Source organism: Chanodichthys erythropterus, chromosome 10 (assembly GCF_024489055.1).
Source record: "Chanodichthys erythropterus isolate Z2021 chromosome 10, ASM2448905v1, whole genome shotgun sequence".
Classification (NCBI taxonomy): domain Eukaryota; kingdom Metazoa; phylum Chordata; class Actinopteri; order Cypriniformes; family Xenocyprididae; genus Chanodichthys; species Chanodichthys erythropterus.
Window position 1 is genome coordinate 27235484 of NC_090230.1, and position 72089 is coordinate 27307572.

General features: G+C 39.2%; 1 protein-coding gene, 1 long non-coding RNA gene and 1 pseudogene across 2 annotated transcripts; 1 reads left to right on the forward strand and 2 right to left on the reverse strand.

Annotated features, from left to right (window-relative positions):
* Positions 1 to 24376: 24376 nt before the first annotated feature.
* LOC137028823 (uncharacterized) lies at positions 24377 to 25606 on the reverse strand. Its single transcript, XR_010896206.1, has 3 exons — positions 25542 to 25606; positions 24788 to 24865; positions 24377 to 24631 (listed from the first exon to the last, which is right to left on the reverse strand). It is a non-coding gene; the product is annotated as an uncharacterized lncRNA (long non-coding RNA).
* A 31370-nt stretch (positions 25607 to 56976) lies between these two features.
* LOC137028234 (CD48 antigen-like) lies at positions 56977 to 59537 on the forward strand. Its single transcript, XM_067397005.1, has 4 exons — positions 56977 to 57059; positions 57719 to 58052; positions 58923 to 58954; positions 59194 to 59537. Exons 1-4 carry the CDS (start codon positions 57008 to 57010, stop codon positions 59535 to 59537), a joined length of 762 nt encoding a protein of 253 aa, XP_067253106.1. The 5' UTR covers positions 56977 to 57007.
* A 2379-nt stretch (positions 59538 to 61916) lies between these two features.
* The window catches only part of LOC137028235 (uncharacterized), an 18604-nt pseudogene continuing 8431 nt past the window's right edge, over positions 61917 to 72089 (reverse strand).

Sequence of the window (72089 nt, forward strand, 5' to 3'; positions counted from 1 at the left end):
TAGAAATTAAAGCTCTCCATGGATTATTTATGAAACAAATAAATGTTTTGATAAATCTAATTGTTTTCACTCTTTAAAAAAAATAACTTGAAAGCACAACTGCACAACTTTAACTATATTGCTTTTTAAATAATATTAATATAGAAAAATGAATTTGTTTTCTGAACTTTAGTTTGATCTGTGTACAAAATATTATGTTCATGTGGGCATGTAGTTTATTATGTACAGTATTATGTATAGTATTTTATGCTATTAATCTGCTATGGTGTATTTGGAAAAGCGCAATAAACGTTATATTTTCAGTATGTTTTATATTATCAATGTTCAACAACTTGACAATAACGTGCTTTTCGTTCACTTGAAAAGTTAAACGCATGCGCAGTATCATCAGCTCACCGGTTCTCAAATCGGACATGTCCGAAAGAAGCCTTCTCTGTTGTGTACTGATGATCCGAAAACCGTTGCAACCGGTTCTTGACTCGAGAACGAGAACCGTGACAGGCCGTGTATGTTCGTTCGTGTGCGCCACGCATGCGCACTCATATCAGCTGCTCTGCAGCTCGTGCCCATCATCATCAGTTCTCTCTTTACAGCAGGTTAAGTCACTGTACTGTTGGAGTAACTGAATAACTCAGGGATGTTGGTAATGCGGCCACGCCCATGGAGCCAGCGCTATTCAGACGCAAATTCTGAGGCAATGCATGCATTCATCGTCTCAATCGTGTATTTATTATCTTGAAAAGTGTTTTGAATAGCCATAGTTAGCGATCTCTGGACTCTGTTAGTTCGTTTAGTTCCTGGATTGCCTGTTCTTCTTTAGCAGGCATTTGTGGACAAAAGGGGCAGAGCGCCCTCCGGCTGCAAGTATGAATTGAAAACACAGTATCCAGCGTTCATAATATTTCACAGTATTGCCGTTTTGCTGTATTGCTGTATTTCTGTATGTTTGATTTACACCATGATGAGATTTGAGACATGATCAACAGAGGGTTTTTTCACAGCCTACCTGTCTGAAAGAGCTCATTATTTATGCAGGTCATTAGAGCTCTTTATTCGATTCTTTTGTCTTCTCAGGTGAGAATTACCCATTATTCATGATTATTCACGCCTCCACACATACTGTGTTTCTTAACCAAAGATGTTTTAGAAAATTTAAATCTTTCTATTGTTTTATATGAACAAGCAGGCAGCATAATTTTACATAATTTTGAAGCAAAAACTCTAGTCTACAACCTCCAATAACCAGAAGTCTTGTGAACAAAGATTTAATATATATTTTTTTGGCCTTATTTCAGTGACTTAAGTTTTTTGTTTTTTCAATAACCACGCATAAACATTATTCCTTCAAAAACACAAACATGTACATACATGTTCCTCACATATTATTGTAGCCTAGATTGTGCTGAATACAGTGTAATGGCACTTTTTCCATTAACAAATGTCAGGGCCTGTCAAAACTTCTCCAGGGTCCCAAAAATCCTCAGACCCCTGAGGGTTAATTACTTAATTATCTAATTAACTTCAACACTGATTCAGTGTTCGCTTTTCACACTCTGAGTGTGGACTCATTTAACAATTTAACACTGAGGATTTCCATATGCGGTGGCTGTAAAATAATGCTTATACAGTGTAGTTACAATAATATTACAGGACTGTCCATAAATTTCCCATCATGCATTTGCTTTTACAGTTAAAACATAAATAAAATGCACTGTTGTAAAATTTATGGTAAAAATTACATCAATTGATAACGGTGCATAACAAAATTTATTAATTGACCAAATAGTTAATTCTAAAATAAATTTAAATAAATGAACAAAAATGACTGAAAAGCTGCACACACACTGTTTGAGAATGACTGGAATAATACATTAACACACCTTTAACTATCAAATCTGAGAAGCATTTGTGAATCTCTTCAGGTGAATTTTCGTAAAGGTCTGTTTTTCCATCAAGTTTCCATCAAAATCAATAAACACTTCAGACTAAATCTTGTTCACTGACAGATGTGCTGATTTCTGTAAATGTTACATCTGTTCATTTTTCTCACTTTAACATCCTGTAATATATTGTTTTCTTACAGATGGAGAAAAGTGAGGTGATCTGAGCAGATCTTAACTGAATCAGTGTTTCTGCAACTTTATTCCCATTGACGTGATTTACAAAAAAACACACTTAAGCTGGTGCTGATGAAATACTTCACTTACTAATCATAATGCTCGTTTTACATGTTATGGAAAAATAACCTTCCTGTTACTGGAAACACATATAATTTAGGACATTTAGATGAAGGTAGTAGCACCTTATAAACCTGGAATGTATTTACATTATCATTTTGCATGATTATTATAATAAGTGCATTGGTTTATGGTTATGGAAGAGGTTTGTTTGTTGAAGGTTGAGATGCTCTCAGCAGATCAGATGGAGTCGAATGTTTCTGTCATTGTGATGAACCACTAGATGGCGCTTATTCACTCTATTAATATAATGTATTCAGTTCAACAATAACCTACAGTTAGCATTCATATATCTTCATAAATTCATAAATCAAATGCTTTGTGATGTTTTGAACAATAGAAACACTCAAATCATCATTTAACCCTCAGTTAACTCTCAGTGACATCATCGACCATGAGTTCTCAGGACAGTCAACATTATTTACGAAATGTATTAAATCGACAAATTGAATGTGAAGAAGATCTGCACTAAACATTGTACTGTCAGTTTCTACTTGATTTGTTATCGATGTACTGTATGTGCATATGACTGCGTAAAGTGAATAATTCATAATAAAAACAAACTTTGTATTATTGTGATCCAGCACAGAGCTGGTTTGTTTGCTTCATTAGAATTTGAAATCCTTGTGGAGAAAATGAATTTGAACAATACTTTTAAAGTGTATGAATCTGATTGTAACTTTTTTTTGCATGTTTGTATTATGAATATATCATTTTTACTGTTGTTTTTAATAACAGTGTGAATAAATATAACACAAGCTGTTTTAAATAAACTGTTTCAGTTTCAGTGTTATAAATGACCTTTTTTAAGCATATTTAGGTACTAATATTATTGTAATATAATATAATCATATAGTATTTATTCAGATTTTAAATTAGTTTTGAATTATTTTATATTTTGCATTGACATTTTAGTTAAAGTTTAGTCATTTTGATTTTGTTGTTTTTTCATTTTAAAAATAAACGTCTATAGTTTATTGATTTATTATACAGTTTTGGTACTTCAACATAAAATGTTGCCTTAGAAAGTAACCATCACCAAATGCTCTGAGATCCAAGCGCAGCTTTATTGGTGAATCCGGAATAGTAGTCAAATTGCAGGCAAAGGATTCAAAACACACACAATCAATCCAAATCAGCATTCAGACAGGAAACTCTGGTAAAAAGGGGGAAAACACACACAGGAGACATAAACAAGAGTGCCTAGATAAGAAGCATTTGCAAATCCTCAAAGAGAACGACAGAAAAAAAACATGATTTAAACAAACAAAAAAACAAACAAAAAAAAAAACACATGGCTGAGATGAACAATGATGAACAACAGCTGAATTCAATCATTCATGAGGAGCAGGCAAAGGATTAAAGGAACTGAAGTTCATGGCTGAGTGGTCAGGGAATGAGTGCCTTCTAGTGGTCAACCTGGACACACCAGCTGATGACTGTGACAGTAACTGAAATAAATGTATTATTATTTCCACATACACACTGTAAAAAAAAAATAAAAAAAAATCTGTGTTTTTTACAAAGTAATTTTGGCAGCTGTGGTTGCCAGGATCATTTTGTAAAAAATACAGAAAAACTGTAAACACATTTACAGAACAAACTGTAATCTACAAACAAGAAAATCTGAATGTAAATTAGTATATTTTGTACCTTTAACATATACTGACTCCCACCATAATAATTCAGGTTGTAAAAGAGAAAGCCACATGAAGAATCAGAGTTCATCACAAGAAGCTTTTCCATGAGCTGAAGTATATACTAATATAAAGAAGGTGCACAGAGTCATTGTACTGTCTGTCATTGTACACATGTGCTGTCTGGAGCTTCGTCCTGAAGGCTCTGTTGTGCTGTGTATCTATGAACCATGCAAAGTGAGAGCACCGGGGGTTAATATAAGTTCATCCACGTCTGGTGCATTCATGACGGAGGGGGCAATGGCTGCTAAAGATATCTAAACTGTCTATGTGTGTTATAACTGCCGGGGCCTGCGAGAGCTCGACGATAAGAGCTCAACGCGGGATAGAGCTCGACGCATAGTGGTTGATAATTGATTACAAATCTGAGACATCTTGTGTTTGCAAGAGACGCTCTTATCTAAACAGGACTTGAGAGGTCAGATATCGGGTGGCTACGCTGTGGCATAAAAAGTTGGACTCTGTGATAAACATCATCAAGGTCGAAGCTGATTGGTGTTTTGCAGTACCGGTAAATTGTAATAACATTATGAATTTTATTAAGAATGTTATTAAATATTATTAATGTTTATACCCCTATGAGTGCCAACAAACTGAGGATGATTATTTAAACACACTTGCTTTTATTAGTTCTTTTATTAATGATAATCAATTTGCATGTGTGTTTGTGGTTGGGGATATGAACGCGGATCTTGCATGACCAAGCATATGTTGCATTTTAGTGCTGATAATAACTTTATATTATCCAGTCAACTGCTTTTACCTATGGATACCCAGATAGCAATCAATGATTAGAATAATCAATATCACTTTTGCAGCCTCAATTAATGTTTAAATTTAAATAAAAAAACAATGGTAATGTCACTGAATCAATGTTTGCACTCTCAGAAAATGAAACACAACTACAACTGATTTAAAGCCACACAGCCTGAAATCAACTGAAGATAAAAGAAGACAATAAATCTCTCAAGATCTCAGCAGAAGCTCTTTTGGAGAATGAACAGAGGTTTAGAATGTTTTATTGAAAATATTTGGTCATTATTATGGTGATCAGTGTTTCATTTAGTTGGTCAGTTTGACTCTTGGATTTTTGTGTGAGTTTGTGGTCTTTGTAACAGTGTTTACTAGAACACATCATTTGTTGCAAAGAAAACCAGAAAAATGATCACATAGTAGTTTAGCTAATAGAGCAGTTTACAGTCTTGTTCCTGACCAAAGGTGGTCATCCAGAGACAGTGGCAAGAATCCAAACTCCATCAGGTGACAGAAACAGAGTAAAAACCCTTGGAAGAAACCAGGCTCAGTCAGGGGACCAGTCCTCCTCTGGCCAGGCTTTTCTTTTGGCAGAAATACTGTTAAATACCCCTTTTCCAATAAAGAGTAACATGGGCATCAGTTATACAATTTATATTCCCAGAAAACTTTCAGTGTGTCTTTAAACGTGTCAGCATTTTTTATGTAACTCATGTAAATGCATCTGCAGTTCCTCAAACTCACCACTAGAGGTAATCAAACCATCACAGATTGCACTATAATATTTAATCTGCCACTCTAAACACAATTTATATAAAATATATAAACCCTAAACAAGACTCTATGATGAGAATAATATGATTAAACAAAGTAACTTCCTGAGAAACTGGCACAAAGTATCAACACTATAATGAATTTTTCGTCTGAAGCCACTGGATCTTTCTCATACATGATAAATCATACTTGCACTGCATTATATTTCTTTCATTAAACAGTGTGGCAAATGGTAACTGCATTTGAATACAAAACCCTTTCATATATGAAATATTGTCCCTGATTTATCTTTGAGATTTAATCTGAAAATATAAAAGTGTATATTTACAGATTAAATCTCCAAGATAAGTCAAAATATTTCTGTTTATATCTTTTTCTCATCTCCTCTTGTGGATCTGATGTCATAAACCAGAACGCCAACAGTAGCCACGCCCACCAGAGCAGAGACGACCAATCGGATCACAGCTTCAGTAGAACCACGGCTACAGGCGTGGACTTCTGTGGAAAACCAATTAAAGGATTAGTGCACCTTCAAAATAAAATTTCCTGATAATTTACTCACCTCCATGTCATCCAAGATGTTCATGTCTTTCTTACTTCAGTCGAAAATAAATGGAGGTTTTTGATGAAAACTTTCCAGGATTTTTCTCCATATAGTGGACTTCAATGGAGCCCAAATGGTTGAAGATCAAAATTACAGTTTCAGTGCAGCTTCAAAGCAATCTACGTGATCCCAGACAAGAAATAAGAGTTTTATCTAGAGAAACCATCGTTCATTTTCTAAAAAATAATTAAAATTATATACTTCCCTTTCGAAAGGGAACTTCTACTCTGCGTTGGAATACGCAATGGGGAACGTCACGTGACCCAGGTGTCTGAAAGCAACTATCCAATAACTCCAATCTCTGTTGGCCAGAGACAGCCTATGACGTAATATGGCGCGACCGGACATATAAAAGGAGCGCCTGGAGAAACAGAAGACATCTCATCGTCTCTCTGATCGCGACTATATCGACTCTGGTAGGGTTGTTATGTATGCCTTACAAACGTTCAAGAGAGTGTGTTTATCTGTGTCCCTGGGTTTGACACTTGATATACACATTTTTCTGGGCGTTTTTCTATCTGGAGAGGAGCGCGCAAAGATAGTGCTAGAGGGCGCTGTCTGTGTGTTTGTCTGTTGTTTACTGTGAGCGTCTCCCTATCAGGACGCTCCGTTCTTGTTCAGCACTCTTCCCAAGGGAAGAGCTGTCTGCATCTGTACCTGTGATTCTGGCCCCATTTGTGCTGAGGCATAGCTGTGGCTGCAGTCATAGGGCTGGCAGATGAGCTCGTTGGGAGGTTTGAGAGAATTGTATTCTCTCTCTCTAACTTCCCCGCGGCTGACGAGAACGAGTGTTTGACGTCATCGCGTCCGGCGGCGAGCGCTCCTCTGGCTTGTGTATGCAAGCTGTTGTGTGTTTGGGCTGCAGCTGCCGTGAGAGCGCGTTAAGAAAGGGGCCGCGTGGACGGCTCGATGAGATTCACATGCAGTCATGTGAGCAATGACATTCAATTTGATTCCACATATTCAATTAAAATATGGGCAATTAAATATTTATTTGCCTGTATAACTTTATCTTTCAGATGAATCTCTTTTACTGGGATTCTGCATTGTCTGTCATCATTAATTCAATTATTATCAACTAAATTGTCAAAAAAAAATTAAATTGCCTACAATAGTTTATATATTTTGCATTAATGACACTTTAAAAATAAATATTACTAACAATTGTATCAAAGGTAATTTATACATTCTGTAAAAGTTTGTGTGGGTGGTGGGGGGGAATCTTTTCTTTTAGAGGATAAAGGAAGGCAGCACCATTGACAGAATAAAAACGGTGTGTATCGGCGATCACATCGAGGCCATTAATGACCAGAGCATTGTGGGATGTCGACATTATGAAGTGGCTAAGATGCTGAAGGAGCAGACGAGAGGAACGCCCTTCACCCTACGCCTGGTGGAGCCCAAAAAAGCCTTCGGTGAGTCTGGATATTAATATCTCAAATCATATCTGCTGTCATCAAGAACATCTGTGCAAACTAACTGCTTGTTTCTTAAAAGGATATGTGTATATATAAGAGTACAGCGCCATCATGTGGTAGCTATTTTATGTAAAAGTATTTCACATCATATTTTTAATAAACAATTTAATATATATATTTTATTATATCATCATCCCAGGTGAAAAAATACTATAGTAGCCTAAATACTATAGTGTTTTTGAACCATACTATAGTAAATTGTAGTATACTGTATATATTATAGTATTGACAACCCTTTAGTTTTACCTAAAGTAAACTGTAGTGTATATCGTAGTATAATATACCCTAGAGTTGTATAAAACTTACAGTACAGTATTGTGTAAAGTAATTTGTTTATATTAGTTGTTATATTACCACAACAAATTAATTCAAGTACTTTAGTATGGTTCAAAAATTGTATTTACTATTTACTATAGTATTTTTTCACTTGGGATATTACATGAGGTATATTATATTATATTATAAATAAATGATCTCAGGGCAGTGAGGAAATAGGAGTAACTCATAATCCTAAAGAGGAGATTTCCTGAAATTGTGCTTTTCAATGGATTCTGTTTTGAATCACAGAGACGAACGGAAAGTCACATTGCAGCATCGTTAGTCAAGGAAACGTTCCCAGGGTTCAAAGCGAGGCAGACGGGAAGCTTTTAGGGAATCTGACAACCTAAGAAACAGTTTAACACGCACCGCTTGAGAAAGTCGCAGCGTTATATGCATAAGGAATCGTGAACGATAGCCTATATATATATATGAGCTTGTAATTGCTCCGCAGGTCTGATTCCTCCTGCCGTAATTACAGTTTCTAAGCAGTAAATACTAATAATTAGACGGCGGTTTTCCTCCCACAGGTCTGAAAAACAAACACTAATCTCCATCTCTGCACCTCGACACGCTCGGCAGACTGAGCAAATTCAGAATTAGCCTTAATATGCGGCGGCAGAAACGAGCGTGGCGGCTTCTGCTTTCTGTGACAGCAAATTACTGCTGTTAATAATTGAAAGGCCTTTGATTATCATTATAGCATTAGCTAATTGGATGTTTTAGAGTGATGGATTAGCCTTTGTGAGAGAAAGGCGGGTAATTACACTCCCGAACACGCACTGAATTCCCTCTCTGTGTTTGTACATAGAACATCAAAGACATAGCACCGGCTAATTTGACGCTACCGAAAGCTACCTTAGCTAGAAGTAGTGACTGCTGTCTACTTTTCAGTAGCATGAGTAGTTTAGTTAAGCTTATATACTTTAGCATTGTTTATTTAGCATAGATGTTGCCCTCTCAAACTGCTCAAACTGCTTTTTGTTTGTTTGTATGTATGTAGCATAGCTAACTCCTTTTTTACGGTTTAGCTTGATCGTAGTTGAACTATATTGTAAATTAGGAGGTTAAGCAATCACACAAAGAGCACGACTGCAAATGTGATATTGATTTTATGCAACAGTTTAATAAACAATTAAGTGACTTACATTTTAGACACAATATTGCCCGTTTTGTTCCATTTTGTTAACAAAAATTGTTACAAACAGGATTCAGTTTGTTACTGAATGAATCAGTCCATTTGAACGAATTGGTTAAATCAATGATTCAATGACTCACTCATTAATAAAGTCAAAGGCTTCCTTCCTGAAATGATCAGCCTTTTGAACAAATCAGTTGAATGAATGATTCAATGACTCACGCATTAAGGGAGTCAAATGTTTTGTTTCTGAAATGATCAGCCATTTGAACAAACTAGTTGAATGAATAATTCAATGACTCACTCATTAATAAAGTCAAATGCTTCCTTCCTGAGATGATCGGCCCTTTGAACGAATCGGTTGAATGAATGATTCAATGACTCACTCATTAAGAAAGTCAAATTGCATCCTTCCTGAAATGATTGGCCGTTTGAATGAATCAGTTGAATGAATAATTCAATGACTCACTCATTAAGAAAATCAAATGCTTCCTTCTTGAAATGATCGGCTATTTGAATGAATTTGTTAAATTAATGATTCAATGACTCACTCATTAAGAAAGTCAAATTGCATCCTTCCTGAAATGATCAGCTGTCTGAATGAATCAGTTGAATGAATGTTTCAATGACTCACTCATTAAGAAAGTCAAATGCTTTCTTACCGAATGAGTCGTATGCTCTCCAAATGCTCTCACGGCACTTTGATGTCATATGCCGTCCGGTCTGCGCAGTGCCGATGATTCTCGAACAAACCTATTGATTCAGTTACTCATTAAGAAAGTCAAATGCTTCATTACTGAATGAATCAGTCCATTTGAATGAAACATTTGAATTAATGATTTGCTCATTAACAGTGACTGGCAGTTTTAATTTCATATTTATAGTATCTTTTAAATTTTAAAATAATTTCATATGTCATCGTTTTACTTTTAAAACCATTTTAATGCATTTATAACTGCAGGTTAAATGCATTTGTGTCCCCTCTGAGCTGCATTAAACAGTCCGTGTAAATACATCTAAATGCCACTTCAGATGCAGCTTCTGTTTCCTCAGCACTGCAAAGACGCATTTAGTTGATACTGATTTCATTGAATTAGTTAAAGATCAAAAGTGTCTGTAAAAATGTAATAAATGATGCAGATAAAACTTATTGGAAAATGTCTGTCAACTAACCACCGCACAAAATATGAAGAAAAACAAAAACTTAGGAGTCAGCTGTCAACGGCAGCACAATAACACACTTAGCAAAATATCATCTGATCAATGTTATTGACAAAATATTCAAGATATTATTTTTTGTCAATATCGCACACACCTAGTCTGAGAAGAGTTTGTCAGGCTGGACATCAGCACCTCTTTGAAAACAATGCATCAAGAAAAGGGTCAAAAAGTTGGGCATGCCCTACATTTGGCTCCACCCAGACAGACGGGAAGAGGAAGAAGCGAGAGTGAGGTGGGTAATCGATTGTAAACACTGTTGCATTTATAATTGATTCCCCAGCTATATAGGGCGATTTTTATCTACCCTATCCTCTTTTTCTTCCACCTCCTTTGTGTATATATATATATATATATATATATATATATATATATATATATATATATATATATATATATATATGTGTGTGTGTGTGTGTGTAATATATTTATATGCATGTTTATATATATATAAACATATATAATGCTCAGATGCTTCTTATGGTCAGATTGATGGCTGGGCCCATAGTAATTATTTATCTCAGCCCGCTATTTCTGTTTGATAGTAAGAGGATAAATCATAAAATTAGTTTTTTTTTTGGGCAAACTGAAGTTTATAGGTTGGCTAGAGTATATGATGTGCAGGCCACAAAATGGCCGCCTCTTAGCCACCTGTTTTAGAGTAGCTGCTCATCTGCTGTTGTGAGTAGTTTGAGTTAGCACTCGTCACTTCAGTTCATATGTATGGCCCTAATCGGCCACCTGACATTGTTTGCTTGTGAGCTTCACTTTCTTTATCTTATCCATGAGATGTCGAGGTGAAACCTAGGCTTCACTAGGTTTGTGGCCCTGTAAGAAGGCCCGTAGCTTAGCGGCCAGGCTAGAGCTAGGTTAAGTGTGTTATTTACATATAACCTTATGTATACTTTCCCTAGTCAGGTTGTATAGTTCCTAGTTCTGGCCTCCTGCCGAGGGTGTTGTTAGGCTATATGCCCATTATCGCCTTGCTATGTAGGTGCATTTGTTGAGTCTAACAGCTAGGTTGTAGACTGATTTTAGATTTCCTGATGCTGTTATCTCAGGTGGTAGCCCTTATCTTTGCGTAGATAAGTCATGCTGTGTGTGCAAGGCCCACTTTCTAGAACTTTTATGCTATTCCTCTGAGCTTCTTGTTTTCTTTTATAAATTTATTTGACGTTGCTAATGTTTAGCATCCATCCTCTATGGCTCAGTACAGATTTGAGAATCTGTATGGAGAGAATTATTTTCCTCTTTGAAAATAGCATATACATCAAAGCGTTGTGTTTCTTTGAATTTCTAGACTTTTGCCCTACATTATATGTGAGCTTACTTATGCTAGCACCTGTTCTCATTATAGCAGGCTTTTTCATGTAGCTGCTTTTGGAGACACTGGTGACCTAATATTCCCCATTTGTAGGTTTATTGGTGTTACTGAGTGCATCACCTTTTGGATTGCATACTCAGGGTAGGGTTAGGCTAGGCTTTGAGAAAAGCTGGTTTCTATTAGCTCCCTTTTTGTGATCTTGTTAACAGCTATATTGCATATAACTTTGATTGTAGGCTCTTATGGTTAATTAGCCTCCTTCTAGTTAGCAATTGTATTTCTAACAAGTGCTGTTAGCTGATCATAGTTTGCTCACATAGTTTACAGCATTTCACGAGCTGGAGCTACGTGTCATTGGAATGGTAGGCCTCAACAGGCCTCCTTTCTAGTTCACATGTTGGCACAGTTTGTGTTTTATTCTGCAAACAGGCTGAACGCCACTTGTTGCTGAGATTGCAGGCCCCGCGGGGCCTTCTTTTTAGCTGACTTGTTGGCAGGATGCCTGGGAGTCCCAGAACCCATATCACCATCGGCCACGCCCACCTCTGGCGAGTAGGCCTTAAGCAGGCCTCTCATGGAGTATAGCGGCGTAATATGCATTCCTTCTCTAAGTAGTTTGTGAAAGGCCGCTGAATGCATGGCCTGATAGTTGATATGGTCTTGGACTGGCTGATGCCATGTGTTTACTACGGTAGGCCCTAATAAGGCCTCTTTTTAGTTTACATGTTGGCACCGTATGTGTTATATGGACAAACGGGCTGAATGCCACTTGTTACTGAGATTGTAGGCCCTATGGGCCTCCTTTTTGCTGACATACTGGCAGGATGCTTGTGAATCCAATACCACCATTGGCCATGCCCCACCTCTGTTGAGTAGGCCTTAAGCATGCCTCTCTTGGTGTATGTGACGTAATATGCACTTCTTTTAGAAACTAAATCTTTGAATGCATGGCCTAATGGTTGGTATTGTTATGGTTGCCACTTGCTGATGCCACGTGTTTACTAAGGTAGGCCCAGGGGCCTCCTGCATAGCATATTGGAGTTCAGTTATGTATTCCTCTTGCTTTGAGAGTAAAAAGGTGCTTTTTCCGAGTACTGTTCTGAGTGGCTGACCTCTCAGGGTGAGTTCTGGTGGTAAACCTTACTGAGGTTTGGTTATAACTACATCAGCCTCCTTAAGTCTGGATGGATTGTCATGTGGGCACTTTACAGTTTAACTACTGTCATTGAGTCATATGTCCTGCTCCTAGCAAGACAGGTGTTCAAGGTGGCCCTCACAAGCCTGCATTGAATGTCTTTCCATGATTATGTGCCCACAGTATGGTCTACCTGTTAGGTTGAGTCCTGTACTTCCCTGTTAGGATTGTTTGTGTAATAGTGCTTAGCTCCCTAAGCTGATCATGGGTTGTAGGCTTCCATGAGGCCTCCTCCTGAGGTTCAGCACTAGGCTGGTTTGTGCTCCCCCGTATCAGGGTTTCCAGCGCACAGTCTGTGTTTTTACTCTACAGTTGCTGAACGCCACTTGTTGCTGAGATTGTAGGCCCCAATAGGCCTCCTTTTTAGTTGATTTGTTGGCAGGATGCTTTGGAAAAGACCTGACCACCTTAAAAAGGCCACGCCCCACCTCGACAGATAGGCCCTAATCAGGCCTGTTCACACTGGGTGGCAGCGTTCTAAGTATTTCTTCTGAGGAAGTTTCAATACTAAATACATAGCTTCTGGGTGGACAGGTTATGGCAGCCACTTGCTGAGGCCATATATTTACTTAGGTAGGCCTCTTCTCGGCCTCCAGTGTAGCATTTGGAGTTCAGCTGCGTACTCTTCTCGCTGTGAGAATTTATGGTGCTTTTCCAAGTACTTTGAGTGGCTAGCCCCTCAGGAAATGTATTCTGTGGTAACCTTACTGAGGTTTGGTTTGAACTGCATCCGTTAATAGCCACCTAGAGCTCTAAGGTTGATCTATTCAATACTCCTAGGGATAGCCACTGGACTTATGCCATATGTCTAAACATTGCTAAGCCCTATGGGCCGCCTTTTTCAACATAGTGGTATATGTTGACGTGTATTTCTCTCTGAGAACCCTTATATACACTTCTGGTTGGCCAGGGGCCCAGATGATATTTAACTTCCTTTGTGTCGGTTATTTATCGTTCTTCAGTGCCTAAGAACACTGCCACAAGCTGATGCCACGTGTCTGTTGAGGTGATAGGCCCGCACGGGCCTTTCTCGACTATGTTTTGGCATATGTTGTACTCCTCTTGCCTGAAAGGGTAAAAAGGTGCTTTTACTGAGTACACTGTTCGTTGGATTGTGTTGGGTAGATTATCATGCGGGTACGTTGAAGCCTCTTATGCTGCCATTGATTATACTCCCCTCAATATGAGGGTTCATAGCACTCAGCTGAGTTCTCCAGGATGCCCGTCTCTACGCATGGGATTGAGTTGCTCCTGCCCGTTTGCAGTCACTTTTACCCACTCCCTTCTGTGAAGGATGCCTTTTTGAGATTCTGTGTTCAGACAGGGATTGGCCAAGACTAAGCTTGTCTTACTATAGACCAGGTCTGCCTCCCTGGTGGCATTGGGGGTGACTTTGTTCCCCTCTAGTGACTGGTTGGGGTTCCCTGGCCTCATTCCCTAGAAGAGACCACTTTGTCTGCGGAAAAGTTGATCTCAGATGCTTTAGCGGCCTTATTAGGCCTTCTCTCTCTATAGAGGAAGGCTTTCTGTAGGCTCAGCTTGGGCTGTTGGCCATAGGGAATGCTGTCACTGACAGCCTGGTGTGACCCGAGGGCGAGTTGCTAAGCGTTTCCTTCGAAACTGCTCGAAGTTTGTCAGCCATATTTTTTGGCATGCCTCTCCTCAAGCATGGCGGCGTGGGTATATCGTACCCCATTGTGTATTCCAACGCAGAGTAGAAGTTCCCTTTTGAAAGAGAACATCTTAGGTTACGTATGTAACCATGGTTCCCTGAGAACAGGGAACGAGTCTCTGCATTTTCTTGCCATGCTTCGGGTTGCCTGCCTGCAGAACAGTCCCTCAAGACGATAGATGTCTTCTGTTTCTCCAGGCGCTCCTTTTATATGTCCATGTCATGCCATATTATGCCATAGGCTGTCGCTAGCCAATAGGGATTGGAGTTATTGGATAGTTGCTTTCAGACACCTGGGTCACGTGACGTTCCCCATTGCGTATTCCAACGCAGAGTCTCGTTCCCTGTTATCTGGGAACTAGCTCTCTTCTTCTTCTCTATTAGAATTCCGGCAGTGTAGACACTGCTAAGTGTATTACTGCCCTCCACAGGTCAAAGTTTGAACTAATTGTTATATTCTTGCACTAGCATATTGTATATGACAATTTAGTCATATATGTTTAAAGCATCTGGAGGCCATTGAAGTCCCATATATGGAGAAAAATCCTGGGATGTTGAACAGCAACAGAAGTTAAATTTATTACACCATTAGATTGTATTTATGAGCGAGTCACTCAGTCACAAAGACTTTTATGTATATGACTACTCAACATATACAGAAATATTGAATGTTTTTGATGACAGTTTAGCTGCGATTATCTTTACTTCATACAGTCCAGCATGTTAAGTTCTGGTGTTTCTGATGGTCAGAGATCCAGTTTGATCGTCCAGCTTCAGTCTGTCTCTGAATCTCCCGTCAGGAATATCATATGTAGACAAGATTCCTGCCTCTCTATTGATTTTAGCTATGAGAGACTTTTCAGCTCCATATTTCCACAGTATGTCATCATGTTTATATATTTCAGTAATATCAGTGTGAAGAAGCACAGAATCTCCCTCCATCACTGACACTGACTGTATTTCATTCGTTTCAGCTCCAAACACACCTGAAGAACACAAACAGGAACATATTAAAACATTTGTTGGTTTACAGTTTTGTTTAAATGTGAACTGCTACAAAATGTGAAGAGAATCCGATGAAAAAATGCCGACCTACACATAAGTTGAAACAACTCAGCAATTTTTAGAGTGAAATGCAAATTCATTATTGTAATTTCCATTATTCAGATCTCACTATTGTAATTTTAAGTTTAATCTCTAAATTTAATTTGATTTAACTGTTTAGAACTGCAAGTGAAAATCATCTTAGCTTGTTGCTGATTTTAAGACGTGAAAATGTTTTCTAACTTCAGATCAGACGCCGCCAGCACAAACAGAACAAAGCAAGCATTTGAAACATTTTCTTCAGTTGTTCAGTAAAAATGATGTAATCCACTGAAAACAACCGAGCTGTTCATCTGATGTGTGAATCCTCTCATGAGTTTGACCCTCCTACACACACACACACACTGAACGCATGTAATAGCCTATATATAAATGTTATTCAGACTATAATTATATGAAGTTCAGCTTCTGAGAGAAACCAAAATCTGCTGCGGTTTTATTTCCTTAGAAACATGATTCGTTCTGTTGGAAAAATATCTTATAAAGAAGAATTACCATATATGCATGTTTGAAGGTCATCATCTTCCTGATTTTATGAACATCCTGTCAATACACCATAAATCCTTTTTTCAAAACATTTTTTTTTTTTTTTTTTTACCATGATTCATTATAGTCGGATAGAACTAGGGTCTTTGGGGTGGTAGTCAGTGTTTCGACCGCAGGAAACAGGGTCTAAATAACGTTCCTCTCAAAAAAATCATTATCTGAAAGTATCTGCTTGCTAGGTAGTACTTTTTCAATGTTCCAGAACTTTTGCACTGAACATGCTGATTGGTTGAGTTCACGCAGCATTTTGATTGGTTTTATTTCAGCTGTCTTTTTTAAAGTCTGTTGCAGTGCGTGCAGTAAGAGTTGTTTGCTATTTGAATCAACAATGGAGTTTAGATGGACTGTTGATGAAGTTTAGGCTTTATTTAGCTTATATGTGGAGGATGAAATCCACCGGGAACTGGAAAGTCGCACTCAGTCCTACGTCAGTTAGTTGTCACCAGAGTTGGGAGCGTTACTTTTCAGATGTATTCTGTTACCGTCACAAATTACTTCATAAAAAAGTATTCAGTAACGTAATCCAAGCACCACAATATGAAAGTAATGTAATCTGATTACTTTTGGATTCCTTCAAGGTCACATACTGTTTATAAATAAAGTCAAATAAAAAGCAATATCATCAAAGTACTTTATTTAATATGAATTTAAAAAATAAAACTAATACAAAATAGGCTATTAAAACTAAGCAATTGTGTCTTGTTTCACCAACTAGAGATTACGCTGCCCCGTATATATATTTATTTATTTTTTATTTCTTTACTATACAAGGAAAAAAATATATAGTTTACACACAACATTAAAAAAGTCTACACCATCTACATATTAGTCTATTTCAGAATACATGTTGATCAAGGCCGTGATCTTTATTAACCCTTGACCCTGAGGTGTTAGTGGTGGGAGTTCTCCTTTGTGAAAAAAAAAAAAAAAAAAAAAAGTTCAGTTTTGAAATTAGTACGTCTGAAATTTCCAGACGTAAAAGTTTTTTTCCTACAGGAAGCATCGTAATTACTCTGGCAGAAATACTTAGACAGAGAGTCAGTCTGGTGAGTAGAGTCACGACTGGCAGCAGAACAGGGATTTGAAATGTTGTAAAAGCGACAGGGAGATGATGGTGTTTTTAGGTGTTTTACTGAACAGATAAATTGCCATAGCTCTCTAACAGAGTTGATTATAAAGCATTAACTGTTGTGAAGCTCATTTCATTATGGTTGGTGTAGATGTGCTGATTTATTTTCAAGGAAGTACCGTGTCTATTAAGGGGTAAAGATACATTAACATCTTCAGCTAGTCAGCTTGAGATCCTTTCCATCTGCACTGGTTATATCTCTGAAGAATAGTAGTGAATGATTTATTAGTACAATAATCATATTCATCTGCATTCAAAACACAAACAAAACAATGTTCTTGAGGGCCAAAAGTTACATAGTGTACCTTTAAATAAAAGTTAGAGGTCAAACTCTGAAGAGAAATATCTCCATGTTTACTTTATTGGTCATTAACTTTTAAATGCATCATTATGCAAAGATGAGGAGAGTTCTCTGCATGAAAGACCCACGACTGCAGATCAACGTGCGACTACATTTCTCTCCGAAACGGTAGGAAATTAAATTGAATTAAATATGGAGGATTTTAACTGTGACAAGATGATTGACAGGGCAGTTTAAACACTTACAGGTTGCGTAACTAAGCGACAGAACGTCCGTAAAAGACGCAATTATGATGAGGTAGTGTGTCCACAAGCTTGCATACTCTTCTGCTACACACTCAAATGTTTTTTTTTTCTTTACAAAAAAAGTACATACTTTTAGGATGTAGTATAAGTAGGCGAATTGGGACGCAGCATCTATTCCTTAGCAAAAGTTTGTCTCAGCAGCTTTGTGAATAGGCTTTAAGAGAAAACTCTTAGCTAAGAACTTTTACTGCCATTTAGCAGAACTCTTAGTGGTAAGATAAAATGTTTCGTGAATACGGCCCCTGGTCTGTTGATCAGAATTTAACGCAACCAAATATTCACTCCTCTCACTGCATCTGCACACTGTCATACTGTTTTTCCACCTCAAGATACTCAACATCTCTGTAGTTCTTCCATTGAGTTTGGTTTTAGTTGGTTATTTAATGCTATATGAATGTAACATCATGATTGACAGCAGAAGTATGGGCGGGACATCAGGATCACTACTGCACAACCTGGGCTCTGAATGATGAATCAACCTTTACTGGGATATAATGGGCCTGTCCAAATACCCACATTTGCAATCTTGGCCACAAGAGTGTGTGTACATGACATTGCATTCAGTTCTGCATTACCAGCCACCACTGCTTTGTAGTGATGAGTCATTCATGATGAGTCACTTAACTAAGTGTGGACCAGCTGTTCTGATGCCAAACTGTTCCTCAGTTGTGCTGACTGATGATGGGAAAAGACTTACTGATCACCCAGTTTAATGCTCATTGGGTTGGGTTATGGTTGAGTCACGGTCGCCACGTACTCTTGTCTACTTTCCAGTGGAGGTGTTTAGCATTTCAAATGATCATGTGATCTCTGACAGGGACACACACCCCTGATACGTAACATCTGAGTCGTCTATAAATGCAGCTCCATTCATTCACAGTAATAAAGCAGGTATGAGAGGAAACATGGAGAAAAAGAAGTTTTTCCTTAGTTTGTTTGCAGTTACTGCATTCTTGCACGGTAAGACATTTGTTTATTTCTCTTCAGGTTGAAACCAAATAATTGAATATATATATATATATATATATATATATATATATATATATATATATATATATATATATATATATATATATATATAGAATATATATATTCTACCAGTCAAAAGTATGGAAACTGAAAATGGTAAAAGATTTTTAATGTTTTTAAAAGAATTTTTGTCTGCTCTCCAAGGCTGCATTTATTTAATTAAAAATAGAGTAAAAACAATGATATTGTGAAATATTATTACAATTTAAAATAACTGTTCTCCATTTAAGTATATATATATATATATATATATATATATATATATATATATATATATATTTATTAGGGGTGACCCTGAATAGTCGACGATTCGAATCTTCGATAGGATGAGCCTGATTCGACTACCAATCTCACAGTCGAATCGTCGCAGGGGTGTTATGAGACGAGATATGGGGGCGCTGATTTTACATAGACAATATAATATATAATATTTAATATACAGCCTATTATGTTAATACTATAAATAAAAATGTGGAAAGAAAGAAGCTTTTAATAAATATTTTTAATGTGCGTGAATAAATCCAACCTGTGACCGATTTAAGTTTCACTTCCATGATCCGTGACCGGCAGATGAGCATCTTCACGGCAGGGATTAAATCTTTAACAATGTCTGGGATAAAGTGCAGAATTGGATGCACTTTGAAATGGTAAAAGATGATAAAAAAAACGTATGATGCAAGTTGTGCCAACAGCTCATGTCCTAATACTCAACAACGACAAACACTGTGGCGCTTCGCTTCTGCCGGCCAACGAGCTGACTATAGCGCTATTTGAAAAGACTCAAACGGACACAGTCAGATCGCGTGAAAGACTGGAGTATTCTCTCTCAGTCAGGTAGGGTAGCTACAATTGATTTCAAACTATTTCAGCCGCTTGTAATATGATTTTTTGGATGCTGTGAATGTTTAGCTAAGACTCCCAGCTAACACACGACGTAACAGTTACGTAATGTATTCGTACTTTTTGGTAATGTCATGACTTACTAACTGACAACGTAACTACGACGTCGCATGCCAGTAATTTCATTACCTTCAGATTACCATCTCACAACGTCGTCAGTACGTTCTCCTAACGTTATAAGATTACCAAGAACGTTCCAGATACGTCCTCTATTCGTAATATATTGGTAATTCCATGACTTACTAGTAACGTAACTACAACGTTGTATGCCCGTAATAATATTACCATCAAATTACCATATCACAACGTCGTCAGTACGTTCTCCTAACGTTATAAGATTACCCAGAACGTTCCAGATACGTCCTCTATTCGTAATATATTGGTAATTCCATGACTTACTAGTAACGTAACTACAACGTTGTATGCCCGTAATAATATTACCATCAAATTACCATATCACAACGTCGTCAGTACGTTCTCCAAACGTTACAAGATTACCAAGGACGTTCCAGATACGTCCTCTATTCGTAATATAATGGTCATTCCATGACTTACTGGCAACGTAGCAGCAACGTCATGTGCTCGTAATTTCATTACCATCATTTACACATTCTTTATATGTTATTATTACCAGAATTTGCAATATAAAACGTGTAATTAAATGTCAGACACAAGACTGAAATGTCCCCTTAAGAAAAAAAATGTTTCTTTTCACCAAATCAGAGTATGGATGACTGGTTTTTATATATAGTGACGTGACATACAGCGCGCGCCTCCACAAATGTAGTGCGCGCGTGCCCACAGTATGTTAATAAGAGTGTAAAGTTAATTTTTCTGAGAGAAGAATTTATTTTTCCGAGGTGACAACGAATAAATGGCTTTTATAAAAATGTATAAAGTTAACTTTGGAAAGACGCAAAACCTTTTTTTATTGTTATGTTTACGTTAGTGCAGGTGGCCGTTAGAGTTGCCATGGCAACCGGGAAAACATTCAAGCTGCTGGAGAGGACAGCGTCGACGTTTCTCCGTGTTTCTCGTCAGTTTTATAGCAATAAAGTTCAACAACTGCGTCAGATTGGTTAAGTAACATTACCCACAGTCTACTTTAAGTACTTTTGTTAATATTTTTACCTCTGTGATTTCCTTGATCGTCTGAAATATATGTTAGCAAAATGTTACGTTAGCATAGCATATGTTTTTAATGATACTGAGAGCAAAACGTCTTGAATGCTTTTATTTTATGTTTCGTTGTAGGCTATATGTTTTTATTTATAGTTTGAGTGTATTTCATTATTTTTATTTGGAGTTTTGTTCATGTTCTGTGTGTTTTTCAAAATAAATGAATTGAATTCATTTCGAGTCTGCATTCATCGTTCACAGCTGTTGGAATAGCCTTTACATTAGTTTGGGCAAATGAGGACATAAATTAGGTTAAACTACTGCATGTCCGCCCATAGAAAAATAAATAAATATAAGAATTACCAACTGATGACCAACACACAACTATTGATACACAACGTTGCCACGACGTCGCAGTTACTAACTGGCAACGTCACAAAGTTACGTTGTGGCGACGTATAGGCACCTTTCACTTTTCCGGTTGCCACGACGTAACTAGTTACGTCGCCACGACGAAAGTTTGGTCACCAAATTACGTTGCAGTTACGTAACAGTCACGTATTTTGGTTAGCTGCCACTCCAGTTTAGCGTTTATTGTCTCTGCAGTTAAAAAGATTCTAGCTATACTTTCGTTATTTTAATAATTTTTCTAATTTTTATTTATTTATTGATCACTCTGGGTTATCTAATTTAACTATTTCTGGCTCGTGTTTTGAATATATGTTCCCCTGCACTTTAGGCATTTTGCAGTTTGACGATCATATTTCATTTTTTTTTTTTTTTTTAATAGGTTAGGCTATTTTCATTTATTAGAACGGTATATTCTGTTCTAATTCAATTCTGTAAATTAATGTTTGAAAAAAAATATATATATAGGCCTATATATATATTTTTTAAATTAAATTAATTTTTGTTTTGTTTTTTGGTGCATCAGTGTTGCGCTGTAGATGAGTTAAAGTAATTTAGCCGATGTAATTTGATTTGCCGACATATGATATGTATATCTATATCTGCAGTGTGGCCTTTCTGCAGTTATTAATATATATATTTTAAAGTTTATTGATAAAAAATGTTTTTATTCTTTTTTTTTTTTTTATATATCTTTGAGTTGTGTTCCGTACATCGTGGCTGTGAATTTTTATCCACATTGCCTTTCATTTGTTTAAAAAAGATAAAATCATTGTCAGTTTCGTATATCACTTGACAGGCAGCCCAGCAAACATTCGGACGTCTATTGGCCGTTGAAAAGACGTCCGTCCGACACGTCCCGTCATGGTTGAAAAATAGTTCCAAAATGAAAGTTGAACCGACGTCTTTGACGTCTTCTGGACGTGAACTGCACGTCTTTTCTGCACGTCCGTGGACGTCTAAATGTGTCGTCTTCTGGACGTGTCAGTGCGTCGTCTTCTGGACGTGTAAATGTGTTGCTGCATATTTCAAGTGTATATAAGCCTAATTATGAAATAATCACACACCCATTGTGTAACATCGTGAAAGGCAATTAATTATGTCTTGAGGTTTAACTTGACAAAAGGTTCAAAATCGGTCCAGTCAGACCTGAACATACATTAAAAAAACACGTGTACATCACGAACAAGAACACATTATTTGTGGACATAAGCAAAAAAGAAGCATGTTCTGATTTAGCACTTTTTATGTTTTTGGAACGGTTTAGCATCTGTTAACCAAATTAACACAACAAGTACAAAATACTTAATTATATAAAGGGATAGTTCACCCAAAAATGAAAATTCTGTTATTTACTCACCCTCATGTTTCAAATCTCTATACCTTTCTATGTTCTGCTGATCACAAATATATTTGGAAGAATGTTTATAACCAAGCAGATCTCACAACCCATTAACTACCATTATAGAAAAAAATTATGATAGTTAAGGCGGTGAGATCTGCTTGGTTACATTCTTCCAAATATCTTTGTTTTCAGCCGAAATTAGAAAGTTATACAGGTCTGAAACATGAGGTTTTTTTGGTCATTTTTGGGTGAACTTTCCCTTAAACACATTACAGCGGTTTGGCTTATTTTTTTCTATCCTCCACCCCCAGGTCTTCCTGGAGCGTGCTTCAGATGTTCCGCCATTGCTGCATCTATTACGGTGTTGGTAGTATTTGGGCTCCACCTCTTCACAGCATCTAAGGGGAGAAAATATATATATTTTTATTTCTGTTCATAACTTTGTTGACAGTCTCGAACAGAATATCCACCAACCCTGGACAGTTGCTGGACCTAAATGTGAAAACAATTGAAATAAGATAAACTTGACAGATCAACTTGACATCAACATCTTAGATGGATTCTTCAGAGAGTTTTAGGTCACTCTCTGAATCCATCTTCTTTAGAGATGTTGTAGACCTGCCAGGGTCCAGAATGCCAACTATTTTGAGTTTGAGTTGATCTTTCAAATCGAACAACATTGAAAAGAACTTCCTTTGAAATTCTGAAAGAAAAATTAGAGTAATATGTACGCACAACTGGACACCTGAATAATTCTTCATTATGACACTTGCAGTCGCTATTTGAGTTTATGCAGAGCATAACATTTTACAGTTTATTTGGACACTTTTTCCAAGTCTTTTTTGCCTGCTGATTTCAGGTAAAAATAAGGTTGTGAAAACAGAAGTGCAAGACTGAATTAACAGTGAGCAAAAACACTTATTGTCATTCAATACTTGGTTTAAAACCATAAACTAGTACTTTAACAAAAATTGCATTTGCATTATATTTTACTGGCCAGTGTTTTAAAACCACCACATATAATATTTCTTACTTGTGGTTGACATGGGATAGGCGCTCCTTGAGGGTCTGGTACCACCTATTGAAAAAAAAAAAAAAAAATGAAAAAAGAAAATAAATAAAACATTGTAAAATGTTAATTCAATTGAGGATAGGACAACCCCATGGCTGGAACAAACATACCGTCAGGTCTGTGCTCACTCCTCGATGCAGCTGTCAAGAGGCAAAACAACATTACGAATTGCTGTTATTAATTTTTCCGGACCATCGTGTAGAAGATGTGATTCAAAGCTGAATTTGTCATCATTACTACAGTCTTAAGAGTCACAAGATCCTTCACAAGTCATTCTGATATTCCGAATTAATGTTCAAGAAACATGTATTATCACTATAAATGTTGAAAAATTGTACACAACTGTTTATCAGGATTATTTGATGAGTATAGAGTTCAAGAGAACAACATTTATCTGAAATATAAAGCTTTTGTAACTTTGATCACAGGAATAAATGACATTTTATACTATTTTTAAAATAAAAAATAGTTATTAAAATTAAAAATATTCACAATATTATTTTATTATTATTATTTATTTACTTTTTTTAAAATGCAGCCTTAATGAGCAAAACACACTTCTTTCAAAAACAATCAATTAGTACAGTTTCCAAACTTTTGACTGGTAGTGTATATTGAGCTGTGTTGTCACTAAGGTGGACTGCGTTTAAAATAAGATGTGACTAAAGTTCTCACATACACTGGGGTGCCCTCTGGGACTGCAGTGCCAGCGAAGAATTTGGGACAGGAGACAATACTGAATACACATTACAAACAAAAGGTGTGAAAAATAATACAAAGCTATTTAAGGCAGAAAATGTCACATTAATTGTTGAACACTGTAAGTGTACGATTAATTAAAAATGCTCTTTATGTGGATGAAATTAAACAAGAAAACAATACTATGCCTCTTTCGGTTGCCCCAGATGGCCTGGAGAACGTTTCATAAGTTCTCCGTCTGGCAGATGGCTGTTCGTTATGTGAACCTGAGAGACAAATTGCACGTTATTGCAAATTGCAAGTTATTTAAGGTCAGAAAGGTCACATTAATGAATGAATAACAGCATAACTGTACAATTACCAAAAAATAAATAAAAATCATCTTTAGGTGTATGACATTAAACAAGAAAACAATACTATGCCTCTTTCGGCTGTCCACGATGGCCTGCAGAACGATTCCTGATTTCTCTGTCTGGAAGATGGCTGTTCATTATGCGACCCTGCGAGACAAATTACACCTTGCATGTAATTTCATTAAGTACAATAAACATACACATGCAAAATGTATAAAAAAAAAAAAAAAAAAAAAAAGCACATAGTTGTCTCAAATATTAAAATAAATCACTTTTTAAAATCAATTTTTTTGGATATTATGTTGATATTCAGGCAAAACCCGGACTCACGGAATACATTTTTACTTCTAAATGAGAATGACATATTAAAGGCAAAAGTGACATTTTTTTGTGTGCTATCACCTGTGTAAACAAAATACACTGAAATAATTTATGTACATTTTTGAGTTTCATATCTTTTGGTACTCAGAGGACATGATTAGCAATTCTAAAATTACAAAATATTTTAAAGCAGTTACTGAAAACAAACATGTTCGAATCCAGCTAAACATTTCAATCTCTTTCAGATAATTTACTTTCTGAAAGAAACTCTCAAAAGGCTACATTAATAATTTAAAGTAATAACTTTGACTGTATCATTAAATATACTTTATACTATGGTGTACCATGTATAAATTCAAGGTAATTTTTAGCCTAACGTTAGCTAATTTTAGCCATACCTGGTGAATTTCAGTTGACAATGTACGCATCATTTCTCTCGGTTCCTTCGTGTCAAACGCGTAAAACTCAAGCACGTTAATCAAATAATACAAAATGTACTTACCCAACAGTAGATTTTATAAATATATACAGACACAACTCCCTCCTCAATTGCTCCTCTCCTCGTGGTTGTATGTTCCAGGACAGGTGAACGCTTAACCACTATCGCGCGAAATAATCATAAATAATCATCTTTCTCTCGAGTTTTTTTGGCGGATTGGCCAACCATCGTAAAAGGTGCATGTCCGCCACCTACTGGTCTGGAGTGTGAAACGTACACGGTTTAACTATAGAAGAATAAATAAATAAAATAATCCTGATATTGCATACATAATTCAAATCTTCAAACTCTTTCCAATAATATTGTCTTTTTTAAATACTTAAACTTCTCCATATATTCTTTATTGCATTACTTTACAGAACTCCCATCAGTTTCTTTTCTTGGCACCGCGAGATAATCTATCCTATCGCGGGATTTTGGAATATCCCCAGATGTTGGCAGCGCAGTTTTTGCAATTACTGAGACCTATATGGTGACCGGATATATATCTGTTTTACATGTACATTCCATGAAAATAATAACAACGAATAGACCTACATAAATCAGGTTGAAATAATGACTAAAAATCAGTAGCTTGCAATCACTTTACCACACTGGGCACTTTATGATTACAATTTATTTAAACAAGATAAATTAAATATATTTACTTTGTATACAAATCATGTATTTCATAAAGAAAATTATTTTTTTCCCCTGCTAGTCTTGCTTGACGAGACGTGTTAACGACGTCAGTGGACGTCTATTCACAACCTCTTAAAACCCTCTTAAAAACTACTTGGTGCACTTTATTTAATTATTGCAGTATTAACCAAGGTGTAATCACAGCTTTTGCATATTGAACAAGGATTTCACAGAGGGTCATGATGGACGTGTAATACACGTGTAAAAGTCTTCTCACAACCGATTTACAACAGGGTATATATTAAACTACACGCAGCTAAAAGTCAAAGTAACAATTATACATGCAACCCCATTGAACTATAGACATGTACAAACATATCTGAATACATTTTTAGGAAATGTTCTGTGTTACAGATTTATGCCGTCCTACCGCGATTATTTTTGGCCGGGGACACGACGTCGCCGTCGGACCAATGTTTGTTTTTTTTCTGGGAAACAAAGGTTAAATGTGTCCAGAATAGTTTTCGTAGTTTTAGTGACAATAACATAAATTATAAACCAAGTATGAAAAATGTCAAGAGTTTTCGTGTTATTAGATTTTTAACAAAAATTACACTTGTACCAAGAGGCTGTTTTGCTCTACAGGTGCGATAAAATGTCTCCAGTCGGACAAAACCATTTGCTTGCACTGCAAAAAAAAGCTGTTCTTACTTAGAATTTTTATCTTGTTTGTAGTCCAAATATCTAAAAATTCTTAGATCAAGAAGCATTTTCTTGACAAGTAAAAATTATTTTCTTGTTTTTAGGAAAAATAAGTCAAAATTAAGCAAGTTTTTCCGTAAAACAAGCAAAATAATCTGCCAACTGAAAACAAGATTATATAGCTTATTTTTGGTTTGAAATAAGATTATTTTGCTTAGCCCATTGGCAGATTATTTTGCTTGTTTTAAGGAAAATCTCACTAAATTTTGACTTATTTTTCCTAAAAACAAGAAAATAATTTTTACTTGTCAAGAAAATGCTTCTTGATTCAAGAACTTTAAGATATTTTGACTAGAAACAAGACAAAAACTCTAAGTAAGAAAAGCAGTTTTTGCAGTGTAATACTTAAAAAACCCCAAAACAAAACAAAAAAAAAGTCATTCTGAAAATATAATTATATTTCCTTTAAATACTCTCTATATACAGGCAATACCAGGCGTGATTTATAATGAACCGTTCACTCTTTCTTCAGGTGTGTCTGCTGTTGGTTCAGTGTCAGTGTCTGTGATGGAGGGAGATTCAGTCACTCTAAAGACTGGAGTTAAAACAGACCAACAAAAGAGAATTCATTGGTATCTTAATGGCAGTCGCATCGCCCGCATCAATGGAGATCTCAGTGATATCTGTACAGATGTTCAGTGTGATGAAATTAATGAGAGCTCTGAAGAGATCAGAGAGAGATTTAAAGACAGACTGAAGCTGAATAATAAGACTGGATCTCTGACCATCATGAACATCAAAAGCACGGACTTTGGTGAATATATATCAGTGATCCTGAATATCAGCGACAAAGAAATAATCTTCTATGTTACTGTTGATGGTGAGTCATTATGTTTAAAAGCAGGTTATGTTTAAATGATATCAGCATGTTCATCCCAGTGACACTGAGCTGTTTTTCTATTGGAGATCCATTCACTTTTAACAGGTTTTTTTTCCCTGTTTATTCCATTTCTTTATTTTAAACACATCTGTAATTTCATACTCTTAGTTTTAAGTTAATTGGGGAAGTACAGAAGATTTGATGTAAAATGTGTAAAGATCTCATATAATGACTGCATAATATTAAATCAATGTTATTGTGTCATCGTTAACCTCATTGAATCACCCACAATTAATGTTGAAAAAATGTTGAAATTTCAACAAAAATCAATGGTAATGGCATTGAATCAATGTTTGCTCTCTCAGAAAATGAAACTCAACTACAACTGACTTAAAGCCACACATCCTGAAATCAACTGAAGATAAAAGAAGACAATAAATCTCTCAAGATCTCAGCAGAAGTTCTTGTTTAAGTCAGTTGTAGTTGGGTTTCATTTTCTGAGAGTGCAAACATTGATTCAATGCCATTACCATTAATTTTTGGTTGAATTTTCAAATTTTTTTCAACATTTATTGTGGGTGCAAAAGTGAAATTGATTCAATGTAGTTAATGTTGACACATTAACATTGTTTCGATCATTGCTTGCTATCTGGGATGTTACATTGCCTAATATTATCAAGCAGAAAGATTCTGTTACAGTAGCTGGTGTATAAAGCACACGATGAGGAGATATAGTCAAAACAAATCTTTTACTAGATAATCCACAGGAACCGATAGGAACATACACCAACATATACACAGGAAACACAGGATTTATATACACAGAGACATGAGGGGATGATTGGACACAGCTGAACGTGAGTAAGGTGTTCAGTAACCATGGTGAGTGACTAGTGGCGGGAAATGGAACAACAACAACAAGTCCAGAATGAGTTCAAAACAGAGTGTACATGTAACAGATATATTTCAGTGTAGTAATGCACTGTACTATGTATGTGTCTAATACATGTGCAGGTCTATATGAAAAAAAAAAGACATGTCCACTATTAACTTTTTGTGTTTGTGTTTCAGGTGTCTCTCCTGCTGATAGAGATGAAATGAAGAGAAAGTCAGTGAAGAAGGGAGAATCTGTCACTTTACATCCTGGTGTGATAAACGGCTCCACTGATGTGGTGACATGGTGTTTTAGATGCAGACCCATCACTCAGATCAGAAATCAGAGCAAGATCTTTACAGTAAAACAGGGTGTTGATGCTGTGAGACTCAGATACAGACTGAACATGAATCAGACCGGATCTCTGACCATCACAAACAGCAGACCCACCGACTCTGGACGCTATCAACTACAGATCAGCAGCAGCAGATTCAGCATCATTAGGAGCTTCTGTGTTTGTGTCACTGGTGAGTCTCATTGATCACTGGAAATTCAGTTAACCCGTTCACTTTTTATTGACTTAATTTAATATATTAGAGTGTTAGGCTATTTAATATTCATTACTGGCCGATCACACGCATGCGTTGTGCTGCTCATGTGAACCGTGTCGGCTGATACTGAACCGGCATTCAGACGTAATTGGAGCAAATCATTTTAATTGGCTCTTTTAATGCTCAACATAATTAATGAAATGAAATGAAAAATGTTCTGCTTATTTATTTGAATGCTGTGCAGGAAATTCCACCAATCAGGGAGAGGAAAGAGCAGAAAGTGCTAAAAGAACTCTTTAGCTCCGCCCCACTTCCAAGAAGCAGTTGGCGTAAAGTTGCGTAAGTTGATTTTCAAAATGTTTTTTCAACATTTTTTAACATTAATTGCAGGTTCAAAAGAGATATTGATTCAATGCAGTTAACATTGACACATTAACATTGATTTAACATTATTTCAACCATTGCTTGCTATCTGGGATATTTCCATCAAGTTTCCATCAAAATCAATAAACATTTCAGACTAAATCTTGTTCACTGACTGGTAACATTTCTGTAAATGTTACATCTGTTCATTTCTCTCACTTTAACATCCTGTAATATATTGTTTTCTTACAGATGGAGAAAAGTGAGGTGATCTGAGTGGATCTTAACTGGATCAGTGTTTCTGCAACTTTATTCCCATTGACGTGATTTACAAAAAAACACACTTAAGCTGGTGCTGATGAAATACTTCACTTACTAATCATAATGCTCGTTTTACATGTTATGGAATTAGTTACCTTCCTGTTACTGGAAGCACATATCATTTAGGACATTTAGATGAAGGTAGTTGCACCTTATAAACCTGGAATGTATTTACATTTATTATTTTGCATGATTATTATAATAAGTGCATTGGTTTATGGTTATGGGAGAGGTTTGTTTGTTGAAGGTTGAGATGCTCTCAGCAGATCAGATGGAGTCGAATTTTTCTGGAGTAAAGCTTCATTGTGATGAACCACTAGATGGCGCTTATTCACTCTATTAATATAATGTATTCAGTTCAACAATAACCTACAGTTAGCATTCATATATCTTCATAAATTCATAAATCAAATGCTTTGTGATGTTTTGAAATATAGAAACACTCAAATCATCATTTAACCCTCAGTTAACACAGTTCTCAGGACAGTCAACATTATTTACGAAATGTATTAAATCAACAAATTGAATGTGAAGAAGATCTGCACTAAACATTGTACTGTCAGTTTCTACTTGATTTGTTATCAACGTACTGTATGTGCATATGACTGCGTAAAGTGAATAATTCATAATAAAAACAAACTTTGTATTATTGTGATCCAGCACAGAGCTGATTTGTTTGCTTCATTAGAATTTGAAATCCTTGTGGAGAAAATGAATTTGAACAATACTTTTAAAGTGTATGATTCTGATTGTAACTTTTTTTTGCATGTTTGTATTATGAATATATCATTTTTACTGTTGTTTTTAATAACAGTGTGAATAAATATAACACAAGCTGTTTTAAATAAACTGTTTCAGTTTCAGTGTTATAAATGACCATTTTTAAGCATATTTAGGTACTAATATTATCATAATGTAATATAATCTTATAGAAGTTATTCATATTTTAAATTAGTTTTGAATTATTTTATATTTTGGTTAAAAATTTAGTCATTTTGATTTTGTTTAATTTTTAAAATAAATGTCTATACTTTAACAATTTATTATACAGTTTTGGTACTTCAACATAATGCTCTTGAGACTTGGGTAAGATCGCAGCTTTATTGGTGAATCCAGAATAGTAGTCAAATTGCAGGCAAAGAGTTAAAAACACATGTAAACAATTCAAACCAGTATCAGAACCACTGACTTAAAAATTATGATTTTCCCTTTTGGTGATTCTGCTTGTGAACATCAGGTATCTTCAATAACCGTCAATCATCACTCAATTTCTCATTAACTTTAACACTGCTTCAGTAGGTGGAATAAAAATATGGGTGGTTAACCTGTGATTTTCTGAAATGTAGGTTGGATAGGAGGGTTTAGTAAAGTTGGATAGGTGACTGGAGAGTGAAGATGTAAATGAAATGGCCTTTTCTCGTCTGATCTGTCTGACTTTCTTTGATGAAGTAAGAGATGGTTTCATTGTCTAACACTGATAAATCTGAAACAGTGGGATGGATTTAAGGTTAAAATTAGAGGTTCGGAGCATCTGAGACAACCAAAAAAAGGGCCAAAATGAACATAGCATTGAGTGAGCAGGTAGAATTAATTGAATGGTAGCCTGCGGTTGATTTTGATATTCTAGGTGTTATCAGCTGGCCAGAATTTTGAGACTGCATGAGGGACTGTAAAGTGATAAAAGCTTGTTCAAGCACTGAGGAGCTAAACCATTCAGGGCGTTCTTTCATTTTTGCTGCTTTATTTCTCTTCATTATAGCCACTTATCCCTCTATCAAATAGTTAGTCTGCAGATGCAAAACATATTATCCATATGGTTTCTACTGTTTTGCAGAACCACAATGTTATTTTACCCATATTTCAACTACTAGGTTGCACTGACAGCCTTGTAGCTGCTTTCTCCTTCAACTGTTATTATATAAATTGTAGTTCTCTAGACATCTAATGTCATCCATCCATTTAATGGCTGAATAAACAAAACTTTTTTTGTAAGTTAGCTACATTCACATCGACCTTCTTTCCCTTCTGTCTGCTTCCTCCAGCCTACAATCTATTGTGTGCTCACATTTCACACACACACCACTTTCACACAAACACAGCATCCCCATATCACAGTTCTCTTCTTCTCATTCCCTTACGACGACCACTCAACGTTCCCTCTACTGGAAAATCATGATACTTAACTAATTTTCTAATCTAGCATGCTCTTTTGGCCATACAGTTTTGATAGTAGACTGGTTTATCATACTTTCTTAAGCTTACTCTGAGATTTCCCCATGTTGGCCATATCTGTCTCTGTGGATTTTTTTCCCTTGTTCGGCGTGCACCTAATAATCTGTTGGACGTCTCCCCTATCCAATTTCGTCAGCCTCAAATCGGTGAGCCGGAGAAACTAGCTCTAACTGTTAAGACCCACACTCGGGTCCAAAAGGTCCAAGTTATCCCACCTTCTGACACCAATAGTCGTGGCAAAAAAATCAACCAACTCTACTGCATAAGAGACAAACACGTCCAATTGTCTTTCAAAAGTTTTATTTCTTGCAAGAAACGTCGATCAGTCAATAGAAACACAAGTAGCTGCAGAGTGTTAGGCCAAGAACGAAAGCTTCCCCTCACTTTTATATCTCTAACCTTCAAGGCCGAAGCCTCTGTCCTTTTACCATATTAGGAACATCTAGTAGTGGCTGTAACTTTCCACACATTGTTAGCACAGGCATGTTTTTAACATACATCTCGCATGTTCCCATACAATATCTTGCTCTTTCTATTTCTGACATCTACGTTAAACACTATGTTAAACATTACCACTTAAGCCAACATCATACAATATTCCATAAGCATTATATTTCATAAGAATACAGATAAAAATCATATGAAATTAATTATGATTTTCCACAACACTGCCAAATGCCTATATTAGCTCTTTTCAAAGGGTTTAACCCTCTGGAGTCTGAGGCTGATTTGGGGCCTGGAGAAGTTTTGACATGCCCTGACATTTGTGCTTTTTTCAGTTGTTCATAAACATATAAATGACAAAAGTGTCATTACACAGTATTCAGCACAAACTAGGCTACAATAATATGTGAGGAACATGTATTTACATGTTTGTGTTTTTGAAGGAATAATGTTTATGCGTGGTTATTGAAAAAACAAAAAACTTAAGTCACTGAAATAAGGCCAAGAAAAGTATATTAAATCTGTGTTCACAAGACTTCTGGTTAGTGGAGGTTGTAGACTAGAGTTTTCGCTTCAGAATTATGTAAAAATTATGCTGCCTACTCCTTCATATAAAACAATAGAGAGATTTAAATTTTGTAAGACACTTTTTGTCAAGAAACACAGTATGCGTGGAGGCGTGAATCTGCATGAATAATGGGTCATTTACACCTGAGAAGACAAAAGAATCACATAATAATAACCTGAAATGACTTGCATATTAATGAGGACTTTCAGTCAGGTAGGCTGTGAAAAAAACCCTCTGTAATAATGTCTCAGCTCATCATAAACAGCAATACTGCAAAATATTATTAGAATTTAAAATAATTGTATTTGTAATTGTAGGGCGCTCTCTGTACACCTTTAGGCCACAAATTATTCTAAAGAAGAAGAGGACATTTCAGGAATGGTGTTTTTAATTCATACTTGAAGCTCTCTGTACACATTTAGGCCACAAATTCATATAAAGAAGAAAAGGAACTAGGAACTAACGGCGTGTCTTCTAGAGATTGCTAACCATGGCTTTACCATCCAAATAAACACTTTTCAAGACAATAAATACACGATTGAGACAATGAATGCATGTATTGCCTCTGAATTTGCCTCTGAATAGCGCTGGTTGGCCACATTAGCGGGTAATGAGCTGAATCACAGACTTCTGACATGGCTCTCTTTTCATACAGATTACATAAATACAGAATGTTTTTTGCTTTGACATTTCAACGTTTCTTTAGACATAAGTGTAATTTTTTTTTGTCATTAGTATTCATAAGTTACAGTTTATTTTCTGAGAACTATCAGATTGGAGTTCGTTCAGAGGGAGACGAGAAATCACGCATCATGTTAGTTTTCTTTATTTTACAAAAAGCAAAACATTGTGTTTTTACTCTGAGTGTACACAAATAAAAGAAAACATTCTATAGTTTCAGTTGATATATTACTTATGTCTCTATGACAAGAAATGACGGAGTATTTTAAGTCTGTTTTGCTGCAATGTGAAAAAAATCCTGCAAAACGCGCCTGCGCGTTTTCAGACCTCAGGGAGTTAAATTCAGCTGCTGCAGCGGAGGACAGTAGTGCCATAGAGGTAAGAAAAAACAGAAAATACAGCTAGCTCAAGTCATTTTCACGCAATCCACGCTACTTCTGTCAGTTAGCTCCAGTGTTTTTTGTTTTTTTGTATTAAACAGTTGTAAGCTTAGCGTACAACCCCCATATATTTTAAAAGGCCTTGGCTTCATGATAATTGGTTACAAGTGTTAGCTAGCCTGTTACTGAATTACATGACTGAAATATCAGTAAATAAGCTGGGAATTTAGGGTAAACAGACTGCTGTAGGCTACTTGCAATAATAATAATATAGTCTAGCAAGTCAAAAACGTATAGCAACCCAGGTGAAAAAATACACTTCCATAATATTGTCACGGATCCCTTGTTCCCCTGGACTCCACTTCCCAAGATCCTCCTGTTCTCCACACCTGCACTCACTTCCCTCGTCAGCTCTTCATCATCACGGATCACCTGCACCTGGACTCTATCATCTGCACTCCCTTTATAATGCACTCACTCCCTGCACTCCTTGTCCGTTCTCTGTTTTGTTAAAATGTTATGTTGATGTTGTATGCTTGGTTCTTCTTGCCCTTTTGGATTAAAGTATCTGTTAATGTGGAAATCCGTATCTGCCTCATCTCTACACCAGCACAACCGTAACAAATATACATAAAATGTTCCATTTTCACACACTAATTTTGTACTTAATATGCAACAAAATATTTCTTTAGTACTTCTTAAGATAATCCTAAGAACAACTAAGTGTACTCAACTGTGTTATTTCGAGACAGCATGAATATGAAGTAAATTGTCCTTTTAGCAAACTATCTCTGTATTAAAATGTATTTAGTTACAATTTGTTGTACACTTATGGGTTAACTAAATACATATTCATGGTGTCTCAAAATAGCACAGTTAAGTACACTTAGATTTTCTTAAGATTAGCTTAAGAAGTTGTAATGACTCAGCCCATTAGCTCGAATTATGGGTGAAATATACCTATAACTAATCATAATGCGTTATGATTAACCAATATAATATGACTAAAAAGGGGATTATGTATAATCAGTTAGAACAGATTATCACCAATTATGAATATATATATATATATGATCCAGAATTAGTTCTAGTTTTAGAATTCATTTAGAAAAACTGATCTATTTGTCTTATCAGCTCTTAAAAATGAATTTTCCTCTGGCCCCAAGGAAAATCTCAGTTCCCATTCAGTCGGTCACGTTCGACGTACGTCGGACAGACCGACGAATAGGAATCTCGCTAGAGAGGCCAATCTACTTCGAGTGTAACTAAAACGAGCCAATGCACATTGGCATGCAATCATATGCATCAGCTGCTCGCCTCGCAGCGCGGGTATATAATGAGCAGCAGGTGCGTTGCATCTTCAGCTTTTCGCTTCGGAGCCGAACGGTGTTTGTTCCTGTTCTCTGCAAGCGAGTGTCTGATAGAAGACGAGTCAAGCTTTTTGGTTGAACTTCTCTTTTTTTCCGAGTGCGGGCGAACAGCACAGCAGCGGGGTCGAAGTCCTCTCTTTTTCTGTTTTTGTTTCGTTTGCCGCTTTTGAGCAAATAGCTGTTTGACAGCGTCAGAAGGCTGTTCTCACGGCCGGTACGGTGCGCTTTTGAGTGCTGAAAAGCCGTTTTTACGGCTGGTAAGAGTGAGCGCCTTCAAAGAGAGAGAAAGCACATGACAGGCTGCACAATCCCTGTCTGTGTTGCGGTGGCCGTTCCCCTGCGTGCTTCAGCACTTCTAAAAGAGTAAAGTCCCTGAAAGAGCTTACACAAGTAGATTCGCGTCTTTTTAAAGACGACATCCTACTTGTGTTTCTGGATGCGATCGTTCCTGTCCTCACTGACGGCCACGATCACCGTTTCGCATGTCTGGGCGCGTGCTGAAATGATGTTCGTGGGTGTTCATGTTTTCATATGAGAACATGATCACGTCGACACGCCAGTCGTGACTCTTCTTTCTCCGGGAAGCTTGAGTCCCCTCTGTTGTTGGCCAGCTGCCGCTTGTGTGTAAAAGCACAGCCGCGGGTCTGCCCGACACTCTGGGAGACCGTGGAGATCAGCGAGAGCAAACCTCTCGCTCCTCTGCGTGTCGTGTGCCGTCGAGCTGCCGGGCTGCAGCGCGGGTTGTCACGGCAACCCAGCGCTCGCTCGGCGCTCTAGATGCGCGGTTCCCTTGCGTAATCTCCATTGTAGCGCCCTCTCTGGTGCACCAGAAGAGGTCTTCTTTGCTGATATGGCTTGGGTGACATGAGGTTGAGGGGTTCCTTCGGGGAACCAACCCCCTAGGGCCCCTCCCTCTCTAGCGCATTGCAAGCTGTGCAGTTTCTGGATTGGATTGCTGGTCCTTTTTCATAGGGGAACCTAGCATTTCATTCAGAGCTCCAGCTGAGGGACAGACGTCGATTGCAGCATCGGAGAGAGTGCTGTTATTCTCTGGAAATGAGGGTGACGCTGCCCACTGTAATGGTGTGTGCTTATGCTGACTCAGATTCAGAGTTTACAGCCATGCTTTCCTGGGTCTTCCAGATGTGCATGGAAAACTTGGCAGTATGGGGGTATATTGGTGCCATAAATATGGAATGCCAAAGGTGCCAGAATCTGCATAAGTTTTTCCTCTCTCACTACCCTCTTGGATGGGGTGGCTATACACAGACCACACCCACCCTGCATGTGAGGCCAAGGCACTCTTTTTGCATGAGGGTAGTTCTGTGCTGGGGTTGAGCTGCGCTTGTTGACTAACCGTGATCAAAGTCACGGCGCAGGCCCTCAGCCAGACGATGTCCACCTCCGTGGTCCGGAAGTGCCCCCTGGCTTACCTTGTGAGGTGTGAGAGGTTGTCAAGCTAAATGCTTTCTCAATGCTCCCATCTTACGAGGTGGCCTTTCGGTGACACTGTCGAGGACTGAGCCCAGCAGTTCTCCTCAGTTAGTAGCGGATCGGGGAGCTTCCCATGACAAACCATTGAGTTCCTCTTGGGTCGCCCCTCAGTCTGCTCGTCGCCAAGGGTGTCGTCCCCTGCAAGAAACTCCGGCCCAGCAGGCTCTGCTGTATCCATTGCGGGGAGATGACGCCTCCCGTCTCTGCAGCTGTTTAACTGGTTGGTGAGAATCACCCCTGAGACGGGCGACCCAGAGATGGGTGGGGCTGCTCTTCCACCCCTGGAGGAGGGCCAGGTGGTAAATCCTTTATTGGGTTTGTTTCTGTTCCGCCACTGACCCAAGAGGCAGCGGTACCCAAATTTCAAAGAGCAGTTCCTCCATTTCCAGGTCTGAAGAGGGTTTGGAGAGCAGTGGGAGGAGAAAAACCTCACCACTCTCATCCCCCTCTTCTGTCGCCAGCGGACAGCAGCGAGCAGCGGGCAGCCAAAGCCTCGACTGCTCCCTCTGTCCATCCGTGGAGCCAGGTAAGTGTTGCCTAGCACACTGTGACGCCTCACAAAGAGAGCCCCCCGAGCCGTGTCCCTGTGTTCCACCTCGCTGCCCTGCTGCGGGTACACCGGTGGTCCCTTTGGTCCTGCTTGTACGGTCTCTGCGAGCCGGGTTAGCGCTCCCCAGTCCGTCTCGCTGGCTCCTTCGGACCATCAGGGTCGGCTTCGCGATTCAGTTCGCCCCGCTTCCCCCCCCCAAGTTCAGGGACGTCCTCTTCACTACAGTGAAAGATGCCGATGCCCCTGTCCTGCGTGCGGAGATCGCAGTCCTACTGGCGAAGGACGCGATAGAGCCGGTCCCTCCAGCCGATTTGAGGTCGGGGTTCTACAGCCCCTACTTCATTGTACCCAAGAAAAGCGGCGGGTTACGACCGATCTTGGACCTGCGAGTTTTGAATCGGAGCCTCCACAAGCTACCATTCAAAATGCTCACGCAGAAACGCATTTTCGAGTGCATCCGTCCCCGAGATTGGTTTGCAGCGATTGACCTGAAGGACGCGTACTTCCATGTTTCAATTCTTCCGCGACACAGGCCATTCCTGAGATTCGCGTTTGAAGGTCGAGCATATCAGTACAGAGTCCTACCCTTCGGGCTGGCCCTGTCTCCCCGCGTCTTCACGAAAGTCGTGGAGGGAGCCCTTGTTCCCATGAGAGAACCAGGTGTTCGCATTCTCAACTATCTCGATGACTGGCTCATTCTAGCACAGTCCCGGGATCAGTTGTGCAAACACAGGGATTTGGTGCTCAGACACCTCAGCCAGTTGGGGCTTCAGGTCAACTGGGAAAAGAGCAAACTCGCCCCGGTGCAGAGGATCTCTTTTCTCGGTATGGAGTTGGATTCGGTCGAGCAGATAGCACGCCTCACAGAGGAACGTGCTCGGTCAGTGTTGAACTGCCTGAATACATTCAATGGCAGGACAGCGGTCCCACTGAAGTTCTTTCAGAGGCTCCTGGGGAATATGGCGGCTGCTGCGGCTGTAACACCGCTCGGTCTGCTTCATATGAGACCGCTTCAGCACTGGCTTCACGGCCGAGTCCCGAGATGGGCGTGGCAGCACGGCACGTTCCGGGTGCCAATCCCTCAGGAGTGCCGCCGAACCTTCAGTCCGTGGTCGGACCCCTTGTTTCTTCGGGCAGGAGTGCCCCTAGAACAGGTGTCCCGGCATGCTGTGGTGTTCACAGATGCTTCTGCCACCGGCTGGGGTGCCACGTAATACGGGCATGCAGTCTCAGGGGTTTGGACGGGACCCCATCTGCATTGGCACATCAATTGCCTCGAGTTGCTGGCAGTACGCCTTGCTCTGAGCCGCCTCAAAGGCCTGCTACGGGGCAAGCATGTACTGGTCCGTACGGACACTGCGACCGTTGCGTACATCAACCGTCAAGGTGGTCTACGCTCCCGTCGCATGTCGCAACTCGCCTCCCATCTCCTCCTGTGGAGTCGGAAGCTTCTGAGGTTGCTTCGCGCCATTCATGTCCCCGGTGTGCTCAACCATGTGGCCGACGAGCTATCACGAGCTGCGCTGCCAGGAGAGTGGCGACTCCACCCCCCAGGTGGTTCAGCTGATCTGGAGAGAATTCGGAGAGGCTCAGGTAGACCTGTTTGCCTCACCAGAAACCTCCCACTGCCAGTTGTTTTACTCTCTGACCGAGGGGACACTCGGGACAGATGCACTGGCTCACAGCTGGCCCCGGGGCCTGCGCAAATATGCGTTTGCCCCAGTGAGCCTACTTGCACAGACCCTGTGCTAAGTCAGGGAGGACGAGGAGCAGGTCTTGTTAGTTGCGCCTTACTGGCCCAACCGGACCTGGTTCCCAGAACTCTCACTCCTCGCGACAGCCCCTCCCTGGCCCATCCCTCTGAGGAAAGAACTTCTTTCTCAGAGACGGGGCACTCTTTGGCACCCGCGTCCAGACCTCTGGAAACTCTATGTCTGGTCCCTTGGACGGGATGCGGAGGTTCTAGGTGACTTACCCCCTGAGGTACTTAACACCATCACTTCGGCACGTGCACTGTCTACGAGACGTGCTTACGCCTCAAAGTGGAACCTGTTCGTCGAGTGGTGCTCTTCTCGCCGGGAAGACCCCCGAATATGCTTGATCAGAGTCGTGCTTTCCTTCTTGCAGTAGGGTTGGAGCGTAGGCTGTCCCCCCTCCACCCTCAAAGTCCATACTGCTGCTATATCCGCTTACCACGACCACTTAGATGGCAAATCTGTTGGTCAGCACGACCTGGTCATCAGGTTCCTTAGGGGGTGAGACGGTTAAATCCTTCTTGTCCCCTCTCCATACCCTCTTGGGACCTCACTCTGGTGCTGAGAGCACTTCAGATTGCTCCCTTTGAGCCTTTGCTGTCAGCAGACTTAAAGATTCTGTCTATGAAGACTTTGCTGCTGGTGGCATTGGCCTCCATCAAGAGGGTAGGGGACCTGCAGTCATTCTCGGTCGACGAATCGTGCCTGGAGTTCGGGCCGGGTGATAGCCACGTGGTACTAAGACCCCGGCCTGGCTATGTGCCCAAGGTTCCTACCACTCCCTTCAGGGACCAGGTGGTGAGCCTGCAAGCGCTGCCCTCGGAGGAGGCAGACCCAGCCCTGGCTTTACTCTGTCCAGTCCGCGCTTTGCGACTGTACATAGACAGAACCTAAAGCCTCAGGACCTCAGACCAGCTCTTGTCTGTTATGGAGGCCAGCAGAAGGGAAAGGCTGTCTCCAAGCAGAGGATGGCCCACTGGATAGTGGATGCCATCGCCCTGGCTTACCAAGCTCAGGGCGTGCCCTGCCCGCTCAGGTTGCATGCTCACTCCACGAGAGGTGTCGCATCCTCCTGGGCGCTGGCTCGTGGCGCCTCGCTGACAGACATTTGTAGAGCTGCGGGCTGGGCGACACCTAACACGTTCGCTAGATACTATAGCCTTCGTGTCGAGCCGGTCTCCTCCCGTGTTCTCGCCTCAGGTCAGAGGCACGGAGAGGCCCCGGCTTAGTGTCGGCTTGCTGCGCTACATGCGCGTTCTATTCTCCAGAGAGTCCCTACGGGCAGACCCTGTTGAGTCCTCCGGTTACCCTTCGGCAGCCGACGTGGCGGAGCGTCTGGCGCCAGGCCTATACTCCGTTGTATCCTTGAGAACCGGATTTAGGCTGGGTTCCATATGTGTGACCCTACGGGGATCCCATATGGCTTTTTCCACGGCTGCTCTTAAACGAAGCCCGTGTCTTTCCCTCTGGGAGAACCCATCTCTATCGAGTTGGAGTCACCCCAGTTCTTCCATATGTAGCACAGCCCTACAGGGTTAGTCCATATGTACTTCTCCACATAACTCCTTCGGGGAAGGATGTGGCTTCCGCAGCGTTCCTTTCCCAGCGAAAGGGTACGCTTTCCCAGCGTTATCCAATAGTCTCACTGAATGGGTTTTTGGGGAACAGCAGTGATCGACTCTCTCTGTGTTAGCCCTGTCCCACCATCCTCAGGCAAGGGGGTTCAGGTGGCTTACAACAGAGCGCTGGAAGGGGGCAGCTCCTGTGGCGCTTTGGTAGGGATTCCTATTCATCGGTCTGTCCGACGTACGTCGAACGTGACCGACTGAATGGGAACGTCTCGGTTACAAAGGTAACCCTCGTTCCCTGAAGGAGGGAACGGAGACGTACGTCCCGTCGCCACAGTCGCTGTACCCCGCTGATGCTGCCGCCTATCCGGTTCGGCTCCTCAGCGAAAACCTGAAGATGCAACGCACCTGCTGCTCATTATATACCCGCGCTGCGAGGCGAGCAGCTGATGCATATGATTGCATGCCAATGTGCATTGTCTCGTTTTAGTTACACTCGAAGTAGATTGGCCTCTCTAGCGAGATTCCTATTCGTCGGTCTGTCCGACGTACATCTCCGTTCCCTCCTTCAGGGAACGAGGGTTACCTTTGTAACCGAGACGATCTAAGTACTTATAAAAGCATAAGCGAAATCAAACGTTGAAGGGACTTGGTTTTATAAATGGACAGCAACAGAGACAATAAAAATATAATTATAATGGATTTAATAGATACAAACTATGACTATATGGCTAAAATATAACAAGGGAACATACATAGAAAGTAAAGTCAAGAAAACAGAACTGATCAAAGGTAAATGGCAAATTACAGACAGTTAAAGCCAGCACAAAATCAGTTCAGCAAATGTGAGCTTTAAAAGCAGCGGAAGAAATGTTTCTTACACTTGCATAGGCAATTTTGGATGCTGTAGTTCAGAAGAAGATGCACGTCATTCTGCAGAGGTTTCAGTGCGTTCCAGCTATTGACCCAGGAGGGTCTTCGGTGGGATGTTCAAACAAGGTTTAACTCAAAACACAGACTGGGTGATGTCAGGAGACAACCCAATTTACACACACATACCTATATACACTCTAAAAAACGCTGGGTTAAAAACAACCCAAGTTGAGTTGAAAATGGACAAACCCAGCAAATGGGTTGTTTTAACCCAACTGTTAGGTTAAATGTTTGCCCAACCTGCTGGGTAGCTCAACTATTGTTTGAAAATGACTATATGGCTGACTTAAAATGAATCTAAAATGAAATTAAAATGTTCATTTATTAAACATATTAATGTATGTTAATTTTCAAGATATTTTGGGTACATTTTAAGTAAGCAATACTGTAATTTTTAAACAGTAGTTAAGTAAAACTACCCAGCAGGTTGGGCAAACATTTAACCCAACAGTTAGGTTAAAACAAACCAATTGTTGGGTTTGTCCATTTTCAACCCAACTTGGGTTGTTTTTAACCCAGCATTTTTTAGAGTGTATATAGGTATGCGTGTGTAAATTGGGTTGTCTCCTGACATCACTGAGTCTGTCTCTGGCTCAACAGGAGGTCAGTCTTGCACCTTTGGATGCTCCCATAGGTGCCATAAGAAAGTTCAGTATGTTTGTAGTTTGTAGTCTTTGGGGGGTAATAAAATGTGACAAAAAGCTACATGGTCCAGACCCGTTCATTCATTGGTGATTTGCATCCAGATGCTACAAAGTATTAAAGAAGAATTTTTAGTAATATTAAGTACAAGTAGTGTGTGAAAACAGAACACTAAGTACATTATGGAAGTGTACTTTTTTTTGGAAATGCGCGTCGTCATGGGTGGTGCTGTGTTGGTGTGGCTTCAGTTCCAGGGCTGAATTTTTGTCCCAGTCCGCCCCTACACCCTATAAAATATATAATTTGCATCTGCATTTTACTCACCACTGGTTCTGACTCATTGACCGGGATCATTACAGCTGTGCCAGCTCCATTTTTCAATTTCAAATGATCTGTAAATCCAGCTGGGCCTTGTTCATGAAACCATAAGCGCAGATCCCGAGAGCTCGGGCGGCAATGGAAAAACACAAAATATTCTCCATTAATTTTAACCAATAAAAAAGTAATTGAAACTATCAGTTTCTATGGTTATTTTAAATAATGTTTATTAACAAAATTCGGAAGGAGCAATATTCAAATAATCTGACTGTTCATCATGTCATTTCAGCCAGCTGTTAGCAATCAGTAATCAACATATCTTAATCAGCTTGAACGAAAGCATATATATAGACACAGTCGATTCACCCATATTCCTCAAGTTTTTCAGCATCCCTCCACCACCCAGTCTCCTCACACTTGCGGGGGGAGTACTCCGGGTTCAGGTCAAATACAGAGCTCAGAGCCCTCTCCTCTGACAGCACGCCAAATACGCATACTTTTTACTACTGGTGAATAACAAATATCAAGAACGCATCAATGTAATGCTTGAGCACAAATCTCTCAGCTCCACTGGGTTCATTGGGAAGCAAGGTTATCTTTCCCTCACAATCAAAAACACACTTCTTATCCATCTTATTCCCGACTAGCCTCCTGCTTTTTGGATTATGGGTTGCACTTCTGGTTTGGGGAACTTCCATTTAAACAAATCGTTTCAAATCATAAGGTTGCCCTACAAATAAAGCTTATCCGTCAGTTTGACTGAATGAGCTTGTAATAACTTGTCCCTCAAGCAAAGAATAGACTGGAGACGTTATGCTGATCCATACAACGCAGCAGGATTTATTTCCCTTCACAACACTGTAGTGCAAATGCGTATATTAACGTAAGTCACGCAGGACTTCTTCTTTTTTTTTTTTAGTTCACCTAACTGGATAGGAACCTTAACTATGAAATAAACATTTCGTTGCTTAACTCTTAAATGAAAACCAAAAATAATAATTCTTTTGAAATATCACATTTCCAAGTTACTACATTCTTTCCCCCCTTTAAAGATAACAACATCCAAATATATTGTTTGTTTGTTTTTGTTTTTACAACACAAAGTCTTCTAGGTGTTTGGGTCTTTTAACAGTCCTTTGGGACCTACGGACCTCGGGGATTGAACTTTGCCTATCAACAGTCTCTGGCTGATTCTGAGAGCCTAAAATCACAGGCTCTGTCACAGTGTCTCCACAAACAGTGGCAGTTCCACTACACTCTGATGTGTCCAAGGAAACATCCCCACACACCTTCTCTCTTGACTCCAAATTTTCCACATCCTGAGAGAGGATTTGATCCACATGTCTACGCACTGTTTTGCCATCTCCGAGCATGACCTGGTACGAGAGAGGGCCTGTCACTTTAGTAATGAACCCCGGAATCCACTTGGGACCATAACTAAAGTTCCATGTCAAAATTGTATCACCAACTTGAAAACATCTTCTTTGCCATTTGTTGTCATGATATTGCTTTTGTTTGATTTGTTTTTCTCGCACCTTCTGTTGCAAGTCTGGATGCAATAAATCAAGAGTGGAACGCAGTTTACGTCCCAACAGCATTTCTGCAGGACTCAACCCTGTAGTGGACTGTGGGGTGATCCTGTAGCTGAACAGTACACGCGCCAATTTGGTTGCTACACTGCCCTCTCCTGCCTTTTTCATCATAGTTTTGAATGTTTGAACGGCTCGTTCAGCCAAGCCGTTGGATGAAGCGTGAAAAGGAGCAGACGTGACATGTTTGATGCCATTTTTATTCATGAAGTCCTTGAACTCAGTACTCACAAAGTAGGCAGCATTGTCAGAAACTAACATTTCTGGCAGTCCATGATTGCTGAAACTCTTTCTTAGGCAATCAATAGTAGTTCCAGATGAAGTAGTGGAAACAGGATATACGTCCATCCACTTCGAGTGAGCATCAATGAGAATCAAAAACATGTGGCCAAGGAATGGACCTGCATAATCTATGTGTATCCTTTCCCACGGCTTCTCTGGCCACTCCCATGGATGAAGTGGTGCAGTGGCGGGAGCTTTCCTGTGTTCCTGACATGTTAAACAACTCTTTGCCAAAGCCTCAATGTCGTCATCTAGCTTCGGCCACCCCGTCAGCACCACCTGTCGTACGCGAGCCAGAATGGGATCCTTACCAGTCCAGGTGCAAACATTCTTGGCTGATACCAAGGGAATGTCTTCCATCATTAATATTCGGTCCTCTGAACAGGTTTCTGGAGAAACATCGCGAACCGGACACCTACTCAAGGCATCAGCGTTGGAATGCTCCTTCCCAGGCTTATAAACAATAGTATATTCATAAGCCTGCATCATAACTGCCCACCTCTGAATTCGCGGTGACACAAATTGTGGAACAGCTCTCATTTCACTCAAGAGGGATATCAGCGGTTTGTGATCTGTGCAAATTGTGAACTTCCTTCCAAACAGATATTTGTGGAAACGCTGAATTCCAAAAATAACAGCGAGCCCCTCTTTGTCGAGCTGTGAATAATTGCGTTCTGATGGAGTGAGAGTTCTAGACATGAAACTGATGGGTCTCTCGTGGCCATCCTCCATTCGATGTGACAAAACAGCCCCCACCCCATAAGGAGACGCATCACAGGCCAAGATGAGGTCTTTTTGAGTATCATAATGAACCAGCACCTCAGGAGACTGAATGAGCTGTTTGGATTTCTCAAACGCCTCGTGCTGTTCACTACTCCAATGCCAATTCACACTTTTTCTCAAGAGATTATGTAAGGGGGCCAACACGGTTGACAAATTTGGCAGGAACCTGTGGTAATAATTGAGCAACCCCAAGTATGCCTTCAATTCGGTCACATTTCGGGGAGCTGGTGCTTTTTGAAGAGCCTCCACCTTGTTCAAAAGTGGACGAAGACCTGTAGAGTCCACTCTATGGCCCAAAAACTCTGCCTCTCGCTGCATAAATGCACACTTTTCTCTTTTTAGCCTCATTCCGCCATCCATAAGCCGCTTCAGAACCTCACTGAGCGTGTGCAGATGTTCCTGATCATTTCGGCCTGTTATGAGAATGTCATCTAGGTATATCGCTACCCAAGGAATACCCTGTAGTAAGCCCTCCATGATTCGTTGAAAAATGGCAGGACTGGAAGCCACACCAAAAGGCAGTCTATTGACCGTGAATAATCCCTTGTGAGTGTTCAGCGTTACATATCTCTTAGAGTCTTCATCCAAGATCACTTGCTGATAAGCATGACTGAGATCAAGCTTACTGTACTTGTCACCTCCTGCTAACTTTTCCAACAGGTCCTCCAGTTTGGGAATGGGGTACTGTTCCAGTTTGGATGCCTGATTAACGGTAAGCTTGTAATCTCCACAGATCCTCACTGAATTATCTGGTTTAAGGACAGGTACGATTGGTGCCGCCCACTCTGAAAATTTGACAGGTTCTAAAATTTTGTCATTGAGTAACCGCTCTAACTCCACTTCCACTTTTTTTCAATGCATAAGGTACCGGCCTGGGCTTATAGTACCTTGGTACCGCATCCTTGTCAACATGAATTTTCGCTGGGGGGCCTGTCCAGGTCCCTAAGCCCTCTTTAAACACAGCTTCATGTCTGGTCAACACCTCCTGAAGTGTCATAGTTTCTGCGTTTACTTGATTCACTGCACTCCAGCATATGTCTAACTCTTTAATCCATCCCCGTCCCAGAAGATTTGGTCCTTCCGAAGACACCACCACCACAGGAAGTTCTTTCACCTGATTTCCATGTCGAACGATCACATCTGTAGACCCCAGTATCTCTACTGACTCACCAGTATAAGTTTTCAGGTTAAGAGAACAATCTTTCAAATCAGGAACTTGACCCACATTCCACAACTTAACATATTCCACGTTCGACATAATAGTGACACTGCAGCCCGTGTCCACTTCAAAATTTACCTCGGTGTCATTCACTTTTAAAAGCAAGGTGATTGGAGAAACTTTTGGAATTTTAGTTTCCACCACACTGTACATAGTGAAGACTTCCTGCTGGTCACTGGCACTGGTTTCCGGCGTGTCACTAATGTGATGAGCTGATCCATGTTTCTGTGTGCTAGACTGCTGTTGCTTGTATTTCCCTCCTCCCCCTTTAGGCTTAAACCAGGTGGAGGGCAAACCAACTCTACACATTTTCCTAATGTGCCCTTTCTTACCACACTTGTGGCACTGCTCTTGCAGAAAACGACATCCCTGCTGTTTGTGATCACCACCGCATCTGTAGCAGTATGGGCGTGGCTCTTTATGCGTCCCTTTGCTTCTTGTTTCAAACTTAAGCACCGCCTGCGTTGACTGTTTAGCGTGCACGTCCGCGGACGCCTTATTCTGTAACTGTAAATCCAGCACGTCTTTATTTGCAGTCTCTATGGCTTGCGCCAGCTTCAGCGCTTTTTCAAAAGTCAGCTCAGGTTCCGCCAACAAACGACGCTGTATTCCATCGGCCTCAATTCCACACACAAGTCTGTCACGGAGCATTTCTTTCAACTTGTCCCCGTAATTGCAATGTTGAGCGAGTTCACGAAGCACCGCGACATAATCTGCCACAGTCTCATTAGGCTGTCTATTCCGAGAATTAAATTTAAATCGCTGCACAATCTCACTCGGTGTGGGATTATAGTGGTTTTTCAACAATTCCACTAACTCACTGAAACTTTTATCGCCAGGTTTATCGGGGCTCAGCAAATTTCTCATCAGACTATATGTCTGACTCCCAACCGAACTAAGTAGAATAGCCCGTTTCTTTGCAGCATCTTCAATCTCATTTGCATCAAAAAAATGAGACAGTACCTCGCAATATTCCTCCCATGACTGCAGCTTACTGTCGAAAGGAGTGAGTGTCCCAACCGCGAGAGCCATAACTGTTAAAGCCTGGACGACGATTACTTGGTGTGAACAAACACCGAAACAGTTTCCTCATCAAGTCCGCGAAGTAACTCCAAAACTTTAATCCTCGTCGCCATTATGTAATAACTTGTCCCTCAAGCAAAGAATAGACTGGAGACGTTATGCTGATCCATACAACGCAGCAGGATTTATTTCCCTTCACAACACTGTAGTGCAAATGCGTATATTAACGTAAGTCACGCAGGACTTCTTCTTTTTTTTTTTTAGTTCACCTAACTGGATAGGAACCTTAACTATGAAATAAACATTTCGTTGCTTAACTCTTAAATGAAAACCAAAAATAATAATTCTTTTGAAATATCATATTTCCAAATTACTACAGAGCTGTCCATGTTTCTTTCATGTTTTATTTTCAGACATGTGAAAATAACGTAATGCTCAGTATTTTAACGTAACATGCTCTTTTCAGTTGCTGCTTTCTATCCTCATGATAATTTTCTTTTGTCTCTTTGCATAACATTGTAATAGTATGAAAAGGACAACATATACTGCACATTTATAGTCTGTTCTCCCGATATAATTTACGATATATCCTTCATATCACTCTCATTTTTCTCCTCAAAGCCTCACATCTCTTTCCAGGTTTGTTTTCAAAGGTAAATGTAATTTATTACCTGTAAAAATGATGGAAATCACTTTGAAATAGCAAATGCTAAAGTTCATGAACATTTTTGGAAGGCTGGAGCGGCTGGATCCGCCCAAAAGTCAATAAGCCAGTCATCTCCTTTGGGTGAGAGCTCAGGCTGGGCGGCAGACTTAATTGGATGCTCCGGTGAGGCAACAGCCATCTTCTTGGGCCGTCTGGGCCTCCTTTTGGGTGGCTGGGGATTTGGGTTAGGCAGGACACCAGGGGAATACCTCCAGGGCTATGTGGGGGAAACTGGCGGTTAGCGAACTGGCCAGGCTACTTGTATTCCTGAGGGAACTGGACGAGGAGAACAGGATTCCTTTTGAACCTCTTCAATATCAAAATCAGAACCATTTAGAAAGAGACTCAGATTAATAGTCTCGACTAGGGAAAAAAACATGCAGGTTCACTAAAGCGAATCGTGTCCTCGTCCAGGCCCACCAGAAAACAAGCGTTAAGTGGGGCATCTGGCCAGTTCACCAAGTAAGCAAGCTCAGAGAATTCCTCCACATACCTCTCCAGCAGGCGACCGTCCTGCCGAAATCCCCTCAGATGATCCACCGCTGAAGAGTGCTCCTTGCTGGGAGGCAGGTACTGGCAGTTCTTTACGGGCACGGAGGACAAGGAAAATACCAATTATAAAACTGTCGAAGTCCAACGGTATGGTGGGTTCTTCTGTTACAGATGTGAGGTTGTGGAAGAGACAAGGCGTTTACGGACTTCAACAAACAGGGTAATTATTATAACGAAGGAGACAGAGCAACCATACACACACTTAAACTAACAATAAGAACCGACAGGGAGTGCAAGGAGTGAGTCCAACTTAAAGGGAGTGCTGACGATGACAACAGGTGCAGGGAATCCAGGGATGGCGGGAAGGCTGATGAGGGAAGTGCAAACAGGTGATGAACAGGGAGGATACATGGGAAATGGAGTCCGGGGCAGGCGTGGTGGTAACACAGACATGATCTTTACTCATTTATATTTATATAGGGCCGTTTCTATTGTGTTTTTTTAATGGCAAATGTCAAACGCGCATCCAAGTGATTGCATACATCTATCACTCACCTGTATGTGTCTCGTAATATCCATAAATAGAGATCCTTTGACACGTGTCTTGTGTGGAGTGGCAGAGGTTAGTTGTCACCAGAGTTGGGAGTGTTACTTTTCAGATGTATTCTGTCACAAATTACTTCATAAAAAAGTATTCAGTAACGTAATCCAAGCACCACAATATGAAAGTAATGTAATCTGATTACTTTTGGATTCCTTCAAGGTCACATACTGTTTACAAATAAAGTCAAGTAAAAAGCAATATCATCAAAGTACTTTATTTAATATGAATTAAAAAATAAAACTAATACAAAATAGGCTATTAAAACTAAACAATTGTGTCTTGTTTCACCAACTAGAGATTAAGCAGCTCTGTGTGTATGTATATATATATATATATATATATATATATATATATATATATATATATATATATATATACATTTATAGTGTGTTTATAGTGTGCAATATAACATGTGTTCATGTTTCGCTTGTAATAAAACACGTGTGCTGCACATAGTTTTACATGTGGATTATTGTGGTGTTGTGTCGAATGAACACAAAAGACAATAATTCCCGAGAGACTGAACTCTTTAATCTCCACACGCAGCGACAGAAAATGTACAACGTTAGCACTCACTCAGAAGACTACCTCATACGGAAAAAAGCCATATACATAAACATATTCCCCCTCTTGTGGCCATTATGTGCACTGCAGTCCAACATTAACTATTGCAGTAAGGATACCACAATTATAATTTTCGGGAACCGAGTTAAACATAAATTATAACCATTGATCTCTAAGTACAGCGTCCGGGATGAAAATAACACAATTTCAACGACATGGCGACAAACGCACTCTACAAACGCAACTCTTGTGTATTCCTGTGGTCAAAAAACTGTTTTAGTGACATCATTAAAGAAGGAAGTAGAGGGATGTAGTCCAAACTGGCCGTTCGATGTAGGCGACTTCTGTTAAATAAAATATCTCGCTTGCCATTGAACTTTGAGCTTTATAATTTTAGATTTTATTTATACTCTAACAACAACATTACACACTAACTAAAGTTTGAAATATGGGATCACGAAGAACGGGACCTTTAAAAAAGTCTACACCATCTACATATTAGTCTATTTCAGAATACATGTTGATCAAGGCTGTGATCTTTATTAACCCTTGACCCTTGCGCTAGTGGTGGGAGTTCCATTTCTGGAGATTCTGCATAATATATGCTGTACATCCATGTTGTTTCCTTTTTCCTCTGTAAAAAAGCTTTCTGCTTTCCTCTGGCAGCAGAACAGGAATTTGAAATGATGTAAAAGCGACAGGGAGATGATGGTGTTTTACTGAACAGATAAATTGCCATAGCTCTCTAACAGAGTTGATTATAAAGCATTAACTGTTGTGAAGCTCATTTCATTATGGTTGGTGTAGCTGTGCTGGAATTTATTTTCAAGGAAGTACCGTGTCTATTAAAGGGTAAAGATACAGTAACATCTTCAGCTAGTCAGCTTGAGATCCTTTCCATCTGCACTGGTTATATCTCTGAAGAATAGTGGTGAATGATTTATTAGTAGATAATCATATTCATCTGCATTCAAAACACAAACAAAACAATGTTCTTGAGGGCCAAAAGTTACATAGTGTACCTTTAAAAGTTAGAGGTCAAACTCTGAAGAGAAATATCTCCATGTTTACTTTATTGGACTTTTTTCTTTTCTGTTTTTGCATATCTTAAAAACATGCTCTTTTGCGATGAGTGATTGTTTATAAGTTTATAAGTGTGTCCATTTTAATGGCCACCTAAATTATGTTAAATGCTGTTCATGACGTTAATGTTGATGTGCCTTTAAGATAACTTCTTCTATGGCGTACGCTGTAGTCTGCACGCTGTTCTCATGTGAGAACGCACGCACAGAGTTGAGAGAGAATGCTCATGTGACGAAAGAGATGACTGCTCTACTGCTGACTGATGTTGCAGTGTAATAATGTTACTTTTCCACATTGATTCATAGCGTTTATCGGAGTGCTTTCTTTTCCTGTTTATGCTCACTCTTTTGCATGTATGTGAAGAGTGCTTATTCGGTTGTTTAGTCTGATGTCACGCTCTATCTCATACCATAGGAAAACAACAAATGGTGCTAATATACCAACACAATGTGGTGTAATACTTCCAAAAAAATTATAATCATGACCTTTATCTCCATACCAAAATCCCAGATAGCCAGACAGTGATTAATCTTTTATAAATAGTTAAAATATTAATGTCTGTGAAGCTGTGAGCACGGAGACTGTTTTGTAGACTGTTAGTATTTTAAATTTTTAACTTTAAAATGTTAAATGTTTATTATGAATAAATAGTGCTCATAAACATTTGCTGTAGTTCTGGGTTTGAGTTTAAGTTGGGTTAAGTTAGTTATTTACTGCTATATAAATGGGGTGTAACATCATGATTGACAGCTGTGCTTGAAAATGAGTCTGCAGGAGCAGAAGTGTGGGCGGGACATCAGGATCACTACTGCACAGACCTGGGCTCTGAATGATGAATTAACCTTTACTGGAATATAATGGGCCTGTCCAGATACCCACATTTGCACTCTTGGCCACAAGAGCGTGTGTACATGTCAGGAAGTAAGAATTCAAAACTGTTCCAAGCATGTCTTTGTAAAAGTACAGGTGGTGGAAACTGTTCCTTGGCTGTGCTGTCTGATGATGGAAAAAGACTTACTAATCACCCAGTTTAAAGGGATAGTTCACCCAAAAATGTTATGTTTATCTGCTTACCCCCAGGGCATCTAAGATGTAGGTGACTTTGTTTCTTCAGTAGAACACACATGATGATTTTTAACTCCAACCGTTGCAGTGTACGTGCTCTAGCATAGTTTAAACATGGAACCTGTAGTGCAACAGTTGTTATACAAATGGAAGTAAACCACTAAAAACACATGGTTTTATTACATCAAAACTTCATTTTATTTTGTTACTTTTCATAAGTGCAGCTTTACAAATAAAAAGGACACCTACAAAGATATTGTTCACATACCTCAGCTGGATGTGGTATGTGATCCTCTCCTGGGTATGTAAAATCATCTTTTCCCATTCACACTCCCAAAGAACCTCAATTTGCAAACCATACGCATTCCGCAGAATATCAACCTTGTCGTCAAATTGCCTCCTAAGTACCCCATAGGGAACTCCAGACATGGGGTGCATCCGATAGGGCATTCGTGACCATGATGAAAACATCTGTTGTATTCTAGCCCATGCCTTATTCCTGACTTTTCGTAGAAACCATCTAAATAGAAACAGAAGAGAAGTTTGAAGGGGGAAAACCCTGTGGAGGCTTGCGGGACTTATCCCAATTTTTGGCGTCTTCCTGAACTAACTTATGAATCATGGATTTAAGCGTGCGGTTAAAACGTTCAACCAGCCCATCCATTTGTGGGTGAAAGATGCTGGTACGAATGGATTTAATGCCCAACAACTCGTAAAGTTCGCGTAAAGTGAGTGACATAAACGACGTACCTTGATCAGTGAGGATTTCTTTCGGAATCCCCATTCCGGATATTAGACTAAACAGTGCGTCTGCAACACTCTTAGCGGAAATGTTGCGGAGAGCCACTGCTTTGGGGTATCGCGTTGTATAATCCACAATGACTAATGCAAAGCAATGCCCTCTTGCTGATCGTTCTAATGGCCCGATGAGGTCCATACCAATTCTTTCGAAGGGGACCTGCATTAATGGGAGACGGTGCAGAAGCGATTTTGGAGTGGCCGATGGATTTACCAACTGACATTCACGCAAAGACACGCACCACCTGCGCACGTTCTCGTGAATGTCCGGCCAAAAGAATCAGGTCATGAGGCAGTTTAGTGTTGCTGTTTGTCCCAAATGCCCAGCCATTGGATTAGAAAAGCATGGAAAAGCATTTCCCTGCAGCTCTTTGGAACTAATAATTGAGTTGTATCTTCCTTTGTCTGAGTGTCTTGGGTCACTCGATACAACCTATCCTTTATGATCTCAAAATATGGATAAGAAAGTGGACGCCCAGGCTGGAGAGTCTGACCGTCGATGGTACTGACCTTTTCAAACGCATGTTTTAGCGTGTCATCCTGTGACTGCTCCAGAGGAAAATCATTGCGGTCCGAAAGAATAAGTCTTCCGATTTCACTCTGTTCCTCTGAAGCTGAACTCACTGGTCCCCGGTCAGTCTCTCCCAACTCACGCATCCTTATCCAGCGACTTTGCCCCCCAAGAGGCATCCGAGCATAAACATCCCAATAATTTACTAAATGCTGGCCAATTCGTTCCCAGAATTATCGGATGCCGGAGGTGCGGATTAACTGCCACCTCAACACTATGCTTTTGACCCCTGGATTGAATAATGACTGGCACTATAGGATATTTCACCACATCCCCGTGCACACACCGCACCCTAACCATGCGGCTTGTATCCAATGCCCTGAGTCCACCAAAGCCTGATAGGTACCCCCTTGATACTCACAGGTATTTGGTACCAGCCAGCTTGACCAGGGGCAGCCTGCGGGTCGTCCAGGACCCGGATCATCGTCCCCACCTCCATGACAGGACACCTATCCACAAAATGCTCCGGGTCCCCGCAACGCCAACAGGCCAGCCCAGACCTGCCCGCCGCTCTCATGGCAGAGAGTGGGTTAAATGGTTGGAAAAAGGGGAGAAATAGGATCGGGGTCCGGCCCGGCAGCAGTCAGGCTCTAGGTCTGGAGAACTGTCCCTGTTCAGTTACGCCCAGGCAGATTGAACGTGAGATGAAAAGTTTTAAAACATCCCCATGTTTTTAGGTAAAATTGGAGGGTTCTAGGGGTAAAGGCATGGAAATATGGAGTTGGAGTCGAGCAGTCGTCCCAGTGGGTGATTTCTGGGAAGATTAGCTCTGAATAGTGAGGCACTGGGGATGGGTTGGAGTGTTATCTGGGCCTGTGTCGCTAGCAGAGACAGCCTCATGCTAGCAGCTGCAGGCCACAGACAGTGGGGAGGGTTAGAGACGGCGGGATGAAATGGCTGAGATGGCTGAGCTTGCTCCGCTGACGGAGGCAACCTTACGCTAGGGGAAAGGCATTCATTGAGAGGGGCGAGCATCGTTGTATGGGGTGCAGCACCAGGAAAAGCTGCTGTGTGTGGCTGAGAGGAGGGAAGAGAGTGGGGTCTGGAAGCAGTGGGATCTTGTGCTTGCTGAAGGCCTGCTGCCACGGCTCTTCTAGCGTGTGAATCAAAGACATGAGAGAGTAGATGTGATATGAAGGGGCAGCCTTGCGGAAATATCTGCATAGTTAAAGGGTTAGTTCACCCAAAAATGAAAGTTCTGTCATTAATTACTCACCCTCATGTCGTTCCACACCCATAAGACCTTCATTCATCTTCGGAACACAAAATTAAGACATTTTTGATAAAATCAGATGGCTCAGTGAGGACTGCATTCACAGCAAGTTAATTTACACATTCAAATGCCCATAAAGCTACTAAAGATGTATTTAAAATGTGTTCATGTGACTACAGTGGTTCAACCTTAATGTTATGAAGCGACGAGAATAAACACCCAAAATAACAAATTAGAGTAAAGAGAGAGTCAAGAGTCAAACTGCCCAAACTAAATGAAACACAGATCACTGTGATGGTAACCAAACAATTTTCAATATCTTTTTTAACGTCTAAACTTCTGTTAATTCTCAAAAAGAACTTCTGCTGAGATCTTGAGAGATTTATTGTCTTCTTTTATCATCAGTTGATCAGTTGATTTCAGGCTGTGTGGCTTTAAGTCAGTTGTAGTTTTGTTTCATTTTTTGAGAGTGCAAGCATGATGTTAAAACCAACATCACATTGTAACATTAATTCACTGCCATTACCATTCTTTTTTTTTTTTTTTTTTTTTTTAATTTCAACATTTTTGGGTAAAGCAAGACAATGATATCATGCTTGAAGATCTGGATACATCACTTATGGAGGGAGGAGATGAAGCTGGTCATAGGGGTCTGTTCAGAGGACTTGTCTGGTTGTTGTGGTCTTTGCTGAGGATCTGTGCTGATGGCTGTCTGGTCGATGAGGTCTTCACAGGCAGTTTGGAAGTGTTCCTGTTCCAGTTGACCTAGTTTATGCAGCCTGACAATCCTGTAATGGATTTCAATTATGATTGTGATAATGTGTTATGTGTATTTCAGGTTAAAGAAATCTAGGCAGTAGATCCAGGATCCTTTTCCTGGATCTACTGCCCAGATTTCTTTAACCTGAAATGCCTGCGGTTGATTTTGATATTCTAGGTGTTATCAGCTGGCCAGAGTTTTGAGACTGCAGTGGACATGAAGGACTATAAAGTGATAAAAGCTAAACCATTCAGGGCTTTCTAAGTAATCAGCAGGATTTTAAAATGTATGCAATGTTTGATAAGGAGCCAGTGTTGACAGAACCGGCTAATATGGCCACACTTCCTGGTTCTAGTAAGAACTCTAGTTTCTTGAGTTGGTTTATCAGGCCTGCAGAGCAACCACCCATAAAGCATTACAATAATCTAGCCTTGAGGTCATGAACACATGAATTAACTTTTCTGTATCTGACATTGAGAGCATATGCTGTAATATAGAGACATTTTTAAGATGGAAAAAAGCGGTTTTACAAATAAGAGAAATGTGGCTTTCAAAAGAAAGATTGCACAAACATCATATCCGCACTTTTGTAGCAAATCTACACTTCTCAGTTTCTCCAGATGAAACGACCAAGGTAAACACACATGTGTTTCAAGTATAGTTTTAAAAGAGTTATTTTGCTCAGATTTTGCATAGCAAAAATATAAAAGTCTGCAATCAAAAGCAAATAATCTGATTATGAACTCAAACATTTCACATCAAATTTTTGAAAGACCAAAACGTTCTGGTAATCAAATTATATTTTTCTAAATGAACGATAAGTTACTATATATTTGCATTAATGTTCACTCATGGATTTTGTTGTAACAACACAAACATTATACATGTGCTCTACTGGCTTTTGAGAAAAAATGTATGCTGCAGTGGTTTTTCTCTTTTATTTTATCTGTTCAAACATCAGTGTGTCTGGTTTGATCTGTCAGTCGATAAACAGCTTCTGCTGGATGTTTGTCGTCTCTGTGTGTGTCAGCAGTTTGAGGCTGAAGCGTTTCTTCATTTTCTCTCCTGCTAATAAGAAGATCACAATCTTCCACTCTACACAAAACATCTTTACACTGAAATAAAGTGAATCCATAAACAGTCAAATAAGAGTCACAGGTCAGAGGTCAAATATGATTGACAGTTCACAGCACTAAAAAACACACCAGTAGATTCAGATATCTAATCCAATATTTCACTCTTCTGCTATTAGTTTTCATTCAGGCCCAGAATTCATTTGAAAATGTAAGATCAGCAAAAACTTGTTGATTTTCGTGACGGTAAAGCAGACGGATGTGTGAGCGGAAACTAACTGAGGATGGGGGAGGATTCACACACAACCAGATTAATATCACAATTCAGTGTGTTTCAGGTCAATCTGAGGGTTTTCAGACATTTTAAGAGTCACTATCGTGGGCTTTTCAGTGAACCGATGAAGAAAATGTTCCTCAAGTTAGTTTTGCTCTGTTTGTGGCGTCTGGATGGTGAGTTTGAAATGTGTTTTTAAGGTTTCAGTTGTGTCTGTTCTGGTACCATGTGATCAATTACTGGTTAAATTAGTTAGAGAAGATTAACATTCACTTTTAGTGTCAGCGACGGTGGCTGTAGTGAAGCGCACGACTCAGGGAATAACTTTAATCTAATAATCCTCACAATACACAGGAGAATCATGAGGAGAAACACAACCACGTAACGTAGATGATGAACTGAACAGAACTCAGGCTTTAAATAACAGGGAGATCATTGGAAGAACAGAAACAGGTCTGGGATTAATGAACTAATGATAGAGAACACAGGCAAATGGAAAATAAACCTAAACAGAACAAACACTTTACAGTTAAAAATAATTTAACTGTGATTTTACTGACAGATTAGGTTTGAATTCAGCTCTAAACTCACTGATTAACTAATATAATATAAATATGAACAGCATAAGTTTTAGTGTGACATTAAAGCATTAAAAACACTTGATGTTGGTTTGATAAAGCCTTCATTAAAATATTCATTTAAATGTGAATAATATTCTGCAGCAGTACAACAACAAAAGATGATGAATTAAAAAGAGAAATATGGAAAAATAACTAAAAAAAACACTTTTACTTTCATGTTTAATGTCTAATCTGTGAAAAACTCTGTTCTTCAGGTGTTGCAGGACAGTGTGGAGAAGTGAAGAAAGTAAGCGTGTCAGTGAAGGAGGGAGATTCAGTCACTCTAAACTCTGGTCGTACTGACGTAACGGATGCTGGTGCGATTGAGTGGAGGTTTGGATATGAACACATTTTAATAGCTGAAATCAATAAACGGGTCGACAGCTTCACTGTAAATGATGATGTTCTTGATGGGAGATTCAGAGACAGACTGAAACTGGACAATCAAACTGGATCTCTGACCATCACAAACATCACAACTGAACATGCTGGAGTTTATCAACTAGATAATTATATGTGGATTGATTTCTATCTCACTGTCAATGGTGAGTTTATACACACACACACACACACACACACACACACACACACACACACACACACATACACCTGTTTTTTCATTTACCATTTTGTTTATTTTTGTATATTATTTCAGTTTTAAACTTTAATTTAATAAGCCATTATTTTCTTTTTTTCTGTTTGTTCTGTTTGTTTGACAGTGTCATTGACGGAGGGAGATTCAGTCACTCTAAACTCTGATCTTACTAAATGGATGGATGTGATTGAGTTGAGGCTTGGATATGAAAACACTTTAATAGCTGAAATCAATAAACTGGACGTCAGATTCACTGTATATGATGAGAGATACAGAGACAGACTGAAGCAGGACAATCAAACTGGATCTCTGACCATCACAAACATCACAACTGAACATGCTGGAGTTTATCAACTAGATAATTATATGTGGATTGATTTCTATCTCACTGTCAATGGTGAGTTTATACACACACACACACACACACACACACACACACACACACACACACACACACACACATACACCTGTTTTTTCATTTACCATTTTGTTTATTTTTGTATATTATTTCAGTTTTAAACTTTAATTTAATAAGCCATTATTTTCTTTTTTTCTGTTTGTTCTGTTTGTTTGACAGTGTCATTGACGGAGGGAGATTCAGTCACTCTAAACTCTGATCTTACTAAATGGATGGATGTGATTGAGTTGAGGCTTGGATATGAAAACACTTTAATAGCTGAAATCAATAAACTGGACGTCAGATTCACTGTATATGATGAGAGATACAGAGACAGACTGAAGCAGGACAATCAAACTGGATTTCTGACCATCACAAACATCACATCTGAACATGCTGGATGTTATGAACAGAACATAATTTACAGAAGCCATTCTTTTGTTTGTCTCACTGTATACGGTGAGTTAAATATCATTTTCACATGTTTTATTTATTACAGATAGATCAAGATCTTATCATGACTAATTAGTTCAAATGACTTATCCCCTTACTTTTATTTATTTTTTTATTTTTTTATTTTGTTTACATTGACAGACAGGTTTATATTATTTATCTTTGTTTTATCTTTTGATCATTTTTGTTCCTCTCTGTGTTTCTTAATTCATCCTCATTTCTCTTTATTCTCTCGTCTTTTTCAGCTCGTCTGCCTGTTCCTGTCATCAGCAGTAACTCTTCACAATGTTCTTCATCATCATCAAATTGTTCATTGGTGTGTTCAGCTGTGAATGTGAGTCATGTGACTCTCTCCTGGTACAAAGGAAACAGTTTATTGTCCAGCATCAGTGTGTCTGATCTCAGCATCAGTCTCTCTCTACCTCTGGAGGTGGAATATCAGGATAAAAACACCTACAGCTGTGTGCTGAACAATCCCATCAGCCACCAGACTCAACATCTGAACATCACTCAACTCTGTCACACATGTTCAGGTACGGCAGTGCTGATTTTGTTGATGTCAGCGCTGATATTAGTGTTTATTGACTGAGATGATCTCAGTTTGATGTTTTTATTCCTCAGTCCACTGTTGTGGTCCTACTGAAGCTGTGATCCGATTGGTCCTCTCTGCTCTGGTGGGCGTGGCTACTGTCATTATTCTGGTTTATGACATTAGATCCAGAAGAGCTGAATGAGATCAAGCACATATTCACACATCAGGAACTTAACTGATAATGTAATTTCTCACACTGTACTTTTTATATACAAATATTTGTGAGATATATTAGTTTATGGCTTTATATGTTCATCTTTTTTTAATTAAATGTAGAACGCTGAATTTTAAGATTATTCAAGTGTGTTTTTTGTTCTTCTAGTGTTTTTGTCATGATAAATACTGATGATTATTTGAGCTTCTGTTCTCTGTTTCAGTGTCAGATTTTTAAAAATCATATTTGTATGGATTTATTGTTTACATTTCTCTCAAATATAAAAAAAGAACAAAGAGACACAGATCTCGCTTTACTATTGCTGTATATTTGTCATATGTATTTTCTATCAATAAAGTTTTCTTACTCTAAGGTTCAAGAGTCTCTCCATGTTTTAATACATTTATTATGTTGATCGCCCCCTGGAGGAATACAGACTTTATGTATATTCAATTTCAGCACTGCGCCACATATAACGCTTCAGATTTGTAAAAAAAAATAAAAAAAATATTTAAAGCATTATTTGTAAATACTTACATTATTATTAGGTAATTAATTTTCTATTTGTTTTTCTGTTCACAATAATAAACACATATCTTCAGCTTCTCCTTTAACCTGAGAAAATACTGATCTGGAACACATTATAATATACTTTGAGAACACAGTGAAATACATAAACACATCATATTGGCACTCCATTTCCTCCAACAGGCAACAAGGAAGTCTTTTGGCCCTATTTTAACGATCTAAGAACATGGTCTGAAGCACATGTGGATGTGAAAATAACAACTGTGTTGGGGCTGAAACTAGCAAAAAACACTTGCTTCACGCATGGCATAGCATTGCACCCGAGTGTATGATAGCCCTTTAAATCTCTAGTGTGATTTGTCTCTGTGGTCTCATCTGCGGAGCAACACCTCCACCTAGTGGCTCACCCTGAATTGGCATGCTATCAGGAGTTATTTGCTCAGCATCTGTAATGATATCCAGTGATTGTGCCTGTTTCTGCCACTAGATGGCACTGTGTTAAATATAATGTGACGAATACTATGCAATGAGTAACGAAGAATACAACCATATGTACACAAATCCAGAAGCACGTAAGGTGGCTTTACTACTGACAGTTGCTGGTCCACAACCTATTGTATAATACCTTTATCTTTGAAGAATTTTTAATCTTCTTTGAATGAAGATAACAACAAGAGCACAACTAAACCAGACACTGATATCCATGCTGGTGACCTCAAAAGAAACATTTTCAATAAAACATCTAAACCTCTGTTAATTCTCAATAAGAACTTATGTAGATGCCTGACAGAAAGTCAATCTGGTTAGTAATAAATGTGTGCAGTTTCTGATGCAGTGCAAATCTCTATTTCAAATATTTTATGGGACACAAATGAAATAAATTCACAGTGATAATATGCACACATTATTAGCACATTATAAATATTAGTTTATACATTTAAATGGCTGTCGGACAATTTAAGGTAGTCGTTTCTGTGCATGGCATTTTTACAGTAACATACTGTAGATTACAGTAAATCAACAGTACAATCAATCATAAATTACTGGCAACAGTGTTGCTAGTATTTTATTGTAAAAAAGCCTGGTAAGGTCTAACAGTGTGTTCAGATTTGAATTTAATATCTATGTCATGCTAAATGTACTCTGTCAATTCCAGTTTTCCTTTTTTTAATCTTTTAAGTCTTTTTTTCATTTACGGATGACTGACAAATATGAATCACATTCAGTTTATTAATACAATTATATAAATCTTACCTGTTTCATTTTTGTAAGACTTACAAATATGAATCAGTTTATTATTTGTTTATAAAACTATGTAATCCAAATGGATGGAAAATTTATAGGTAATTCAAATACATAAATCTTAAGTTTGGAAAAAAAAAATTGAGTGCATTAACTTCATAAATGTTACAGAACTGAAAGAAACCAGAGAACAGGAATGACCCTTTTAATGATTTTGCATGATTTGAATAAACATGACTCTGATTGTTTTTGTTACACATAATTTTAAGTAAAGTAAGATTAATGTGTTATATGACCAGTCATGTAAGTAAATACTGATTTTAGGTAAATAGACAAAGGCTACATAAAATAAAGAATCAGTCAGAAGCCCAAAACTAAAGTGCCACATACATTAAAATAGCATTAGATAATATGCATGCAAATAAAATGTTACACATTCTTGTGGAAACAAACTAAAGTTGTATCAGGACACTCATCAGCGGAACAAGTAACAGCATCAGAGAAGCACACAGACAAGAAGCCTCAGAGACCTTCACTTGGTCTGGGACCCACTTATCTGTGAACAGGGAATGTAATGCAATGCATTGAAATGTATTAATGTAGGAAACCATCATAAACATTTATTTACAAATATTAAAATAAATGAAATATTCACCTGTGTTCCCTTCAGATAACATCAGAGGACCCATGGATATAGAAGAGCTGTCATGAAAGTCCAGAGACCTGCTCTGTTTGTGATAATGTCTAGAGTTACAGTCCTGATAGTGAAAAGAGAGAAATCCAGCTGTGAATCTCTGTTCAATATCACTGAACAAACATGAGACATCCTCTCTGGAGTGCACAAAACCTCCAGCAGAGGGCAGCTAAAACATATATTTTAGCAGCCTTGAACATTAAACCTCACCATCATGGACACTTAGAGCAATATTTCACTGTCAACACATCAATGGTTATCAATGGTTCTTAATCCTTTACATTTACATTAACCATCTCAAAACTCACTGTTGAGCAGCGGTAGCTTGACAGAAGGCAAAGGTGAACAGCACAGTGCAGGTAAAGCTTAGTGGAGTTTTCAGTGAAGATAAACATCCTGAAGGAGAAACGGCTGGATGTCGAGAGGCCGTTCTGCAGCAGCTCCACTGTTTGGTCATTTGGATTGGGACACCTGAGAATATCAAGTGCTTTCATTTGAAACAATTCAATAAAAGAACAATATCCTGTAGGTCATCACACATTTACATTACATGTTCAAAGAATCTTGTGCTTTAGTTCTGACATACAAAAAGACAAAGTATGTAAGGCGATCCTAAAAGTTATATGATTATTATTTATTCAGTAAAATGTTACATGGAGTTTAGGCTAAGCTTAAAAGACCAGAAGAAAAGCACTGGTTTACTCGTTAACAATGAGATCCCAGCGGAGGCTGTAATCAGGGTCATTGACAGGTGTAGCCCAACACGTGTCCATCACCAGGGCAAACTGGCGGCTATCGACCCCCTCAACACGAACTTCCACATGCATCTCCTGGTCGAGTTCTGCATTCACTGCACCAGTAAAGGGCACGGTGAACTCATCATCCTCATATGGAATCATCCGAACCTGATATCTGCCTTCACCAGCGGGAAGAGTCTTGTGCACAACACGAAGTAACAAGATCTATGTTAAAACTACTTGTTAAAAAATAAAATAAATGCATTTTGACATTTACTCAATTGTGTGCAGTTTTAAACTATGAAATTTTTTCTTCTATGGAACACAAAAGCAGAATGCAATGACAAAAGTATCATTAAAACAGTCCATACTCATGCACTATATTTCAAATGTTCTGAATTCATGTGATATCTTTGTTTAAAGAACAGACCCAAAGTCATCATTGAAAATGTTGACATATGCACCCCAGACAGCAACATAGTGTCGGCTCAGATCCGGCCCAAATCTGTCCTGCATGGATTCCACACATACCAGATGTTGGCCGGATCTGGGCCAACACTATGTTGCTGTCTGGAGCTAGTTCTCTATGGTGGTTTCATAAGAATTAATCAGAGATGCAGGGATATGTGCAGGGATATTTTACTCATCAGAAATATTTGTTCTTAAGTCTGACTGATCTGTTCCTAGTGCAAACTACAACATAATTTCAGTTGCCTTGTAACACAGTGCATCTTTGAGTATGGAGGCCAGCTAGTAAGAGCTTTGCATGTATCCATGTGAGGTGGATGCGCTAACAAGGACGCTATAGAACACTGTCTCTAGTGTCAGTTGCCAGAAATGTGCAGGTAAACCTCACTCCCCTGCTCACAAGAGGCCCACTAGCGACTGACACCAGGGTCTTTAGCATCTTTGTTATCTCGCCTGCCTCCCATGCTGGTGGGCCCCGGTTCTAGTGCCACTCGGAGTAAGACAATTAGGACCAGAGTGGTTAAACTTGCATCTTTTCTGAAGCTTGAATGTCTCTATGAGGACTAACTGCATTACGTTTCCTACCTCCACAGATTTAATAAAGACATAGGGTTTGAACAACCTTAGGGTGATAAATCTAGAGCGTAAATAAAGGTACAATTGAAATCAAAATTTGTATTTGGCTCGCACCTCTTCGCACCTCGCACCGATTTCCACATTCATGGAAAAGATTTGTGTTTGAAGATAAACACAACTGAAAGAAAGCTTCAGGATCTTCTGTCTGCTAATGAGACCTTCTGACCTTGGTGTCCCCAGAATAAAGTTATCATAGATTAAATGATTGCCATTAGCCTGCAGACAACAAATATATTGTTTTGTTAAAAATAACATCAGAACTTTTCCATGAAGAGATGCATCAATTTTAGTCAAAATCTTGATGATGCAAGAGTCGAGCAATCCAAGTCTACTCAAACACATCCCAAAGTTTATCATTTAGGTTAGGGTCAGGATTCAGAGCTGCCAATTTGTGTGTGAAAATGATTCTTTGTGCTCCCTCTGATCTAGAGGTCTTCTTGGGTCCGAAAATCTGTACCTGATCCGAATCACTTCTTACCTGAACCCAACGTGCATAAATATTTTTTTAAAAAGAAAACCAGACCTGAGACATACTCTATAAAATTATCCCAAGACCGACCTGACTGGACCTTAAGGTATACAGCATTGATGTGTCCACACCCTGCAGCCCCGCAGTCAGTCAGGAAAAATCCTGGTGTCCTGCTGACTGATTTGACTGCTGCTCCATTACTTTCATTTATGTATTTAGTTAAATTCATATTATTGCCTGCCCGATGGATACAAGTTTGGATACAAGTTATTTCTGAGTTTGACTTTCAAATGTGACCAGTGGATTGGAAAAATAAACGTGATAGCTTGAAAAAAATCTAATTGATAGCCTAGTAAATCATGGATTTGTGCTGTCTGCATTTACCAAATCTCCAGCAAATCTCCACACAAAAAGAAAAGTCCTGCATGAACATGCAGCGTAGTGAAGCAAGTGGCTTTTCCTGTTGCATCTCATAGCTATAAGACAGATTTTTGTGTGCAAGGTTATAATTCATCACTGTAACCTCATAACATCCTATAACTTTTGGCACAATGTTATTTAGTTGACAATAAGATGATTAAGGTTTATTATTCAGGTGTTGTCAGGTTCACTAATAAACAGGGACTTTTATATACAAGTTAAATAATGGTGGAGAATGCGGGCACAGGTTCTAGAGTGTTGAGTGTTGTACACTCCTCCCACTGTCTTTTTGGGACTTTCAATAATGGTGGAGAATGCGGGCACAGGTTCCAGACTCTTTTGTGTGGAAGAGTGTTGTACACTCCCCCCTCCCACACTGTCTTTTTGGGACTTTGCAACAATGGTGGAGAATGCGGACACAGGTTCCAGACTCTTTTGTGTGGAAGAGTGTTGTACAGTCCCCCCACTGTCTTTTGGGGACTTTGCAACAATGATGGAGAAGGTGGGCACAGGTTCCAGACTCTTTTGTGTGGAAGAGTGTTGTGCACTCCTCCTCACTGACTTTTTGGGACTTTGAGAAAACTTAAGGGAGGTCTGTTTGGGCCCTTACTTTTGTTGTTAAAGATGTATCCATACAGACCTCCCTAAAGAGTCTCATAGAGATTCCCCAATGGTTAAATCAAACTCTTTTGGTTCAGGCATTCCAAGTATTTGGATGGTGTAAATAAATTTAAATTTAAACCTACCACAAGATTTGTACCACAGATGTGTTCATGATTATCAAAATGGAATTCCACTCTCCCATTCTGGACTGTTCCTTTGCAGCTGGGATCATTGAGGTGTAAGTGGTCAGCTGGAAAACCAGCCTCAAATAGCTGACAGCGAGACACAGACATTGAGCCAGAGCTGCTTTCACAGGTTTCTGAGAAATCTGAGAGAATGAAAACAGAAGGTAATCAATGACAAAATGTGAAATTTTCCACATTTTGATACCAACCAAATGAGTCAGAATGTGGTTGTGATCTGTTAGGGTCCTTTTTACATAAACAGCCATAAACACCATTTTTCATCCCACACCTTTCGTTCTCAGAGCAGTTGAGTTCAGAACAAGGATTTTCATCAACTAGGGGTGTGAAAGGGGGCGAAATACAATAATTCTTATTTTTCTTCTCTGCACTTCACCTCTGCTCTAGTATATTTTCTATTCTAGTTTTCTAATAAACCTTGCATTGTTCACTATGAATACTGTATTTTGAGCCATGTGAGCTCCTTAGCATGTGAAATGAGTACATAACATATAAAACACTAATCCTACAGATTGTTGTTGTGGTTTCAGCTGTAGTTTCTGAGGTTGTTTCGGTTGTGGTTGTCTCTGGAATGACAGTAGTATAGGTACCGTTTATATTGCTTACATCTGGAAAAAAAGAAAACAGAAAATATTGCATAAAAAATTATCTCTTACAAAAACAAAGTGCACATGTAATTAAATGTACCTGCACAGTATGCCAAACTGCATGTAGTTGGTCTCACAAATTTGTAGACAAAATATCCTCCTGGACAAGCTTTGACTTTAATGGGATTAGACTGGAAATAGCAGCAGTTAGAGTGACCACTCCATCCTCAACTGTTGGATGTCCACCGTTCAGCCACAGTGGAGCATAAGTGCCACAGCTATATTCAGAAACACATGTGTCTGGCATCTGAACGCTCTGACCCTCAATGAAGAGACGGTACCAGCCATCCCAGCTGACTGCAGTGTCACACATTATCTCAGAGGAATGTTGATTGTTTGGGGCATAGTAGTTGTAGCAGGGGTCAACAGGGGGAGCTGTTAGAAAAAAATGTTATGTACTTATTCACATAGTTGTAATAGTTGTGGTATGAATTTATAACTGTAGAACACTCTATACTTGAGCTGCACTCTATACTACACTTATTGTAAGTAAATTGTGTTTTCAGCAACAAAAGTACATTACAAACATATATAAATATATGGAGAGCTATCAAATTCCTAGTTGATTCTTTTAACTTATATCCATGTACATAAGTAATTTCCTGCCTCTGAGGCCTCTAAACAGTTTGAGGATGTGAAAGGGCTTATGAAAGTTTAAACGCATTCTCTGTTTATTTTTTATTGCAAAGAGTTAACAGGATTCAGTCTAGTGCTATGCAGAAGATGAGTCTTTATACAATTGTTGTCCTTTCCATCTCATTTGTATTGTATTCATTCTGTGAGCTGTTTTACTAGAGTCTAATGTGATTTTACTCATCTTTACTAGAGAATTTTTTTTTTCCATACCTCATGTAATGAGTCAAAAAGGGGGGGAAAGTCAAAGATGCTTGTGAGGATATTGACTATAGAAGGATTTAATACAATACCAGTGGTTGTGATTGGTGGAGTAATGGATTCTATGGATGGGATTGTCTCTGTTGTAGATTCTGGTGAGATGGAGATTCTGTTATAGAAACATTTTTTTTTTCAAAATCTCTAATTTTTAAACAAAACAAAACAAAAAAACAGAAAAGTAAATGAATGAAGTGTATATGAATGAATACCCACCTACACAGTAAGCACTACAAAATATTGGCTTGACAAACTCATAAACGTAGTAATCTCCTGGACAGGCTTTGACTCTTATAGGGTGGGATTTATAAGAACAGCAGTCATCCACAGATGAAGCACAGCAGTCACTCCACACTGAAACACAGACCTGACGGGTGACCACTCCATCTTCCAGCTGTGGGTGAGGGCTGTTGAGCCACAGTGGATAATAAGTGCCACACCTGCCATAATTAACACATGATTCTGGCATGTGAGTATTTTCACCATTGTGGAACAGTCGGTACCAGCCATTCCACTCCACATTATAATCACATCTATAGTTATAATAGTCAGTATAGTTGTCAGTGGCTCTCCAAGACTCATCCAGACTGGTATAGTTGTAACAGGGGTCGACACTTGGAGTGGAAAAAGGTACTATTTTGAAAAAGCAGAAAAGAGAACATTTTTTTTTAATATATATATATATATATAAAGAAATTACCTGCACAATATACAGGAGCTGGGATTGAAATCTTTGGCCTGGTAAATTTGTAGACATAATAATTTCCAGGACAAGCTTTGACTTGGATTGGGTTGGAGCTGTAGTGACTGCACTGATATTCGCGAGAGCCGTAAATTTCTCGACTAACAACGCCGTCTTCTATCTGAGGATGAGAACTACCAAGATACAGAGAACTAAAACCTCCACATGACATGTAAGACATACACCACTCAGGCATCTGAGCACTTGATCCATCAATGAAGAGTCGATACCAGCCATCCCATTCTACACGAGTGTCATCATGATCAGATATGTATCCATACATAGACCAGTAATTGAGTGTGCTTCTCAAGTAGTTATCTAGTATTTTGTAGTTATTGCATGGGTCATAATCTATGTTAGAGAGATAAAAACAAGGAACTTTATGAGGGCAAATTTGAACAACTCAAACATAGTAATAATCATGAGGTACTAGGAATATGCATGAAACCTTATTTGGAAAGTCTTGGATAATGGCTTAAAATTAAATAAGTTCTAAATTATAAAACAATATTCAGGAGACACAGTCACTCCTTGTGTTTGCTGGATAACAGGTGAGCCTGGGGGTAGCATAATATTATACATAAACCTCTAAAGTCACTGTGCAATTATGAGTGTGTGAGTGTAAACACATATTAATGAATTGAGCCATGTTGTTGTCTCCATGCGTCTCTCAAAAATCAGGCCTGGTAAGTGTAATATAGGCTAAACTAAAATACCACATCATACACATTTTCTACTGTGTGATATGTCTATTTAAACCTTGTATATGAAATGCTACACAAGTCAATTAAAATATGCTCAACACAATGGCAAATCAATTAGCCATCTCCATGTCATCTTTGAGAGTCTCTCAAAAATCAGCTCTGTCAGGAATAATATGAACTAAGATACCAAATCCTATAAATTTTTTCTACTAGCTACTTAATATGTCTATTTAAATGTTTTAAACCTTGTAATGGTATGACAAGCTATATGATATGTCTCTGTTTTGCTCTCTCTCTCTCTCTCAGAGATGGTAAGCATTTAATGTGGCCTTAATGTTGTAATTTGTTGCATTTGTATGCATAGTAAAAGTTGTTTTAAATCACTGAATATTTTAACTTGCATGTTGTCTAATCAGCTATTTTATAGGCTATAGCCTAGCCTTCTCTTATTTAAGGCTGAATGATACTCCTGACATAGGTTAACTCTGTACACAAATGGAAAATCCACATTAGAAGATATTTAAATAAATGTTATAATTATGATAATATATATATATATATATATATATATATATATATATATATATATATATATATATATATATATATATAAAATTATGAGTTATACAAGGCAGATTTGTTAAATGATAACTATGGCCCCATTTACACTACCCGGTTCAAGTGATCCAATTCCGATTTTTTCCTCCCATGTGGCACAGATCGGATATGAGTCACGACCGTGTAAGCAGGAAAAAAGCGCATGGATTCTGATTTTCACAGATCGGTTTCAGGCCTCATTCATATGTGGTTATAAATCAGATATGAATCGGATACAGGCGTTTGCGCCTGCAGTGTAAGCGGACAGATCGGATATTCCCCTGTAAATGCGACTCCTGCGTCATTGAAAAGTGAGGGTTTTTTAACATTTCGCGGTACAGACATACCTATAACAAACGGAGCATCTCTAGTTGACTGGTAGATTATTAATTTCATTTGTTTGTGTTAAATAAAAGAAGATCTGACGTTGAAATGAGTGCTTGTTGCCGCTGTTTTCAGTGACGACGGATCGTGCTCAGACGTGCGATTCAGTCCCGTTGTGGAGACTCTAACTATTTGTTCCATTGAAACCACAAAATAAAAAGCACACAAACTTGCAGCTGCCCTTGATATACAATCACTGATGAATGCATTGGTTTTAATGACAAAAAAACCAACTAGTAGGCCTATAGGACGGCGGATTCGAACCCATAAAGCTGTGAATATCTACTCGTACCCGATGTCTTTGGGTACGAGTTGCTCAACGCTGCTGCCTGCCAGCTGTCTGATCTACGCTCTGAGCTTCGTGGAGATTATCCTAAATCCTTCTCTTTATTCCTATTCACATAATATAACTTTCTTATTTTTCACTAGATTACTTAACCTATTGCATAGTATTACTAAACGGAACGATTTATTACTAGCAATCCACCAGCGTAATCACCTAGTGTTAGCCATAGCCTGCTAGCTACCGTCTACTTTCTTTTTTTCCTCTAAACCAACCTTCCTTGTCGATTGAATGGCGGATTTATCCGATGTATGTTATTCTGATCTGTCCTCGCCAGATCGGGAAGCTGTGGAGACGTTGCTGCCCGGCATTCATCGATCCACCGCGAGGTACAGCGTCCCGCACATCACCCTCGCCCCAGGCACCGGCAAGCGACCGAGACATCCAGCCAGCGAGTCCCGTGTGCGTTGCAGTTTTTCGGACGGCGTTCATCAAACACACGGTCAGTCATGTCCGACGATTATCATGTGTAGTAAATGCAACATGTACAGCTTAGCTCTTTCTGTCAGCAGTGAGACTTACACATGTGATAAATGCAGGGATATTGTCAGGCTGACAGAGAGAATCTCAGAATTAGAGACACGCATCCAAACTTTAATTGAGGATAGTGAGAATGAAAGGGCCTTAGATACTGCTTTGGATGCGACTAGCCTAGTAAACACTACACATTCGGTTCCGGTTGTAGAAGCCACGCAGCAGGCTAACTGGGTGACTGTGAGGCGGCATAATGACAAGAACAAACACCACTCTTCCGTTCCGATTAGAACATCAAACAGGTTCTCCCCACTCAGTGACGCACCCACTGAGAATCCTGTTGAAAGTGCCCTAGTAATTGGCGATTCTATTACACGGAACGTGAAAATAGAGACACCAGCCACCATAGTCACATGTTTGCCGGGGGCCAGAGCACCTGACATCAAAGCAAATTTAAAAGTGCTGGCTAATGCTAAACGTAAATATTCTAAAATCATTATCCACGTCGGCACAAATGATGTTCGACTTCGCCAGTCGGAGATCACTAAAATTAACATTAAAGAGGTGTGTGAACTCGCAAATTCAATGTCAGCAAAAGTAATTTGTTCTGGCCCTCTTCCTGTTCGTCGGAGTGATTAGATAGTTAGCAGGTTATCATCACTCAATGGCTGGCTGTCTAAGTGGTGTGCGCAGAATAATATAGGTTTCATAGACAATTGGAAAAGCTTTTGGGGCAGACCTGATCTGTTGAAAAGAGATGGTATTCATCCCTCCCGGGATGGTGCTGCTCTTCTCTCTAGAAATTTGGCAAATAGTCTTAGAGCTGAAACATGACAAACCAGGGCCCAGATCAGGACGCAGACAAACTGGCTAAACCGACCGTCTGCTAGCCGCCTCACGTCACAGAACTCAGATAATTCACAGCACATAGAAACACTTTCACCTAGATATTATCACATAGAGACTGTGTCTGTACCTCGAACTAGTAAATACAAAAAACTTCCAAAACCTTTTAAGGGTAAAAATTCAATTGATGTTCAAAAAATGAAAATCACAGATAAATCAGATAAACAAATAATAAAGCTTGGGTTACTGAATATTAGATCTATTTCTTCAAAAGCACTTATTGTAAATGAAATTATCACAGACAATAAACTAGACTTTCTGTGTTTGACAGAAACCTGGCTAAAACCAGACGATTACATTACTTTAAATGAATCTAGTCCTCAAGGTTATGATTATCGACACAATCCTCGACAGAAAGGCAAAGGGGGAGGTGTTGCTGTAATTTATAGTAATATATTCAGAATCATTCAAAAGAATTTCAAATATAATTCCTTTGAAGTGATGGTGCTTTATGTAACATTATGTAAGTTGACATTTGTGCTGGCTACTGTATACAGGCCACCAGGGCACCATACTGACTTTATCAAAGAATTTGCTGAGTTTCTATCAGAGTTAGTACTGGCTGCGGATAAAGTCCTTGTTGTTGGTGATTTTAATATCCATGTAGATAATAATAAAGACGCATTTGGATTGGCATTTGCAGATATTTTAAACTCTATTGGAGTTAGACAACACGTGTCAGGACCCACTCATTGTCGTAATCATAC

Bases quoted from the DNA above. Each gene is read 5' to 3' on its own strand.
- LOC137028234 (XM_067397005.1), top strand. From the start codon at position 57,008: ATGAAGAAAATGTTCCTCAAGTTAGTTTTGCTCTGTTTGTGGCGTCTG. The intron at 57,060-57,718 runs GTGAGTTTGAAA...TCTGTTCTTCAG, and splicing joins CTGTTTGTGGCGTCTGGATG to GTGTTGCAGGACAGTGTGGA. The intron at 58,955-59,193 runs GTGAGTTAAATA...CGTCTTTTTCAG, and splicing joins TGTTTGTCTCACTGTATACG to CTCGTCTGCCTGTTCCTGTC.